Source organism: Muntiacus reevesi, chromosome 5, assembly GCF_963930625.1.
Source record: "Muntiacus reevesi chromosome 5, mMunRee1.1, whole genome shotgun sequence".
Lineage (NCBI taxonomy): Eukaryota > Metazoa > Chordata > Mammalia > Artiodactyla > Cervidae > Muntiacus > Muntiacus reevesi.
In genome coordinates this window covers 29,952,844-30,024,932 of record NC_089253.1, presented here as the reverse complement: position 1 = coordinate 30,024,932, position 72,089 = coordinate 29,952,844, and positions in this window count along the sequence as shown.

Sequence of the window (72,089 nt, the reverse complement as noted above, 5' to 3'; positions counted from 1 at the left end):
GGCATATTGAGTGCAGCACTTTCAGAGCATCATAGCTCAACTGGAATTCCATCACCTCCATTAGCTTTGTTTGTAGTGATGCTTCCTAAGGCTGACTTGACTTCACATTCCAGGATATCTGGCTCTAGGTGAGTGATCATTCCAGTCTAATATTAAACAGGGCAAATTTCCTAGCCTGTTTGGTTTTTTGGTCCCTTTTCTGGACAGGATTCTAAATATTTATGCGTTTCTTGATTTTATCTTTCAAGAGAGAAAGATATATTTATTTATCATAGACTCTGTGTCAGACGCTGTGCCAAGCATTTTACTGTATCATCTGCACCATCCCATAATTCTTCACAATTCTTTACTATTTATTGCATTCAGAAGTGCATATTAAGTACAGTCTGTTCTATCTTATTTTTGTAATGCAAATTAGCTCACTCACATAAGGGAATGTCATCAATAAAATGCAGAAATCCTGTAGGTTAATAAGTGATTCTTTTGCAGCCCATTAAATTTTGTGCCACCAAGTAACAACATCTGAACACAAAGTATACCAACTCAGCTGAATGCAGCAAGCTAAAAAAAAATACCGTGTTGTGCAGAATGCCTGTTTACCCCATGCTCCTTCTTTTGGCTCATTCTAACCAAATAGTCCCTTTTGGAGATTTTATTGGTGGTTATCTGGGTCTCTGTGCCTTTCAACATGGTCTCCATGCTCTGTGTTGCCATCCTTCCTTATACTCCCTTAAATCAAGCATCCTTTCATTTGTTTGTTTGAATTTTTATTGGAGTTCTAGCTGCTTTACAATGTTGTTATTTGCTGCTGTATAGCAAAGTGAATCAGCTATATGCCTACATATATATCCTTTCTTTTTTGGGATTTTCTTCCCTTTAGGTCACCACAGAGCACTGAGTAGAATTCCTTATGGTATACAGTAGGTTCTTATTACTTTTCTATTTTGTACACAGTCATTCCCAATCTCTCAATTCATCCAGCCCCCTCCTTTTACCCACTTTGGTGTCTATATGTTTGTTCTCTATGTCTATGTCTCTATTTCTGCTTTAGAAATAGGTTCATCTGGACCATCTTTCTAGATTCCACATATATGCATTAATATATGATATCTGTTTTCTCTTTATGACCTACTTTACTCTGTATGGCAGTCTCTAGGTCCATCCATATGCCTACAAATGGGACAATTTTGTTCCTTTATACTGCTGAGTAATATTCCATTATATATATATATGTGTGTGCCACATTTTCTTTATCCCTTCTTCTGTTGATGGACATCTAGGTCACTTCCATGTCCTGGCTATTGTAAATAGTGCTGCAATAACCACTGGAATGCATCTTTTGGAATTATAGTTTTCTCAAAGTGTGTGCCCTGGAGTGGGATTGCTGGGTCATGTGGTAGCTCTGTTTTTAGTATTTTAAGGAATCTCCATGCTGTTCTCCATAGGGGCTATATCAATTTACATTCCTACCACCTGTGTAAGAGGAAAGGTTTCCCCTTTCTCCACAGCCTCTTCAACATTTATTGTTTAAAGATTTTTTGATGATGGCCATTCTGACTGGTGTGAAGTGATACTTCATCATAGATTTTATTTGCATTTCTCTATTAACTAGTGATGTTGATAATCTTTTCATGTTGCTTGTTTTCTATTTACCTTTTATTTATTAAGACTTTTACATTTTTAGTTTGTTAGTTTAAAATTTTTGTTTTTTATTTTTATTTATTTATTTTTACAGTTTTTGTTAGTGTTTTGGTTGCCAAATTCTGTGTGTACATCAGTGTTGTGTGTATGTGTAAACACATAGGCCACACTGAACAGTTTGTGGGACCTTAGTTCCCTGACTGTGGATTGGACTCACGTCCTTGGCAGTGAAAGCTCAGTGTCCTAACCACTGGACTGCCAGGGAATTCCCCAAACTGTATATATTTTAATAGTCTGCACCTAACTCTATTTTCCTTTATCTTGTTATATTTACAGCAAGATTTTTGAGAATATCAGAACTGCGGGTAAATCATTATAGCAGAAACACTTGCATCCACTAAGTACCAGGCACAGAGCTGAGTATTATTTTCAAACATGTACTAATACCTATGGTGGTCACAAGGCTCAGATTAGGTAACCTGACTCGAGTCACTGAACAAAGTGGCACATCTGGAATATGAACCCAGGTCTGTTTCATCTGAAGCCACTTGCTTTCCCATCATATCATGTTGCTTCCCAATCTCCCTTCTTCCTTTTCACCACCTCCTGATACCCCAAAGCAAGCAAGAGTGCAAGGGGAAGATTACGGACACGCTGTGTGCATGTGTGTGTGCGTCTGCGTGTGTGACTGAGTGTGCCCGCGTATGCATATGCGCACAGGTGTTTATCCCAACGGTCCTGCATCCCACCTTTAGGGGGTCAGAGGATGTCAGCACTTAGGTGAATGCACACGTGTCCCTGAACACGGTGCCTTCGGGGAGAGCGAACACCTGGCTGGAATCACACTGTTGCACTTGGCTCTCAGAGCAGCCTGATGAGCAGTTACAGCAATTACCATGCCGCGTGCAGATGACTCGAGCTTGGCCAGCATGAATGGTCTAATGGAGGACGGAATCCAGGCGGGAGTAGAATATCTCCATCATAAACTGAAACGTTTTGCTGTTTGAACTGTTGCCAGTTTTTATAACAATTTCCATCTTAAGCTGGCTCAATACATATTTAATGAATTCTTCTATAAAACCTTTAACAGCCCTCAATTCATTTCAAGTGGCAAATGACTCAGCAGTTTGAAATGATGAGCTGGATGCTGCCTCTATATTCATTACCTAAGAAGAAAAAGTGGATTTTTCTTTTTTAAATGTTATTTCCTCCTTGGGTTCACATTCGTCTGATGTGAAAACACTTATGTCTGCCAATCCTCTTTGGCTCAAAGATGTGATTTTATAAGAAGCATGCTGTAATTCTTTTTTTTTTTTTTTGCCTTGAAGAGTTGTGATACATATTAGGATAACACATTATGTAATATTTGTGTTGTTATATATCATCATGCCGTAATGACCTCTTTTACACATGTCATTTATTCATTCAACAAATATTATTAGGGATTTATTTCTTGGAAATAAATGGAAAATATGAAGGCAAATCAGGCAAGGACACTGTCCTCAAGACGCTTGCACACACAGGCTGTCCTAGTAAGGAATTAAAAAGACATGTTGAATCAAAGAAATGCCTCTTGACTTCATCCTGGTGCCATATGCATTATGATAGACTAGAAAAACCTCTGCAAACTTGGAAAGCTTAAAATGCTAGGATATATACTGATGGGGCTTCCTTGGTAGCTCAGATGGTAAAGAATCTGCTGGCAATGCAGAAGACCTGGGTTCAGTCCCTGGGTTGAGCGGTCCCCTGGAGAAGGGAATGCAACCCACTCCTGTATTCTTGCTTGGAGAATCCCGTGGACAGAGGAGTCTGGTGGGCTACAGTCCGTGGGATCACAACAAGTTGGATGAGACTGAGCAACTAAGCCAAGCACATATACTGATATTTGGCCTGGACTATCTTTGGCCTTGAGGTCCCTTTCCAACTGCAAATGGCTGACACTTGAATGGGTACAGGACAGTGCCCCCGACCCCACCCCACACACACCTACCAAGCATGCCCAGGAACATCTCCAAAGTCCTTTGCTTCCTCTCCATCCTAATCCTGTACTGTCTTTCTCTTTCCTTGATTGGCTCCTGAAAGTTGGTCTAGCATGTTCCTTTCTGAGTTGCTGGTCCTTCTACCAGGAATGCTTGTGCCATCACTCAATCGAGTTCAGCTCTTTGCCACCCCATGGATTACAGCCAGTCAGGCTCTTCTGTCCATGGGATTTCCCAGGCAAGAATACTGGAGTGGGTTGCCATTTCTTCCTCCAGGAGATTTTCCTGAACCAGGGATCAAACTCATGTCTCTTTTCATCTCCTTCATTGGTAGGTGGATTCTTTACCACTGTACCCCCAGGGAAGCCCTGGGAATGTCCCCTGTTGAATAGTTGGTGACTCAGTTTTATCAACTTGTTGGTTCAAAAGTTACCTTATTTATAACTGCTCTGTTTATGATATCCCTCCCAGGACCCCCCTTCTCTTTTCACGGTGCTGTTTCTCCACATCAAACGTACCACCTCTGTCTTACTGTATATTTTATGTTTTATCTGATACTTCTGTTCCTTTTTTTAAACTTTTTATTTTGTATTTGAGTATACCCAATTAACAATGTTGTGATAGTTTCAGATGAACAACAAAAGGACTCAGCTTTACATATACATGTATCCATTCTCCCACAAACTCCTCTCCCATCCAGGCTGCCACAAAACATTGAGCAGAGTTCCCAGGGCTATACAGTGAGGACTTGTTGGTTATAAGCAACTACCTAAAGCAGGAATTGCTGCTGTATTTCCAGTGCCTAGGAAAAGTATTTACCACAGAGCAGGTTCTCACTAACCATTTGCTATATGACTGGATGGATGAATGAATGAGTGTGTCTAAACACCTACATGCATATAGGTTTTGTTTAGTACCCAAAGCCATTCATACCCCAAGGTTCCCACACTTGTGCAGAAAAGAAGAGAGGATTCTTAGTGTGTGAGTAACAGTTAAATTATTGTAAAACAAAACCCTGGAATCCACCCTGTATTCCACTTTAGACATCATAGTCACTCTTGGAGTATACCTTTTCCAACCTGCCTAAGATCTGGCGAAATGAATTTTTTCTATGAAAATCCAGACAGCATTTTTACACTATATTTTAGAAACATGGCTTCCAGTTTACATATATTTGCATATTATATCCAGAAAGTCCTAAATTACAATGACATTATGTAAAATAAAGTAATCCAAAAAGGCTGATGGATGACAATTGTGTATTCTAATCAAGTGTTCCTGGAGTCAGCGCATTTTTCTAAGGGGTAAAGGAATTATTTCTAAGCCTCATCCTCCAAACTCATGGCGCCGTTGCTTGTTTTGAGAAGTAACTCAGAGGTGTCAGGTCACAGGTCATCCTAAAAGTTTAATAACCACAGTTGACTTCTCCCACTTACTGACATCATATGCTCTATGTCACGTGTACTCCTAAGTTTTCTAGACTGAGAAATGAAGTTCCTCCTGTGAACTCAGGTTAAATAAGCAAAGGTGAAAAGCTGAATTCTAATAGTAAGTAATAGCCTCTCTTTCTGCACTGTGTATTATTATTATTTTAATTGGTGAAGAAAAGACCCTAACCAATAATGTCAAGATGTACTCTGTACTCTTCTCGGACATCTGCTCTGGTGTGGTCTTCTTAATGAGTCCCCTTCAAAAGTAGATTTTTCTGAAATAATTTTCCCAGCAATCTGAAATCACACATCTGCTAGTTCATGTGCGGCTCAGCCAACAAAGAGGACACAGCATCCAGTATTCCGCCTGTGTCATTGCTGCCTAAGGCAACGCCTGTTAGGGAATCAGGTATTCAAGTGCTACTGATGAGTTCTTGTTTTCTAGGGAAAGCTAGCATAATTTTGTTTATTCCCTCTTCTCCAGTGAAGTAGCCAGGGTCTCCTCTGTCTCCGTACACCTGCTGGACTGCTACCTTCACGGAACAAAAGCAAAGTTGGTTTTGTAATGAACCACCAGCTCATTTACTGGAATCAGAACTTCTGAATCACCCTTGTGATGCGCTCCTTTATAAACTTCACAAGGCTTGCAAAGTATTTCTGCTTCAAGGCTCCCAGAAATGTCTGGCCCCGTGCCAGAGATGAAGCAGACGCTTCTGAGCACAGTTGGTTCAGCGAAGGAGTGAGTGCACAACATTCAAACTAGGACCAACTGCGGTGGGTGTTTATTTGAGACCTCTTCCAGAATCACACCCACAGATCTCTCCTGCCTCATCAGAATGACATCAGTCACAGGCTGTTGCTTTGTTTGTGCTTGAAATTGGGTGAAGGAAGGGAAGGTAAAGGGGACTTGATTTCTATCTGTGCCCCCTTGTTGTCACTGGCCTGGCCACACAGGCTAAAACAGGTGAATGGCCAGCCCCTTGCACTTGCTCATCGCTTCCCTCCTGGGAAGGTACCAGTTACATGTCCTCCAGGCCATAGAGGAAAAGAAAGGACCTCTGCAGATGCACTAGCATGTTCTCCTGCAGAGGCTTTCAGCCCACTTCATCCCCTGTATCTTTGATCAGGCTGCCCTCTCAGCCAGTAAACTGGGAAACATTGATCCCTCGGGGACCACTCTAAGCCCTTTCTCCTCTATTAAGTCTTCTCTGCTTCCCTTCCCAATGAAACGCTGGCGACTCTTTTCCTGTGCTTCCACTATAAATTTATGCAGACCTCCAAGTTAGAAGCAGAATTCTTTATTTTCCATTTTATATCTATCTCGTTTCCTAAACCATAGGCGTCTCAGGAAGAGAATTCTCCCTTTTCAACTTTGATTTCCTAATGCTCACAGAAGTGCCAGAGTCCACACACTGAAGAAACTTTGTTGAATGGGTGATAGACAAAACAAATAATCCTTTGGATATTCTGGAACTCAAGAATGATTATTGTTTTGCTAGTGTCTCATCTTTTGGACTTCCTAGGTGGTGCGAGTGGTAAAGAACCTGCCTGTCAATGCAGAAGACATTAAGAGACTTGGGGTTCCATCCCTGAGTCAGGAAGATCACCTGGAGGAGGGCATGGCAACCCCCTCTATTATTCTTGCCTGAAGAATCCCAGGGACAGAGAATTCTGTCCATGGAGGCTCCAGTCCACAGGGTAGCAATGAGTCAGACACACTGAAGCGACTTAGCACATATGCCTTCTTTTATTTCTCCTGGGCCCAAGGATAGATTGATAAGGATTCTGAATTAGAATGAGTTTAGATACTAATATTTAACCACAGTAGCAGTGGAGCAACAGATAGAGGTAGAGACCTATTAGGAAGAAGTGCAGCACCTGGTCCCTTCAAACCTAGAAGCCATATTCTTTGGCTCTAGGGATGAATAAGATCCACGTTGTAGAGCTCTGTGAGGCTTCCGTCCCTAGTGTGTCTCACTTTGCCTTATGCCACCTGTAAATGAGTAAATGAACCAACAGATGGCTGAGGTCTATATTTGTAGACTAGAATTAGAGAGTGAAAAAATAAATTCTTGTAGCCAGCTCCTAAACTTAGAGAAAATATTTTTTTTTTGCCTGCTTATAGATACGACCTTGAGAAAGAGCTGAGGTCAATGACGATCAACCTTGAGGAGCAAGTGAACTAATCGCCTCAAAAAGTGAAGTAAGCGGTGTTCCATCTATGGCTCCCTGACATGGTTTAGCAATATCTGTGGGACTATGATCAATCGCTGGTCATTGGTGAGGCAAAGGGGACCGTGCCCAGGGAAGTCCCCATCATGAACATTAACAATAGAGGAAATTCTCATTTATGGACCACATAGAGTTGTTTCATGAAGTGTTCTGAATATACACCAATTACATGGAGATTATGTACAAGAGGTCATGTGATTATGAAACACTTTGCCATTCAAGTGCAATTAGGTTTTATAGTTCATTACAGACTGTTTAAAAGTGGTCCCTCCAAATGTTTTAAAATATTGTTTTAAAATGTTTTAAAATAACTGAAAGCCACTGGTCTTCCCATGGCTTCCCTGGTGGTGCAGTGGTAAAGAACCCACCTGCCAATGCAGGAAATGCAGGCTCAGTCTCTGGGTCAGGAAGATCTCCTGGAGAAGAAAATGGCAACACACGCCAGTATTCTTGCCTGGGAAATCCCATGGACAGAGGAGTCTGGAGGGCTACAGTCCATGGGGTAGCAAAAGAGCTGGACGCAACTTAGCGACTAAACAACTAGTCGTCTAAGCACTGTAGGTGCTTAGTTGTCTAGTTCACTGTAGGTGTCTTCTCTAAAGTGAGATGCAAGTAAATCATTCTTAAATGGATACAAACATTTCAGTTTATAGACATCATGTACCTTTTCTGTTTTGGTGGCAGATCATGTTTCATTTATTAAGAGCCACTGATTTCATTCAGGTAAGATTTCATAATACCACAGACAATAGCACTGAGATAGGAGCTCACAGTGTATTTTTAACATTACCTTCAAAACAATTCAAAGTGAGAAGCAAGAGAAGTCTCCTTGGTTTCTTTAAGAACTTCCTTCTAGTCATTGGGAACTGAACTGAATACAGAAGAGCCATTAAGAGAATTGGATTTTCAGCACACTGAAACCCCAGCTTTATAAAGACAAGGTGGGTCTCATGTATATCCTTAATTTTCCACCACAGCTTTATAAAGACAAGAAACTATATATCCTTAATTTTCTACTGAGCAAGTGCAGTTGAAGTCAATTGACTTCCAAGTCTTTGCTCTTATGTTTCATAGGGAATGGGGCCAAGACATGGAGAAATTTGCCATGTTGAATTGGGCCATGTTGAATTCAAGAAGTTGTGGGAAGGCCAAAACACATTTAGCTGAGTGAACACCAGTATAAGTTGTCATAGCATATATACTTCTATTGAGTTGTATGGACTTAAAGGGCTAATGAATAACTGGGAGTAAAGTAAAAGAAAAGTTCATTACAACTCGCTAAAAATGAATACAATTCCAAATCAATTTCCATTAGTTAAAGTGTAGATATTATACATGTCTTGGAAAATTTTTATTATAAATTCATGCTAAACCTGTGAGTAAGAGTGGTTAGTCCATGTCTCCTTCCCTAATTAAAAAAAAAAAAAAAAGAACAGGAGAGATGGCATCCAGTTACTTTCTTATTAAATGAAATATTTAAAAGGCATCATCTTGCTTCTCATGGCCATGTCCTGATTATGTCAAGTCAAATTAGTTAAGGATATAAATTGCAGTAAACACAAGTGACAGATAAATGAAATGCATGGCGACACTCCCATGAAAACCAACTATGGACTCCATACTAGGTGGCAATTTCACAGTCACCATCTGGGGATCCAAAAGAAGAAGAAACCAGTCTTCAAGTGGAATTATGCCGGTGCCAACACTGTACTTTTCTCTCACCACCTCTGCTGTATGCTTAATTTTTTTTTTTTCACCCAAAGCTCTAGTACTTGTTCTCTGAAGATAAGTGAAAGAGTAAAAGAACTCTTTCATTTGTTTTTTTTTTGGCTTAATTAATCTAGTCTAGCCCTACACTTTTACTTTTGACTAAAGCTACTACATGGAATGCATGGGATATTATCTCTAATATCTGGTAATAAATGTTCTTAGATTTCAGTGTGTGGATTGCCTTTCTCTCACTTATAAACACCAATTAAAACACAGACAATTGTCAATTGTTTAGAAGCCTGATTCACAGTTTCTGGGAGCTGACCATGTCCTAATTACTGTGCTAAGCCTTAGAAGTAAAGTTATCAGCAGTACAGAGGAGTATCATCACCTCAATAACTTATTAGTGAAAGAGAAGGGCACATATACATATAATTGTAATCGGGCATGAAAAATTTCAGGTTTCCCAGATGGCACTAGTAGTGAAAAACCTGCCTGCTAGTGCAGGAGACTTAAGACACACAGGTTTGATCCCTGGGTCAGTAAGATCCCCTGTAGGAAGGCATGGCAACCCGCTCCAATATTCTTGCCTAGAGAATCCCATGGACAGAGGAGCCTGGTGGGCTACAGTCCATGGGGACACAGAGAGTTGAACATGACTGAGTACCTTTGTGTGGATGGTAAATTCCATGACAAGGGCATTTGAGGTTCTCTGGGAACTTGCAAAGAGGTTCTTAAACTGCCCTGGGGGATCAGAGAATGTACCAAGGGAAGAAACTGATAATCAAGAATTAAAAAAAAAAAATTTATTTGGCTGCATCAGGTCTTATTTGTTGTACTCAGGCTTCTCTCTAGTTGTGGCACCTGGGCTTGCAGTGGCCTTAGTTGCCCCAAGGCATGTGGGATCTTAGTTCCCTGGCCAGGGATTGAAACTAAGTCCCCTGAGCTGTAAGGAGGATTCTTAACTGCTAGACATTCAGGAAAGTCCCAATATTTAAGAATGTAGGGATAACTAGAAGTTACCTAGGTAAAGACATAGGTTGTTTAAATCAGTGGGAGCAGATGAGGGGAAAGCCCAGAGGCAAGTGACCATGAAATACCAAACAAAATTTTTTTAAGTTTTAAAAATGCAAAAAGAAATATGACAGTAGCATTGGCAGGAAATTGGTCCTGGTGATCCTGAGAAGGGGGCAAAGGTAGGGTAAGGAAAGGCCTTGTAGGCAAGGTTGCATATTTTACCTGAAGCAGGGGAATAATATGGTACATTTACATTTTAGAAAGTATACTCCAGCTCCAGTGTGGAGAATGGATTGTAAGGGAGCAAGCCTAGGGGCAGGGAGATGTGTTACAATAGTGGATGTAGCCATAATGGAAGAATAACTCAAATATATTGAGAGCTTCCTTTGTATCAGCAATTATTTTAACATGTGTATTAACTCTTTAATTCTAACCACATCCCCTTACGGTCATGTAACTATTATTCCTATTTTCTGAGTGAGGAAGTTAAGATGGGTCAGCAGTTTACCCAAGTTTACAGAGCTGGTAAAGAACAGATCCAAAGTTTTAACCCAGAACGTCTTAGCCTGGAGTTCACTTTCTTAATAATCACTGCCCTAAAATCTTAGAAAAGGGTAATGTCAATAAAAACAGCAGGCAGATCCTAAGGACTGAGAAGTAAGCCAGTTCTAGGTCAGAGTGAAGTTTTTCATGTTAAATTTGAGCTGAGCATAGAATCAGGTAAGCAATTCCTAGTGGAAACACACCCAAACTACAGAGGTTGAAGGTCAAAATAAGGGGGTCACAATGCAGATCAGTAGAGAAGGTCAGAACAGCCAAAAGTAGAGATTGAACATTTTGAAATGTGAAACAAAACAAAAAGCAGAGCAAAGCAGATTGTCTTAAGATAAAAACATTCAGAAACCCATATTCTCAGCAACTCAAGGAGGAGAGCCGAAATGTAGGAGTACAGATGTGCAGTAACGAAATGAGACAGAGTAGGTTATGTGAGACAGGTTTTTGCCTCAGGCCTGAACTTTTTTATAGTTCTTGTTGAGTTCCAAACCAAAGTCTTTGTGACTTCTGGGCTATCCCACCTGGGGTCCAGGTAAGGGAGTAATTGAGAACATGTGATTGAATTGACGTCTGTCGGAACATAAGTAGCAATTGATAGAGGGTTCTTCCTGAGCAGAATATGGCTGATCTATTATAAATACTTGGTGTTAATAGATTGGGCCTCCCAGGTGGTGCTAATGGTAAAAAAGCCGACTGCCAATGCAGGAAATACAAGAGACACAGGTTCGATCCCTGGGTTGGGAAGATCCCCTGAAGGAGGGCATGGCAACCCACTCCAGTATTCCTGCCTGGAGAATCCCATGGACAGAGGAGCCTGGTAGGCTATCGTCCATAGGGTCACAAAGAATCAGACACAACTGAAGTGATTTAGCACACCAGGTATTAATAGCTTAGTGGGTTCCTCTGAACTGCAGAAACTCAATAGAGATTTATTGTATGACTAGATAAGTGAATAAGTGAAGTATCTGTTTCTTACATTGAATTATCGATGGCTAAAATAAAGGGGGTGGCCATACACCTAAATTATCTAATATTGAAAGATAGTGGAGGACTTCCTTGGTGGCCCATTGGTTAAGACTTTACATTCCAGGGCAGGGTTGCTGGTTTGATCATCAAGCAGGGAGCCAAGACCCCATATACCTTGGGGATGAAAATAAACAGAACAGAAAACAGAAGCAATATTGTAACAAATTCAGTAAGAGAGTTTAAAAAATGCTTTTCACATTTTAAAAAATTTAAAAAAAACCTTTAAAAAAGGAAAGATAATGGGCCTCTATTTCCGTGATAGGCCATTATTCAAGATAAACCCTAGATTCCTGATCCTTTTGTCAAGATTATGAAAGTCTAAAATAATAGTTTTCTCTATTGTGAAGTCATTAAAAAAAACCAAAAGAGTGTGATGGTTAGAGAGAGGAAGATTTAAATTTGGGAACTTGTTCTACCACTGACTAGTCTCTGCTTCATCATCTGGAAAACTGGGATAGTAACAATCAAATCTCAAGCTAATTATAAACAAAATTGGGAGTACAGAAATACACCGTAGGGGCTTCCCTGGTGGCTCAGGCGATAAAGAATCTGCCTACAATGTAGGAAACCCGGGTTCGATCCCTGGGTCTGGAAGATCTCCTGGAGAAGAGAATGGCTACCCACTCCAGTATTCTTGCCTGGAGAATTCCATGGACAGAGGAGCCTGGTGGGCTACAGTCCGTGGGATCGCAAAGAGTCAGATACAACTGAACGACTTTCATACACACACACACACACACACACACACAGATACACCCTTTGATTTAGAGTCAACTGATTGTTTTACCAAGGTGCCAAGACAATCAATTTGTTGGTGAAAGTATAGTCTTATCTGCATGTGCAAAATAATGACCTTAGATTCACCTCACACCAATGCACAATAATCACCTCAGCTTAAATGTAAATGCTAAAATAATTTTTATAACACCATAACAGAAAATCTGAGAGATATTTTCCCAAAGATTTCCTAGATAGGACTCCTCAAGAGGAAAAATAATGATAAATTGACCCTCATCAAAGTTCAAAACTTTGGCACTTCACAAAACATTAGAAAGAAAATTAAAACAAAAATAAAAACAGAGTAGGTGAAATGTATGTGTCACAAAGAAATAGCACAAATGTGGTAAAATCCCACTATCCAGAATTTAAAAGAATGCTCCTAACTCAAATTTTGCATCAATAAAAAAAAGTGAAGGGTGCTAAAAAGTGTGAACAGATATTATCCCAAGTGGATATGGATGGCCAATAAGTACATGAAAAGATGCTCCGTGCATTATACATTAAGAAAATGCAAATTAAAACCACAACAAAATAGCACATTTCACCTGTTAGAATGGCTGAAATAAATGACAGACAATAACAAATATTGGTGAGGCCAAGAGAAATGGGAATACTCATGCATTGCTGGTGAAAATATAACGTGTAGCAGCCACTTTGGAAAAGAGTTTGGGAGGTTCTCAAGAGGTTAAACATAAAAATACCATATGATCAGAGGGAATATACACAAAAGAATTGAAAATATATGTTTACACAAAACTTGCAGGTGGATATCCATAGATGTTCATAGCAAGATTATTTATGATAGCCCAAGAACCTACATGCTCATCAGCTGGTGAATGCATTGACAAAATGAGGTGTGTCCTACATGGAATCATGTTCAGCGGTGAAAATGAAGGAATTATGGACACTTGCTAAAGTAGATGGAGCTTCCCAGGTGGTGCTAAGTGGTAAAATACCCACCTGCCAATGCAACTAACCTCAGAGACACGGGTGTGATGTCAGGAAGATCCCCTGCAGGAGGGCATGGTAACCCACTCCAATATTCTTGCCTGGAGAATCCCATGGACAGAGGAGCCTGGAGGGCTGCAGTTCATAGGGTTGCAAAGAGTCAACACAACTGAAGCGACTTAGCATGCCCACACCCTAGGGTAGATGACTTCAAACAATAAGTTAAATGAAAGACAGCACATTGTGCATAAGTTGTTTGCAGGCAATGTCTCAAAAAGCAAATTTAACCAGAACGTAGACTGGTGTTTGCCAGGAGGTAGGGAGGAGTAAGTGGATCATGATTAGCTGTAAATGGGCAAAACGGATCTTACTGGAGAGAAGTGTTCTAATACGAATTTACTGTGTTAATTGCACCACCAGGTAAAACTAGTGAAAATCAGTGCACTTTAACATAGATGAATTTTATAACATGTAAAAGATTTTTCAATAAAATTGTTAAACAAAACAAAGAAAAATCCAAGTGATCAGTCAGTTTTTCCTCTTAGAAAACTGCTTTCGCTACATTTTTGAGAGAGAGGGCTCTGAATAAGCAAATCTGAATAAGGACTCTGCTGCCTGAACAGTCTTCCCACCTTCCCTCCTTGGCTCACGACAGCGCAGATGCTCAAAACAGGGCCCAGCTGGTGGAGCCCAATGTCGCTGGCTTTGCTGCTTGCCTGGGTGAGGACGCTGGCCTCAGCATGTTAGCAACCCTTATTCGCTGGCTCTAATAAATACATTTTGCCTCCGGCAAAAAGTCTGCAAGTAGTTAATAAGAATAATGAGCAGTAGCAGAGAATTAATGGTCTCTTTATTATGAGAGATGAAGTCCAGTGTTCAGTGTGCTTGAATAGGAAAATTGTTTTATAGGCAAAATTAACTGGAGAGACCTTATTTAGCCAATTTTAAGGTAATGGGTTTTGGCTTCTAAATGTCAGTAATGCAGAAAGGAAGAGTCCAGGTAAAGTCTGAGTCACTTGCATGGCACTTGCTCAATTATGAAACGGAAGATGAGGCATGACTCCTCTGTGGCAGGTGCAAGGGTGACTACTTGCATCTCTTACAAAAGGAGAAGGAAGGAGAGCAGTCTTTCAGGTGTGCACGAGTTCAATTGCATCTTGCACCTTACTTCTGTTTTTCTAAGGATGCCAAAACCAACATGGCATCCATGTTAGCACCAACTGGGGCCACACTATACTCATTTCGGTGAGAATCTGTTACGTATCTCATTGTGAACGTGACTCATGTTCATTGCAACGTGTGTGTCCTGACAACACTGGGCCAGACCCCAGATGGCCAGGTCTGGAGTGGATCAGATCTGAGATTCCTTGTTAATGGCAGCTCTGGACCCCTGGGTACCCAGGTATCATCAACAGTGGTGTAATGGTCCAGGTGACAGGTATATTGGCACTTGCTACTTGGAAGGAAAGTTATGGCAAACCTAGACAGTGTATTAAAAAGCAGAGTCATCATTTTGCCCACAAAGGTTCAACTAGTCAAAGGTATGGTTTTTCCAGTAGTCGTGTACAAATGTGAGAGTTGGAACATAAAGAAGGCTGAAGGATGAAGAACTGATGCTTTTGAATTGTGATGATGGAGAAGACTCTTGAGAGTCCCTTGGATGGCAAGGAGATCAAGCCGGTCAATTCTAAAGGAGATCAACCCTGAATGTTCACTGGAAGGAGCGATGCTAAACCTGAAACTCCAATACTTTGGCCACATGATGTGACTCATTGGAAAAGATGCTGATGCTGGGAAAGATTGAAGGTAAAAAGAGAAGAGGATGAGATGATTAGATAGCATCAAACCTCAATGGGCATGAATTTGAACAAATTCTGGGAGATGGTGAAGGACAGGGAACCCTGGGGTGCTACAGTCCATGGGGTCCAAAGGGCCGGACACAACTTAGTGACTGTACAACAATATAAGAGAAAAGACTTTTTCCTATCATGTATTTATTTAGAAAGAAATTAAAAGTCGCTCACTCGTGTCTGGCTCTTTGCAACCCCATGGACTGTACAGTCCATGGAATTCTCCGGGCCAGAATACCGGAGTGGGTAGCCTTTCCCTTCTTCATGGGATCTTCCCAACCCAGGTCTCCCACTTTACAGGCGGATTCATTACCAGCTGAGCCACCAGGGAAGCCCAAAAATACTGGCGTGAATAGCCTATCCCTTCTCTAGTGGATCTTCCCAAACCAGGAATTGAACCAGGGTCTCCTGCATTGTGGGAGGATTCTTTACCAACTGAGCTACTAGGGTAAAAAACAAGTTAACAAAAAAACCAAAAATAAACCACAACACAATGACAAAGCTCAGAGCGAAAGTTGTTGAAATGGTGGTAAGAGATTTCCAAGTACTAGCGTCAGATTGCTAAAGCTGGCCAGGCAAGGTTGGGACCAATATACATAGAAAGAAGGGCCACCAAAAGAAAGGGGCTCATGACAAACTGGCCTCACTCTACCCCTCAAAACTGTCATTATTCAGGCAATATTCACATCCATGTCACAGGACAGGTCTTGCTGAAGAACTGAGGCAAGTTTTAATACCTGCAGTACTTTAAAAACTTAAAAAAAAGAAAAAAGTTTTTATACCATTAACTTACATTTTTTACTTCTTTGAAAATAATATGAGGGCCTCCCCGGTGGTTCAGTAGTTGGGACCCCACCCTTCCAGGGCAGAAGGTGTGGGTTTGATCCCTGGTTGGGCAACTAGGATCCCACATGCCTTGCAGCACGGTCAAAATTTAAAAAAAAAATAAGAAGAAGAAAGCCATGATAATGCACCAGGCACTGTGATGAGCTTGGCAGGGGAGAGAAGATGCTAAGACAACCCTCTCAGGTCTCAGAGTTTTCAGGGGTGAAGGACAGGTATGCAGGGGGTCTCACGGGAGAATATGCAAAACGCCTTCTGAAAGGTTAAAGAGGTGGGAGAGTCAGGTAAAGGGAACTTAACAATTCATGAAACAGGTGCAGAAAGACTGCACAGAGGAGGTACTAACTGAAACATGCTTTAAAGAATGGTTAAGGCAGGAGACCAAGACATTTTCAGGGCCTCCTTCCAGAGGAAGACCACAGCACAGGCAAGTCCCAAAGACAGAAAAGCCAGAAGGCTTTAGGGACCAGTTGGAAGCCCAGGTTGATTGACATGCAATATATTTTTTCAGAAGAGCAGGACTACCAGGTCCAATGCGCTATGGAGTATCAGAGATAGTAGACAGAGCAGTTGATCATGATAGTCACTCTGTTGAAGACCTTAGTGTTGAGTAACAGGAATGCACAATAGGATGGTCAATCTGGCAGTCAGGTATGGAATGGGTTTAAATGAGGAGAGCTGAAGGGCAGGGAGTTTGGTTGGAAAGTTATTGGTTCCTCTAAAGTTGTGTGAAGGTTTACTTGAATTGAAGGGGTTCCTGAATGAGCCTGGAATCCAAAAGATTACTTCAGAAGCTACTGCAATCCAAGCAAAAGATAACAACCTAACTTATGTTGGTTGTGCTAGAAAAGGGAGAACAGAAATGAACATTTTGGAGATAGGATTTGATTACAACTAATGATTCAATTCCAGCTGCTATTAAGAGACACAGATCTATGGCTCAGATCGGGGTCCCTTCCTCATTTCTGCATGTCTATCTGCTTTCCTTTATTCCTCCCTTAACTGTCTCTTACCTTCTAATGTATTCTTTTCTGAGGGAAAAATGATAGCAAACTTACAGCCTTAAATCCTCTTCTCCTTGCCAAAGTCAAGAAAATGCAAATGAAGATTCTTTGGAACAAGCATTAGGGAAACTGTTTATAATCTTAGGGGCAACCTCAGGCCTGGGACAAGTAAAGTGACAATAAAGGTTTGCTGAATGAATGAATAAATGAATGAATGAAGACACAGTTTCTTTATGTTGTTGATTAGTCGCTAAGCTGTGTCCAACTCTTTGTGACCCCGTGGACTGTAGCTTCCAGGCTCCTCTGACTGTGGGATTTTCCAGGCAAGAATATTGGAGTGGGTTGCCATTTTCTTCTCCAAGGGATCTTCCTCACCTGGATATCGAACCTGTGTCTCCTGCTTTGACCGGCGGCTACCTCAGTTCAAATCAAGATGAGTTGATTCTAGGAGTTCTATCTTCTTTACAGGGTTCTATTAGGATTGAAATACCTCCCATTTCCCCAGTCTTCTCCTTCTCCAGACTCAACACCAACAACAAAGTTTGCTGGTTTGTAATGTAATGTAATGTAATGTAATCAGCAGATGTCTTGATACCAGTGGATTATGCTTTCATCTACTTCCACAGCTGTCTTTCACATGGCAGAGCTAAACCCAGCCGGGTAAGTCACCTGAATAGTCTTCTCATTGAAATTTTTTTTTCATTTATTTTTATTAGTTGGAGGCTAATTACTTTACAATATTGTAGTGGGTTTTGTCATACATTGACATGAATCAGCCATGGAGTTACATGTACTTTTTAAGAACTAAGGAAATGAATTATCTTGGCCACCCCCTCACAAAGCTTCCTTCCCTCAACAAAATTCAGCAATTAAGCATATTTCCCTCAGCCTCAAGACAGCTCCCACTGCATCCCTTGAACTGCCTTTCTTTGGGGACCTGAGAACAATAGAACAAAGTGGCAAAGGATTCTGGGATGAAAACCGCATGCTGGCATCAAGCCCCAACGTTTTATAGAACCAAGTGGAAGGTGCCACAGAGGTGAGTGGCTTTGAAGGAAACTCAGAGATAATCAATTTGATCACACAGGCAGACACTGAAGTATTTGTCAAAATGTCAAGGTTATGGATAGCGCCAATCTATTTGTTTTTCGATGCATTAGTCTTTTTAAAAGCCTGCATCTAATGCGACATTGGACATAGTTTTTTGTTTCTTTTTTTTCCATCATAGTGTTCTATTAGGAAATACTGCATGCTAGTTTTCTTTGGGAGCTGAATTCTATACATGGAGATTTCCTGCCACATAGAAAAGAAAGTTATTCGTGTGTGTCTTTATCGTTTATTTTTGAAAGGTTCGAGAAATACATAATGGTAAGTGACAATCAAGTTCCATTCTTCCTCTGTGCTAAACTTAAAAGCCAGCTGAGAGGGGGATCTTTGGGAGAACTGGAGACTTGGCGCATGACAGAGCCTTGGACCACAGCCCTACCACACACCAAGCTGCATCCCACACCTCTCATTGATGTTAACCAAGACAGCCTGCTCCTTGTCCGCCTCTTGATATCCACAGAAAATGACTGAGGTCCAGATCAGCCCACTGGTTTCAATGAGATGTCTGGTTGCCCCCCCAAAGGACCTTAACCCTGTATTGCAAGGGGTGGCTTCTTTAATGCCCAAAGATCTGCATGACTGATCACCCTCACTCAGAGATTATTTAAAATGGGAAAAGTAAAAATATACTCTTACTGAAAAGACACAGTATGCATAAGCTACTGTGGCACTAAAATGATATTTTTAATTAAAAAAATTATTTTGTATTGGGGTATACCTGATCACAATGAATATTGTGATAGTTTCAGGTGGACAGAAAAGGAACTCAGCCATATATATATATATATATATATATATATATATATATATATATATATATATTCTCTCCTAAACTCCCAGTCCATCCAGGCTGCCACATAACATTGATCAGAGTCCCCTGTGCTATAAAGTAGGTCCTTGTATGTTATCCATTTTAGATATAGCAGCGTGTACCTGTCCATCCCAAACCCCCTAACTCTCTCTTGCCCCCATTCTTCCACTCTGGAAACCATAAGTTCATTCTCTAAGTCTGTGAGTCTGTTTTTGTTTTGTCGATATAGTTCATTTGTATCTCAAATGTTATTTTTTTCCTATAAGAAATATTAAAGAGGAACAGTCTGTTTTTCCTGTAGTGAAGTATTAGGACAGCAAGAGAAAAAAAATTAAGTTCTTTGTAGGATAATTCTAGGAACAGACTGGTCAGCTGTAAAAAATGCTACTTGAAAGACTCCTGTATACACTGGGCTGTTGATTATTTTAGTTTCTGTAGATTTCAAGGAAGATGCCTTGTTTTATTCTGAGGAAAAGTGGTATACTAGGTAGGTAATCTCTCTCCCAGATTTCTGCTCTTTTGTGAACAGAAAGAAAAGAGAGCTTACTTTTTTCTGGCCCATAATAAAGAATTCTCCCTCCATCTCCCACCTTCTCTGCCCACGTGTAGCTGGATCTGTGTATTCTGCCTTGGAATATTTGCTTTGTGTGACAGATTTAAGGTCTTTTCAGCTAACAACATAAGAATACTTCAGATATGTCACGTGGTTCTTCCAAAATAACTTGGACTTGAATTTCTGTCCTACTTTCTAATCAGCTGAGAACTTGGCTGGATGTATTTAAAATTCCAAGTCTAATTTTCCTTTTTATGTAGGTAATTATAACAATTACAATTACAACAACAAATATTTTAATAAGTACTGGATACTATTAGAAGGCTTTATGTGCATCAACTCATTTTATCCACATGAGAACTTCCAGATAGGCATCATGGCTCTACATTATAGATGGGAAAACTGAGGCCCAGTGAGGTCAGTGAGGATGAACTGAAATAAATGGAAAAGAAAAGGTGATCAGCACTGATCTTGGGGACAGTGCTCAATAAATGTTCTCCCTCCATCCTTCCTTCATCCTTCTCTTCTTCCTTAACTTCCAAATCCTCAAAAACACTTCTCTACAAGCCTTAAAATCCACCCTAAATATGAAGAATGGAGCATAAGGCACTACTTTCAGAATTCTGTCACTTTTGCTAAAAACACAAAATATGTAATAAAAGTTAAAGTCTGGTCATTTTACAACTGTGCAGTGATTGCTTTGTTCCTACTCTGAGGGTCTAGCCCAGTATCCTATCTTCCCTGAAAAAAACAGTGTGTATGTTTTTTTCTATAACACATATGGTCTGCTATATGAGCATCGGCTGGTGTCAAGAAGCCGGTGGCCGGCCTAACTCCGTAGCTCTGACTGTGACAGACTCCTGCTTGTTTCTTGGGTACGATGCAATCACTTGGTCTTGGTTTATCCATCTATATAGTGGGATTTAAAATAACCTGCATCTGACTCATGGTAAGGTTAAAATTATACAACTGGATAGGAAAATAACTAGAAACATCTTTTAACAGAAAGCAACTGACCTCACAATCCTGAAGGAGGAATGTGTTCTCAAGCTGCAGAGCTGCATCTGTATCTGCTGGGGATGGGAAAATGCAGTGATAAAGCCCTTTCACCATTGGCAAGTCTGCTCTGAGCACCAGCCGGTTAGAGTGACGGAGTCAAAGGACATCTCTGGCCACACTTCAAGGGGTCATTTATATGCCTCAGTTCAGTCTGCAGTCTCTACTAATCCCACTGGATAAACTGTTAGCCATTGGCTATCACTGGATTTAGCCCAAAAGGTAGAAACAGGAGATTACCTGGGATTTCCATGGACACTAGTCTTACAGAGTAGTTCTTCTAAAAGGTAGACAGCAGGGTAATGACAGCTGTACCATGCCCATCTTAAACCATGGGATCTTTCCTCTCTCTCTCTCTCTCCCTTTAGATGGTCTTTTCCAGAGAAAGAGAAAGGGGCTCTAACTGCATAAGCCAAGAAACATGCTGAAAAGCCAAGACAAACTTTCTTACTATACTGAGCACAAGAACATTGAGTCAGCTGAGGAAAGAGACAGATGACATACCAATGTCAAGTTTTCATGGCAGAAATAAGAAGAAAATAGCAATTAGTCTTCCAGATGAGAAAATACAGAGATTCATTCTACTCCACAGGATACAATTGTTACTGGCTATTCCTTCTTCCTCCCTCTGATAGTCATGGAGCAGAAGGCTAATGCATCCGAAGCCCTCTGATGGCAGATATTTACAAATGTCCTCTCATTTAGGTCAGACAAACCTGGCTTCATTGTGATCACTGTGTTGCTTTTGACACTATGTACATGGAACTGCATCAAACCACTCAAACTCTTTGCCCAGGTCTCCCTCAGGAACCTGAGTGCTAGTTTGCAGGACAGTCAGCTGATAGGGTTTGTGTGTGTGTGTGTGTGTGTGTGTGTGAAATTCACTCAGTCATGTCCAACTCTTTGGGACCCCAAGGACTATACAATCCATGGAATTCTCCAGGCCAGAATACTGGAGTAGGTAGCCGTTCCCTTCTCCAGAGTATCTTCCCAACTCAGGGATCGAACGCAGGTCTCGAACCCAGGTCTCGTGCATTGCAGGCTGATGCCGACTGAGATCAACGAACAAAGCAAAGCCCCGGACAGTCTCCTCAGCATTCTTCCCTAGGAATCTAAGAACTATTCATAACAGACTTGTCTTGGCTCTGTTACAACCTTAAGGTAGTTATGCAAATTGGCAACTGATTGAAAGACACTGCGGCACTGGTCAGTAGAATTTTTTAAGGCAATGTACATCACTTAGCCATTGTTCTCGCTTTTGTTTAAATGCCATAAAAGAAGCCTCGCCCACATGCCCCAGGTTCGTGGACTGAATTCTAAACAATCTGCTTTGACTGCGCCACAATCCACTGTCACATTCGCTCTATTTTTCACCCTACTTTCCCTGAATCTCTTGGCTGCCTATCTTCCTATCTAACATTTACTTTCTATGCTGGTCCTTCCAGCTACTCCTTTACCTGTTCTCCTTGGATCTTGCTCACTATTAATCATCTTTCAGGAAGAGTCTTCCCTGCTTGGCCTTATTCTCCAGATATCCTTGTCTAGATGTAGCTTTTCTGTATCACACTCAAACCCAGACACAGCCATTTAATTGGACAGGATGATGTGAGAAGGGATCTGAACAAAGCTTATCATCAAATAACAAACATCGTGCATCTCTTATATCCCCAATGGCTCAAGTGGTAAGGAATCCTTCTGCAATTCAGGAGACACAGGTTCAATTCTTGGGTCAGGAAGATCCCCTGGAGAAGGAAATGGCAACCCACTCCAGTATTCTTGCCTAGGAAATCCCATGGTCAGAGGAGCCTGGCAGGCTACAGTCCATGGTGTTTCAAAGACTTGGACACAACTGAGTGCACACACACACATATGCAAAGTACTCTCTCAGCTAGCATGGGATTAGTGAGAATCATAAAATTAGAGCATGGATACTTTTGATGAGTTGTCAAATAAAATTAGATTGTGGATACTTCTGTAGTTGTACAAATCTACTAGACAAGGAAATGTCATCCCCCAAGTTTTCTTTCATCAGTGAGTTTTTTTTTCCCCTTTATAATACTTATGACATAGGATGTCTTCTTTCCATCTACCATCTAGATTTTGAGACAAAAAGCATGTGGGAGTGCAGGAAAAAAAAAAGAAAACTAAACTATCCAATACTCAACAACAAAGACCACAAGATAAGAGATGTCCCAGGTGAGAGTGTGATTAATTGCTAACTGAGAAAAAATCATTGAAGTTGGTGAGTTTAGGAGCGGGGAGGTCACTGTATACCAGAAACCTTCATGACAGGGAGATATTGGGAGTAGACTTTTAGCAGAACTTCACTAGAAGAGAAAAGTGGGAGAAGGAGAACAGAAGGAGAATAAAGACCCTGACACAGGGGGTTAGCTTAGTTGATAGCTGGGAAGTCAATATCTAGCTACCAGTTCCGTAAAGGAAATTTAAGATATTAAGACCAAAGTTAAACTGAATTGACTTCTACTTTGCTTTTTTCATTAAAAAATAAAAACCCAAATCAAACAAATATCCCTAGAAAATCTTTTAGAATCTAAGAACTGAAGTCTTATTTTAAGCTCTTCCAAGGTAAAAGAAATCATTGCTTGGGGCTTTTTCAGTGGTCTGGTGGTTAAGACTCCATACTTCTGCTGCAAGCAGCACAGGGAAACTACCATTCCACAGGGTCCACAGAGCAGTCCAAAAAAAAAAAAAAATCACTGGTCATGCCAATGGGCTTTGGAATGACTTAAGTTTTGGTATTGTATTCCCAAGTAAGACTTCACAGAAGAGCAGCAAAATTTCATCTCTGGAAACAGGGATGCTCACCCAAGTACCACTGAAATGCAACCTGAATGATGCTCAGTCTGTTCAAGTTTCCCTTCTCTTCCACTGCCCATAACTCTGATTTCAGGGACTGGATGCCTTTGAAGCCTAACAATGCCTTTGATCCATTCTGACTCATTATTAGCTCAAGTTATTTGATCTCTTACAGGTCATAAATATTCTCATACTGAGATTTCCCAAAGAACCACTTACTTATATAACATGAGCCGGAAGCAGCCCTTCCTAGAAGATGCCTTTGCCCCTGGTCATGTGAGACCCATCTGCCCCTGACTTTGTGCATAAGGTCTTATGAAGATGATCCTGAGCCTTCCATCTACTGGTGTTCATAAAATGGGGACAACTTCAGGCTCGAGGTGGTGATGCCTTTAGCCTGTTTAGTCACTAAGTCATGTCTGACTCTTTGGGACCCTCTGTAGCCTACCAGGCTGTCTGTGGGATTCTCTAGACAAGAATACTCTAGTGGGTTACCATGCCTTTCTCCAGGGGATCTTCCTGACTCAGAGACTGGACCTGCATTTCCTGCATTGGCAGGTGGATTCTTTACCAGTGAACCACCAAGGAAGCCCCATGTTTTTAGTAGTCGAGCACAATTAAGTTCTGCTCTCCTACTTTTAAAGGCAGAATTTGTGTGGCTGATAGATCTGGGAGACACTCTACTCACCAGCCTTTAAAAAAGCAGTGGGGTTTAACAATCTAGGCAGTACAACATGTAATGCAAATAAGACCAAGTACAGCTGTGATAAATGTGTCTTATCCAGGGTAGTGCCAGCAACATGATCTGAACTCACAAATCCCGATCTTGGGTTGCAATGTAAATTCACAGGGATGTCTTATCAGCACCAAAGGGCAGGGGGAACCTGTGAAGGAGGGGCTTGTCTCTAAATCTCGGCAAAGGTAAATAAATATCTTCAGAATCTAGATGATCATCCTTTCAGAAGGCGGCCCGCAGGGACAGATTTATTCATCCTGCACTGAAAGCCACCAGGCCTAGATGAAACCCCAATCTGCAACCATTTGTCACAAGCCAGGGAAAGCATGGAGTAGTGTTGTCCCTCAGATTTCCAAGAAAGCATCATTTTATTTTCTTTCAGTCTTTTTCTAAAATTAATTAATTTATTTTAATTGGAGGATAATTGCTCTACAATACTGCAACGGTATTGTACAAAATACAAAACGGTATTTTGCCATACATCAATATGAATGGGCCGTAGGTATACACGGGTCCCCTCCTTCCTGAATACCCTTCCCACCTCCCTCCCCACCCCATCCCTCCAGGCTGGCACAGAGCACTGACTTTGGATGCCCTGCATCATACTTCAAACTCCCGCTGGCTATCTATTTTACATACATGCTGGGCTTAGTCATTCAGTCATGTCCGACTCTTTGCAACCCCGTGGATGGTAGCCTGCCATGCCCCTCTGTCCATGGATTCTCCAGGCAAGAATACTGAAGTGGGTTGCCAAGACCTACTCCAGGGAATCTTCCCAACCCAGGAAACACAGAGCATCCAGCTAAGCTCCCTGTGTGGTATAGCAGCTTCCCACTAGCTATTTGTTTTACATTATGGTAGTGTGTATATGTCAATGCTACTCTTTTATTCTTTCATATAAAATTGAATCATTATACTTCTATCTTAAAGCATTAGATCAGTTGGAGAAAAAGCCTTCATCATAAGCTGGAAAGCTCATGCCAGTGTCAAGGTCTGCCTGGGTGAAGAAGAGCTCCTACGTATGACTTTCTGCTTTTTGGCAAGAAACAATGGATACAAGAAAAAGACAATTGAATTTTATGTTTACAAACTTCTATCATAATATTCATATCACATACAATTAGGATAACACAACTTTAATTTTATATTATACTTTGTAATTTGCAAATTGTTTTGTGTGTACTAGTAAGACACTCCTAATAGGAGGATGGTCTTTATTATGTACATTTTGCAGATAAGGAAATTATGGGGAGAGAAGAACAGAAGTGGGCAAGGTTAGAGGGTGAGTAAATATTAATAATCGACCTGCCTGAACTGCCAGATCACAAATGTTCCCAAGAGATATTCTGCTCTGCTTACTCTCCCACATTCTTATTTATTCATGTTTTTGGTTGCACTGAATCTATGTTGCTTTTGGGCAGGCGGCTGTGTGTTGACTTATTGCAGTGGCTTCTTTTGCTGTGGAGCTTGAACTCTAGGGTGCACAAGCTTAGTTGCTCTGTGGCATGTGGGATCCTCCCACACAAGGGGTCGAATCCATGTTCCCCTGCATTGGAAGGCAGATTCTTAACCACAGACCACCAGGGAAGTCCCTCCCATACTCTTACAGGGGCTTCAGAATCTCCTGGATACCCAGGGAACACTGGAGAAAGAATGAGATAACAAGGAAAAAACGTTGCTACTGTGCAAACTTCCAAAACTCCAAGGAGCAATTTGCTTTGAATAGTAAGAATAGTTACAAGGCTGATTTTTAGGAATAAAGAGACCTCAAACCTAGCCAAAGGAAAATCACACTTACCTTGATGAAGACACTGTGTGCTTTTTTGATGCACTTCTCACCGTTGAAAATTTAGACTTAATTGTGTGTGATCATTTAATTAAGTCTTCTCTCACCAGCCTGAAACTTCCATTAAAACAGAGATTTTATTTGCTCTTCTGCTCACCATTTTATCCCCTGTCTAGCACAGTGTCTGGCACTCACTACATATTAACTGAATGAGTGAATAAACAGACTAAGGGGAGGACTGAGACCCTAAAGAAGGATAGAAAGAAAAAAAAAAGGACTTTCAGTTAAGTGTGAGAAGAATTAGAAGGGGCAATGTGATCAACACAAGCCACGTTTTTGATTCTGTGTTTTGGGGTAGAATTGTATCAGTTGAGCCTTAATTTCAGCTCCTGGTGTCTTATCATTGGAGATCAAAAAAAGTCAATTCTGTTTTGACTGAAAAGGAAAGAAAGATTGGAAGAAATTATTGCCTGATTGAACAAAAATAGAATAATCAGCATAGTGGGATGGCCACAGGTATGGAGAATATTATTTCCCAGAAGATGCAGTTGGAAATAGGCATTGTAACCATAGCTTCTTAAAGAGATAACTAACTTCAGTCTTAGCTTAGAACGCAGGGTGTATGATGCTCCTTGGGTGGAGACTCCTTTGCTTTCTCACTATATCCACTAAAAGGTGGATAGCCAGCTTTGGTTGAAGAACTGTCTATAGAATGTACAGGGATGGGCAAATTTGAGTGATTGGAGTGGGGCTAACCTTGAATCCTGGCCTTCTTAATGGTAAGTGGAACTGTGCTGAGCCAAGTCTCTTTGATTCTAACATCAGCTTCTGTATTTTTCTCCCGTGTTTCCTCTGTCTTAACTGCAGTCTCAGAAAGGTCATTGTGAGGTCAAGTTGACATATGCAGCATCTTAAAATACTAAATGAGGCCTGTAATGAGGGCAGTGATTGCCATGCACTCGGCACCACTGATTTCTTGTAAAAGAATATTAGCTGCTAAGAGCAGTAGAACACTCCTAGAAGACTTCAGACATGTTGCTACTGAACATCAAATTTCTAATTTGGTGCTTTTAAATCAGGTAGAATTTTTGCTTCAATAAGAAATAAATTATTTATGTATAAATATAAGTTCCCAATTTGCCAATGTATCTTTTTGCTTTTAAGTTTTAATACCATGTTGGGGTCGGGGTATTGATTCTCCAGTCTCCCATTGACTGGTAATAGAAGTGTCTTATTGACACTTAGATCCAGCTTTCTGCCTATGTTAATATTAATTAGTGAAAAAGTGGCATATTAGTCAAACATTAGATTGGGTCTTAAAAGTGAGGTTCTCTTCATTCTCAGTGGCCTGTTTCTCCCACTGTAGTTCACTCTTCGGCTGCCCTTTTCTGAACCCTTCATTTCTCCCTTGTTATATGACTCATTGCCTCAAGCCTCCATTTCAAAGCCTCAGAATGCTTAATATAGGCTGGCTATGTAGACCTACAGTCCGCAGTTCTCGCGAGAAGGAGCTCCCAAACATGGCTGCCTCCAACGTCTGTGTTTCTGGAAGGAGCCACAGCCAACTCCCCACCACCTCTCCAGAAGATCTCCAAGACCCACAGGCAGGCCTCTTAACAAATAACTGTTCCTGTGTGAGATTTTGTTTGCGCCCTCTAAGAGTGAAGCCTCTGTTTTCCTCAGTCCTGGGGGCCTCCGGGGCCTCCTAGGCCTCAAAGCCAAATGCTCTGGGGGCTCATCTACCTGGTGCTGGACTCCTGGGCTGAGCCTGACTGGGGGCTCTGAACTCTCACACCTGTGGGAGACCCTCTGGAGGGTGTAAATACCCTCCGGTTTGTGGGTCACCCACTTGTTGGTGTGGGATTTGAGAATACTGGGTGTCCGCTCCTCCTACCTGTGTCTTCTTGTGGTTCCTGTCTTTAGTGGTCAGAGATCTTTTCTGGTAGGTTCCACGGTTTTTTGTTTTTTTCTTTCTTTCTTTGTTTCTAATCGTTTTCCGCAGATAGTTGTGATTTTGGTGTGCTCCTGAGGGGAGCAAACTCAGGGTAACTTGGCTATTCCAAAAAAAACAAAAAAAAAGAAAGAAAAAATTGGAGTTTTCTTTTATTTGCCTTCTCTCTGCTTGCTTGTTCATTTTTTATTTCATAGCTTTATTTGCTGAAACTTTACCTAGAAAATTCAAGAATATGTTTAAAAAATGGGAAAGCAAAAACACTCCTAAAATCCCATCAGTTAGAGATACACACTGGTAATATTTCAACCACAGTCTCTTCAGATATCTCTATATACATTGAAATGTGATGCACTTACACACCTAAACATGCATACTACTCACAGCTATATGGTGAGTGAGGTAGTTCTTGTTATATATTTGGGGTGAAGTCCAAGTGATGCTTAAAACATAGGCAAACAAGTAACATGTTAATTAACTGTGACACATTAACAGGTGTTAAGCATATTGGTAAATGATTGACTAGAAGACATGGCTGCATCAAGACTAAGCCTCTTTCTGTCCAAAATCCCATTTTCTTCATCCCTGACACTCGTCTTGAAATCAATCTCATAAATGTATACGCTAGTATTTTTCTAAAAGCCTGCTCCCCAAGGAATTCTATTACAGCAAACTGTTCCTGAAAACCAATCAAAGAGAATACTCAACCCTTGGGGCCTGGGACCCAGGTGGAGTGAATAGAGAAATTTCTAAGGTATAAATGGCTCCCCTGGTAACTCAGTGGTAAAGAATCCTTCTGCCAATGCAGGAGACGTGGGTTCAATTCCTGGGTCAGAAGATCCCTGGAAGAAGGAAATGGCAACCCACTCCAGTATTCTTGCCTGGAGAATCCCATGGACAATGGAACCTGGTGGGCTATAGTCCATGGGGTTGCAGAGTCAGACATGACTTAGCAAATTAATAGCAACAACAACATAAAGTAGGTACTGAAAGACATTTGTTGAATAGTTCAATTAAGAGGCAAACTCTCAAGGCCATTAAGAGTTATGCTCTCCCTTGGATAGACTTGTTAACATGAAAAAGTATGTCATGAATTAAGGCACCAGAAGCAACTCTACCTCAAGAATTTAATAGAGTTCAAATAAAGACATCATTACTAGATCCCCTGGAGAAGGAAATGGCAACCCATTCTAGTATTCTTGCCTGGAGAATCCCATGGACAGAGGAGCCTGGCGGGCTACAGTCTATAAGGTCTCAAGAGTCAGACACCATTTAGCAACTAAACCACCACCACCACCACTAGATTGTTTGTAACAGACACCCCATCTGTGTCTGGAAAACCAAATTCTGTTTATTCAAGTTTTCTTCTAACACAGGTTCTAAGTCTTTATCAGTGTTTATGAAACATTTGAGATTTCCCTGAAAGTCATTAAGGAATAAAATGCTGGTTATAGTTCTAGCTCATCAAACATCAAACATCATGGGGTGCCAAGTTCATCAAACATCGCAGGGAAAAATTCTCCAGCTGATTGGACTTTTCTTGTTTTCAGACACCTGCCAGAATTTTTTTTTTTCACATCCATAGGTCCTTAACTACATTATAATTTCTGGGATTTGCTTTTATCTTTTTTTCCGGTTGTTTCCAGAAAACATCCCTTGCATCAGTCCCTTCATATTTTAAGTGCCCCCATGAAACATGACGAGGTGGTAGTGAATGAACATTCAGACAGACAATTTTGAATTGGGGCTTCTCAGAAAATGTTTTCTTCATGTAATGAGTCATGGTAAAGCTGGAACAAGAACACAAATCTGCCATTCACTAAGGGATGGAAGGAAATCTCCTGATATTGTTGTTTCAATTTATAGGCAATGATAGTCAAGGGGCAACATGAAATTGTCTGTATGCTGCCCTGTTGTGCATAGAGCTCAATCTGATAATCAGCTCAAGAACAGCAAAAGCTAATTTTGCATGTTCAACCCTCTAGCTGATCTCTAGCCCTGTGGATAGTAGAGCAAATTCTTGATATCACCTGTTGGTCACCCTTTGCCTCATTAAATGACTGTAGATTAATGAGCATGTAGACTCAAGAGTCAGTTTCATCCCAGGGAAGGCAAATTGCAGTCCAACTTCAAAGCGACACACCTGACCTCATATGAAAGTGTTCTAGTTTATTACTTTGCACGACTGTGTGTTTCAATTTATTACACTGATGACTTACCTTGTACTACTCTGTGTTCAATTATGTATTTTCTGTTCTCATTACAGACCTTCAAACGACCGCAAAAATATATTCATTTAATGCTTTTTCTGTTCCTTTAAAAATTTTATCACTCAGAAAGGAGGAAGAAAATGGTTTGAGCATTAGCACTGGGTATAAACTCAGACTGATTCTGTGTACTTAAATTACTCTGATAATTGAAGCAAAGAAACTTTCACCTGAAATAACAGAATAGTAACTAGAAAAAGTATATTTTAGGGTCTAAATATTCAGATATGTTGTATATACTAGCACATCCAATATGTAGCTCATTAAAAAGAAAACAGAATAATGTAAAACTCTTTGGGGCCCAAAGAGACCAAGTATATGAGGTGGAGTTTTGGGAAAAGATGGGGATCATAATTTGAGAGACACATTTTAGATGAGCGTCTTCCACTTACTAAGTTTGGGATTTGGGAGAGTTTTATTTATGGGGGGAAAAAAGTTAACTATGTAGTCATACTTCATTCTCAAATGATATGGCTATTTTTTATATTAAATGTCAAAATTAATCCAAGCTAAAATAGTAAGATAAATATATATGAACAATGTATGAGTCAGTGTTCTCTTTTAATCCATAGAAAACCAAGGATAATGAGAATGCTCTAGGCATTGTCTTATCTTAAAATAGGTTTGTCACTGGGTTTTCACTTAAGGAACAAAGAATATAGCACCTATGCCATCACAACTCTTTTCCAGTGTTTGAAAGGCATCTGTTGAGGGCAACAACAAACTAGGCTTAATTGTTGCTACCTCTGACAGAGGTAACCCAGTTACATTCATCCTAAAGGATAAATGAATGACTTCAATGCCTATTCTAAAGAATAATATATATGTCAGTGGATCCTCAGTACGAGGCAGTTTACACTGTCATGCAGGAGAAAAAGAAAATAGCAAAAACCAAATGACAGACCCAGATAGGTAGGGAAGAGAAAGTTTTTCCCAGTTTGAATGTGCACTGGTCCTGATGTTAATAGAAGAATCAGGGGAGCCTCTCTTATTTTTATCATCAAAGAATGTGAAAGATTCATTTGATGTTCAGATTCCTTGCTTAGCTTTTAAGCACCTATAGTGTTAAAGAACAAATTAATTTTAAACAGTCATCCCTCAGTTTCCAGAACAATAGCAGATGAGAAAATAAAAAAGAAACCAATACCAGGTAACAGGACAACTGGTGCCTATTGATCAGAACCACTGTCTACTTAGCTATTTCACTTTCCTTTGTCAACATCTGAGCAAGTAGAGACTATAAGTGAACTCAAGGCTCTCTGTAACCTGAGGTTTAGAGCCATTGACTGAATCCACAGAAGAACTAAAAATTAAAGACAGTCTCTTCTTTGTGAAACCCTCTCATTCCTCTGCCCACAATCCCCTTCTAATCTTGCCAAGCCTGGACAGTGTTTGCCCCTACATATTAGGCATACCAGTTGGTTCTAGTATCTGCACATTTCAGGCATAACCTTTTGTCTTTTAGAATGCTGTTAAATTCTTACCCAGAATTTCATAATACAATCATTTTTATCCTTATTAATTAGAAACGTATTCAATTCAGCAGTTTTGAGTTGGAAACAAAAAGTATTGTCACTATGAGAACATCACAATATTATGACTCATTACTAGAAACACTCATTCAAAGCAACTACTTGAATATGACAAATATTGGACAAGCATCTCTTTGTCTAGGTTACACAATGGCAGGCCATCTATTTGTTCTCCCAGTTCTTTTCACCAATTTAATTCAGTTTGAAAGCAGGAAATCTCATGGATGGTATGGTGTCTTACTATATCCTGAAATTCATTCATTGCCGTTTTCTTCACTCACTGCATTCACCTGATAAGCGTTATGAATTTTAAAATCATTGCTAGGCACTGTGCTAAGTGCTAGGAATATGAAGATTAAAGGGAGGGCTCGCTGACCGCATCTTCTGCTAGCACAGGGTTTCAGGAGATTGCAATCACCCTCTAAGCCTCCCTGGGCTCCTCTTTTCCCTAAGACTTTGTAAGGATCAAGACTCAAGAGTTCCTGGATTATTCAGTTTCCCAAAGCCATTGAAACAAATACAAAAGCATCGCCATTATCCAGAGCACTTCCTTTGAGCTTTTTTGCATTTCATCCGACATCACACTCAGTTTCTAGTTCACCCTGACTTTAAGTAACTATTTCTGATTTAAATCATTCTTATTCTGATCCCCCATTTTTTCCCCCCAACATCACAAAGCTATGCCTCAGCATCACCCAGCTGCGCCTCTCTTTCTCCACCTTCTCTAGGTGACACCCTTTCAGTGGTGTGCAAATAAGGAAACCTCCCTGAAAGGCAAAGACAGGATCTGGGGCCGCCTTTGCTAAGAATCTCTTCTCATTATAAAGGCATCGGATAACCCATTTTGAAATATAAAGCAGCCTTTCAGGCTGCAGTTGAAAAACATAGTATTTTAAGATTTGTCTTGAACGCTTCCTTTCAAAGGATGCTTAATGAATTCCTGAGTTTAGAGGAAGTCAGAGGAGAAAAGCATCCTCTTTGCTTTTCCTTTGTTCCCTTCAGAAATTAATGCACGTTATGATTTATGGAGGCCACTCCAGAGCCTGCCGTAGCTAAGATGCCATTCGCCAGGCCCTTCTGGCAATGACTTACTGCTAGAAATATCTTTGGGGTGGATGGTGGACCAGGCATTCTTCCACAAGGGCACAGTCACTTTAGGGTAATTCAAGGATCTATCTGAACAGGACCCCCTGGGGCCTTCCTGGGACAACCCTTCCCCCATTTCCTCTTCTTTAGCTCCTCTCTGAAGTACCTAGATAACGGTATTGGATGCATATTTCCTGAGTTTTGCAGATGTATAAAACCTCCACCTCTCCAACAAATGGTAGAAGTTAACTACTTGATGACCATGAGCACATGGCCCCAGGCCTCCTGGAGCCTAAGGACTATTGGTGTTAACCCATGTGACACCACCGTGCTCCTTCACCATCAGCCGGAGAACTGTGCACAAGCTGATCTCAGACTCTGACTCCTCTGCCTCAACTGGTTTTAAAAAATCCTTTGCCAAAACTCTGTGGGATCTTCAGGCTTTTTAGGCTGTGAGCCATCTTGTCTCCTTCCTTGGTCCTGCGATTAAACCTTTCTCTGCTCCAAACTCCATTGTTTCGAGGTTGTTTGGCCTCACTGTGAGTCACTCATAGGAACTTGCATTAACAAGGAGAGTTGATTTATAAAAGATTAATAAGATGAGCAGGTGGGTGTTGGGAAACCACAAGATGTGGTACAGAAACCCTGGGATAGCATTGGCTGCTGAGTCTACAGGGACTGGGGAGAAAAATGTTGTCAGAACCTGGAAGAAGAAAAAGTCCTGGAAGCAGGCTACCTTGCTAGAAGGACAGAGTGACACCTGGAGAACACAGCTAGTGTGAGGCCACCTATAGGGAAGGAGCAGAGGGGTAAGTACTCCCTCCCTCCATCTCCAGTTGGGGTTCCCCTTGGGCTGAAGTCAGCTGGAAGTTCTACGATTCAAGAGTCCACTCAAAATTTCCTAATGTCAGACTCTTGAGGCAGAGAGTAGGACTGGAACAGGTAGAGAATGGACCTAGCGGGGTAACTGGAAAAATCTGGCACAAGCGTGGAGCAAGCCATCTCCCTGTGACCTCCTCTGTAACCTGCAAATGGTCTCCCTGCTTTAGGGTAAATGTGGATCCCGGTTTGCTCAGGCCAGTGTCTGTTATCTCTGTCCCTCTTGTCTATGAATCATGTTGATTTTTCACTGTCAAAACGAGCTGTGGTTTAGAGAAATCGTATGATCATCCTACCCTGCTTCAGCTTCTCACCCCATCAGGTCTGTTCTCCAAGAGCCACCAGCGAGACGTTAGTTTCAGATCTTTTGCCCATTTGTTTTTAAGATTTTTTTTTTTTTTGATGCAGACCATTATAAAATTCTTTATTGAATTTGTCACAATATTGATTTTTGGGACATGAGGGATGTGGGATGTTAGCTCCCTGACCAGGGATCAAACCCGCACCTCTTGCATTGGAAGGCAAAGTCTTAGCCACTGGACCACCAGGGAAGTACCCTCCCACACACACCATTTTAAGTTTCACTATTTTTTTTTTTTTTGATTGGACCATAGTTACTTTACAATATTGTCCTAGTTTCTGCTGTAGAGCAAAGTGGATCAGTCACATGTGTACACAGAACCTCTCTTCCTCGAATTTACTTTCCATTCAGTTCAGCACAGGGCACTAAGCCTTTAAAATAGAGAACTGGATTAGATAAATCATATGCTCAAAATCCCCACATCATTCACAAAAGTCTCACAAGTCCTCGACACAGCCTGCACGGCACAGATGCTCCGCCTTCAGTCCATCCCTCTGACCTCAGCTTCTTCCATCCTCCATGGCTCCCTCCACCCCAGCATGTCAGTTGCCCTTCCAAGCAGAATCTTATTACTCTTTCTGTTGAGAAAGGTCTTCTCCAAAGTACCCTCCTAAATGACGTAGATGATCTTACTTGCAAAGCAGAAATAGAGACATGGACACAGAGAAGAAATATATGGATAACAATTGGGGAAAAGGGGAGTGGGAAGAAATGGGAGAACAGGATTGACATATATTCACTATTGATACCACATGTAAGACAACTAATGTGAACATACTATATAGCACAGGGAACTCAACTTAATGCTTTGTGGTAACCTACAGGGAAAGGAAATCAAAACCAGAGGGTGCGTGTTTATATATATATATGATTCACTTTGCTATCCAGTAGAGCAACACAATGTTGTGAAGCAAAAATGTTGCTCAGTCGCTCAGTCGTGTCTGATTCTTTGTGACCCCAAGGACTGTAAAGCAATTACACTCCAATAAAAATTAATTTTAAAAAGATATGCTCCTAATTTTTTCTTCTTTCCTTCCTACCTTTAATGAAAAATTGCCCGTCAGATAACTTTTCTTTTACCAGCAATGCTAACTACATTCCCTCCCATAGTTAAACTCTTCCTCTCTTCTTGCTTTCTTGTTTTTCTTGACATTTCACATCATCTGTGTATTTAGGGATTTATTTTCTGTCTTCCTCCACTAGGGGAGAAGTTCCCTGAAAACGGAGATTTTTCTGTTTTGACAATTCCTATATTCCTCGAGTTTAGTAGAGGAATATTGTGTGCTCAATAAATACACCTTTACAAAAAATACATGAGGATTTTAGGTATAAAAGATAGAGCTGGACTTCAATCTGTGGGTAAAAGGATAATTTAAGTTTCATTTAACTAGATAATAAAACTAAAGAATATATGTGATATAAATTCTAAGACATAATGGAAAATACGGGTGTTTATTAATATCATTCTTGTAACTTTCATCAGTACACAGAATGGAGAGACTGAATTATATCTGGAGGTTCTTTTGTTCATATGTATCGCTAGTTAAAATCGTTCTATTTTTGCACCTATTTTTATTAAATTTACTGAGGATGTTTTGAGAAGGAATACTTTTACCACTTAAATAAACCCTTCACTCATTAAAATATCTATGAGTCGTGTTGAGAATTCAGGATTTTATGTTTGGTTAATTTAAGCCCAAAGAGGTTAAGTGAAATACATCAAAGCACACACAAACCAATAATAAATGTAGCATTAAAACATAAAGGAAGAGGACCATGTTTCAAAAAAGAAAACTGCTGAAGTTTGAAATGAGAGAAAGATTTGCTTTATGCAAATTCACATGAGTTGACCCACTAGAATGACTGACACATTTGCCTTGTCTCAGGAACTCTGCTGTCCAGAAGGAAACTCCTCCTCTTTCATCCAGCCAACCATACACTACAATGCTCTACTTGTCCTAACATTGAGAACAAAGGAGTATTACCTTCATATTGTTCACACTGTCTTTGACAACCTGAGATTTCACATACTCAGAGAAAAATATGAAACTAAAGCTATGAGCTAGCTTATGACACAATAGAAATCTATTTTCGTATTATTATCACCCAGAGCTTGCCCCATATCCTTGTCCTCAGTCTTAACAAAGTCACAATGGATGAACTTAATGGAAGAAAGGAAAGAACATTTGAGCAGAGATTACTCCAGGTTCCACTTAAGTCTCACTCCTATGCTTTGCACCATTTGTATGGGTGATTATTCTGAAGCCAAACTCAGTTACATAACTAGCCAAAAATGACCTAATAATTCTGGCATTTCATAGGGCCAGGACGCTTGTAACCCATATCTATCTATCTCTAAAAGTCATGACCTTTTCCTTAGACCATGCAGCTTTTTCATTTCCAGACTTATGGAACTAAGGACATTTTATTTCTGGGGTTGAAACCAAGTTCAGCACAGGGCCCACCAGCTTAGGGATCTAAAGCAATTTGAGAGAATCAAAGTTAACTCAATCGAATTTAGAATCAATTTGTTTCCATTCTCTTGAGGAAGAAAGGTGTCAGCTCTCACCATTTCTACCATCAGACTTTATCACTTTCAAAGGGCTACAACTTGTCTTATTCTCACTGAATTCTTGAGTCCTTAGAGTTTCATTCTTGAGCATGAACTCAAGGCTTTCCTGTGAGAGCACATAGGTAGGAATATTCTCATATATACATATAGATACTATATATATTGTGTGTATAAACCTAACGAATACATTATATAATTACATGTCTAAAATAGGTGGGCTTCCTAGGTGGTTCTAGTGGTAAAGAATCTGCCACCCAAGGCAGGAGACTGGTTCGATACCTGGTTCGGTAAGATCCCCTGGGTTAGGAAATGGCAATCCACTCCACTATTCTTGCCTGGAGAATTCCAAGGACAGAGGAGTCTGGTGGGTTACAGTCCATGAGTCGCACATGACAGATCACATACCTGAAAGCGAAAGTTGCTCAGTCATGTCTGACTCTGCAACCCCATGGATTATACAGTCCATGGAATTCTCCAGGCCAGAATACTGGAGTGGGTAGCCTTTCCCTTCTCCAGGGGATCTTCCCAACTCAGGGATTGAACCCAGGTCTCCCGCATTGCAGGCGGATTCTTTACCAGATAAGCCACCAAGGAAGGCCAAGCATACACATGCACATATATTTTAAAAGTATATATATAATCTATATGTAAACCTAACTAATATACATACATATATATATTATGGTTATATGTAGCAAGGTTATGGGAAAAGGACATTTTTTAATGAACACCTCACTTTATTAAATAAGTTTTAATAATTATTCATACTTTGAAAGGAATCTTGAACACAACACATTTGTCTAAAAATCAACTTTTAACTTGTGAAATTCCCCCTTTCTTGCCTACCACCAAACATATAATTTACCTTTAATAGCAACAACAACAAAAAACCAAATATTCTTATGGTTTTCAGGAACATACTAAATTTAACAAGCTTTTATTCATACCAAGTGCTATGTGCTCATTGAATTGTAGTGGGTAGATTATGATATATCCTGTAAATGTTAGGGAATTTCAGTTACACACGAGAGTCATGGAATATATGCACGTATAGTACATTTCTGTTTTTAAAAAGCTGCTTGAATGTTCAAAGAACTCATGGCACAGGAAACTCTAAAATTACATAAGAAGACCTGTGAGCAAGAGATATCAGGAAACACTTACCAGAATTTGTTGTTTAGTCACTAAGTCGTGTCTGACTGTTTGTGACCCCATGGACTGTAGCCTGTCAAACTACTCTGTCCATTGGATTCTCCAGGTCCATGGAGGGGTCGCCATTTCCTTCTCCAGGGGATCTTCCCAACCCAGGGATAGGCTACGGGAAAAACCACACCTTTGACTATATGGACCTTTGTCAGCAAAGTAATGTCTCTGCTTTTTAATAGGGAATGTTTAAGCGGCACTGATCTAGACTATTGCAATAACGTGTCCAAGATCTACCCGTGTTGGAGTTTGGTCACTCTCTACCAGGTCAGTAGAATAATCAGAAATGCATATTTGGCCGAGTCATTTGTCAACTTTAAATACTGCAGAAGGGACTTCCCTGGTGGTCCAGGGGTTTAGATTCCACCTTCCAAAGCAGGGAGTGCCTGTTCAATCTCTGGTTTGGGAGCTAATGTCCACATGTCTTATGGCCAAAACACAAGCAAAGCAACACTGTAGTAAGTTCAATAAAGACTTTAAAAATTACCCACATTAGAAAAAAAAAACTAAAAAAAAAGTAGAATTATTTAAAAACAAAACAAACAAGCACTGCAGATGCTCTCTGGTTTACAGGATAGAATCTAAACTCCATAGCATGCCGTATACATCTCTGTATGCTCACCCTGTCTATCGAGACTTGCCCATCTCACCTGTTATCCACCACCCACCTCTCGTTCCAACTCCTGGACACTTGAGTTGGAAATCCTCGGGAAAAAATCCTTGGACAATTTTACATATTCACACGGTCTTGGTTTTAGGGTCCAATCATTCCATTCAGTGGGGAAAAGCTTTCTTCTCTTTCTAGCATTGCAGGTTCCTATTAATCTTCCAAGGTCTTGGTGTAACCCCACAGTCTCTTTCAGTAAACACTTCTGCGCTTTCTCGCCTCAGACCTGATGGTTTCCTCTTCCATGGTTCCAAGACCCTGTATTTGTAATTTAGTTGTTCCACTTACCTCAAGGCTTTGTCTCCATTGGGATATAAGTTTAAAAATGACTGATGGTTTTAGCACGGGTAGCTGAATAGACAGTGGGTATCATTATGCATTGATTATTAGTTGCATTCTAATATAACAGCTGGGTCTGCACAAGCAAATTGAGTTTGAATGTCAAGGTAATCCTCTGAAATACTCTGATACATTTTTTTCTGCGTGAGGCAATGGAATATAGAACTTTGGAGTTTTAAGACTTCCTATCTCTGTCACTTCCTAATTGCCTGATATGTGATCTTGGATAATTAACCTCTACAAGTCAGTTTCATTACTTTTAAATTGTGAATAATAATGAGAGTCATTTCTTAAGATAATTGTGAGAATTGAAAGAGGTAATTGATGTGAAAGTGTTTAGATACCTGGAAGACACTGTATACAATACTTACTTTTTATGTATTTATTCCCTTCATAGACTTTGAACACTTTTTCTTTCCTGAAAATTGTGTTAGATCTCAAATATATCAAAATTTTTCAGATATGATATCAGCCTAAATAACAAAGGGTACCAGAGGAGGCAGACAGACACAAAGGGAAAACTTAGAGAAAATGTGTAAGTTGAAACCCTAGCAGTACAAAGTAAACATAAGAAATTTTAGGGACTTCCTTGGTGGTCCAGTGGTTGAGACTTTGCCTTCCAATTCAGGGAATGTGTGGGTTTGATCCTTGATCAGGGAATTAAGATCCCCTATACCTCTTGGCCAAAAAACTAAAACATAAGACAGAAGCAATATTGTAACACATTCAATAAAGACTTTAAAAACAAAAGGAAGAAATTTTAGAACAGGCTTCATAATGGATGTAACATTTAAAAAATTACCCCTATTGTGGATAAAACTATGAAAATCTTAAGGTTTGCAATTATTGGCTCTTACTTTGTCTAGACAGATACAGTCTAAATCATTTCAGGCATTTCTAGAATTTTTAAGTTTCTTAGAAGGCAGAACTTTTCTTCTTCACTCAGACACAAATGTGGTCTGATGACTGAGCCCCTCCTAACTGCCCCCTCTTTCCTTCTCCTGCCCCCAGTACCTCCTCATCCCTGCTCAAGTAAGCACTCACTACCTGTGCTTTACATGGCCCAGATTCCAAGTATCTGCCAATGTTTCCATGTCTGTAATGCCCTGGGATTTCATCACTGACAATGTAAATGTCATTCTCATGCCAGGTCACTTCAAGCCCTTATAAATCTTCCATGAGGTATCCTTGCTTGTTCCACCATCCCTCACACTCCAGAGGGGTTTCTGGATTTCTTGACTGTATCACCCAGAAAATCTCTCCCTTTTTTGGTCATGCTGCACAGCATGTGGGATCTGAGTTCTCGGACCAGGGATTGAACCTGTGCCCCCTGCATTGGAAGTACAGAGTCTTAACCACTGAACTGCGATTCAATCACATTAGAGGTACGGTGGTGTTAGTTGCTCAGTCGTGTCTGACTCTTTGTGACCCTATAGACTATAGGCCACCAGGCTCTTCTGTCCATGGGATTCTCCAGGCAGGAAAACTGAAGGGGGTTGCCATTTCCTTCTCCATCTATAGTTAACCTCAACTCTATTCATGGTTAAGTGTGCATGGAAAGTGTGGAGTCTTAACCACCAGACCACTAGGGAGGTTCTGAAAATCACTTAACCATACACATGGCTCTGCTTCTCCAGCTTTATATTTGCATCATTGCTAGAGCCGGGCTGAAAAACTCCATGACGGATGGAGCCTTGTTGTCACTCCAACCCGAATCTCGCTTTCCTTACTCTGAGACCTTGAACAGAACATTCCCACCTTGCTGCATTTCAGCACTCTAAGTCTCCATTTCCTCATCAGTAAAATAAAGGTGTTCAACCAGAAGATTAGACTAGATGATCTTCAAATTTGCCTGCAGCTGGAACAATTTATGGCTCATTCCATGAGACAGCCCTCACCCCATCTTTGTAAAGCCTCTTCTAGTGCAGAACTGAGCACATTTTGAATCAAAACTCATGTGTACCCCAGCCCCACCTCTGTCCTATTACTCCAGGAGAATACTGCAGTCTATTTTGCACACCATGGCACTGTTCTAACACGTAACATCCTATTATTCTTCCGAAATGGAAGATTAAGTTTCTCAGCGTGTCTGACTGAAGGCCCAGTATCACCAAATACATAACCATTTGCCTGCAATTCCCCTGGGGAAGGTTATTAACAACAACTTAGTCGCTGATAAATGACTGTGTTTCTAAGGTAGTGGTTTCTATCAAGGTTCCTAAATACATATCAGTTAAATTTACCCAGACAACCATGTGTCAAATAAACAGCAATTGATTATTAAAAACACACTCATTCATAGGTAAGAGACTGCTATGCAACTCTGGGTGTGCTGAATCGCTGATTTACTTTAAACATACAAGTGTATTTAAAAATCGATATCCACCTCCCATTATCTTATTGAAGGCTTACAGAGTTTCTAAGGAAGAAATGCAGCTCGTTGGTTGTCACCTGCCATGCAGAAACATGCCCAGCAACATGGGATTGCTGTTCGGTCGCTCATTCATGTCTGACTCTTTGCGCCCCCATGGACTACAGCACGCCAGGCTTCCCTGTCCTTCCCTATCCCCCGGAGTTTGCTCAGATTCATGTCCATTGAGTCTGTGATGTCATCCAATCATCTCATCCTCTGTTGTCCCCTTCTCCTCCTGCCTTCAATCTTTCCCAGTATCAGGGTCTTTTCCAATGAGTCAGCGCTTCCATCAGGTGGCCAAAATACTGGAGCTTCAACTTTAGCATCAGTACTTCCAATGAATATTCAGAGTTGATTTCCTTTAGGATTGACTGGTTTGAAGAGGTTAAGTATAGCCAAAGCCTCATAGGATGTCAAGGTTAGAAAGAGCCACATGGTCTTCTAGGAAAAGTCCTCATTCAATGACCAAGTGTCCTCCCCCAAACAGTAGTCACATGGCTGCTTTTACCTGCCTCCAACTAGGGCCCTCTAACACTCCAGGTGGGAGAGCCTCCCCAGTGTGACAGCTCCCCATTCTTTCTTTAAAATGTTTCCCAGTGAACCTCCCTCCCTTGGGCTAGCCTCCCATTCAGAATAAGAAACCAACTTGTGATGGTTAATTTTATGTGTCAACTTGACTGGGTCACAGGGTGCCTAGATTAAATATTCCCCAATTAGTACTTGGTATTTATTCTATGCATCTTGTGTGAAAGCTCCCTACTCCAGGGAACCCCTCCCCAAGGAAGGACAGCAGGAAGAGGTGCTTTAAGAGTCAGCCTCTGTTGTCCCTCTCTGTGGGGGGAGCTGATTCACTCTATGATTGTAAACAGATCATTATAAACTCAGCATAATGAAACAGTAATTACCTAAGAGGTGATGGGTTTGGGCAGATTTTCTAGGCTAAATGGTCTGCAGTGTATGGCACTGCAGCAGTGAATCCAAAGAGATCACAGAGATGCTGCTTTTGACTCATGCAGTATTCTCTCCTCTTCCCTCCTTTCCTTCTTCCTCCCTCCCCCACTTCTTCGCTTCTTCTCCTGTCTTTTCTCTTTCTATTGTATGTTTCACCAAAGATTTAAATTGCTCACGGTTTCAAATTCTTTGTCAGAATTCTGACACTTGGGTAGTGTCTTTAGAACTGTAAAAAAACACACAAACATACACAGCCCACAACAGCACTTTGCCTTTAAGATTTGCACGTTCTAAGAGAAGCTTGGTACCATTGCCTCCTCCCATTACATCCAGCAATATTAATGAGGAACATTCTGTGGTCATAGTTAGGGAGAGGAGGCAGGGTTCACAGCGGTCAGGAGCCTCTGGTGACCACAGGACAGTCTCGGATGCTCTGCAGCAATCTATAAGATGCGGTTCCTTCTTCAAGGCCAGAGACAGAGCAATTAGGACAGATCGTTTGGCCCTGAAACCACTGCTTGAATTTAACCTGTCATAAAGAGTGGAAAGCTCTGATAACTGACAACAAATACAAATCTGGTCAGGTAGCAGTGGGCACCAGGGAATAGTTTGCAGCATCCATTTGATTTCTTATGTCAAATATTTTCTTGAAGACATCTTGTTCTATCAAGAAACTCTTTATTCTTTTGGGAGAAATGGAAGTAAGAGATGAAGGAAGCCGACCCAGCAGTATGAAGTCCTGATTCTGAAGGCAGCTCTGTTCTGAGCCCCTGTTTGCTTGCCCAGCATTCAGGGCATCTGTCCAACCCCTCCTCTATTTCCACTCCCAGCTTTGACTAAGAGAGTTCCTGCCTGTCTCACATCAATTCCCCGCCCTCCTGAGGCTGTCCTCCCTGACAGAATACACTTCTTATATATTTGCTAAGTTTCTCCCCTTTAAGGTACTCATAAACCTTTCTTCAAGGTCACATTGACATTCATAGCAATCCAGTCATGCAAATCTCTCCCTGGGTAGAACATCTATTTTCCCCACAATAAATAATTAGATGGATAGGTAGGTAGGTAGATTGATAGATAAATAAATGATCCAAATCTATTTTATTTATATTTATGTTATAGATAAAATAGATTTGAATTTTTATGTTAAATTTCATGTAGGAGTATATAGACATATAATGTAGGACACTTTTGGTTGCAAGTGGTAGGAATCAAATTCAGAGCAGTTTCAATCATAAGAAGACATTATTAGCTCTTTCAACCCTGAGAAAGGAAGCATCAGGGATGGGAATCTAGAGAAACTGGATGTGGGGACTTTAGCACTGAAGATGCCTCTGTTCCTCTCTACATCCACTTCATCCTTTCATGTCAATTTTCTCCATGTGGCAGGAAACAGTCATCCCTTCTTTTATTCTTTCAACAATGTGGCAGGCATTGTACTGGGCACTGAGGATACATTAGTGAATAAAGGAAAGATGTCTACTGTGTGGAGCTTAGTTCTAGTGGTCATCGATAGCTGCCAGGTCTACTATTTTAGAATCAATGAACACACACACACACACTCATACACTCACGACTAAGTGTATGTCATATGCTCTTGTCATATGTTCAAAACCCTATAGGATGATTGTGATTGCTCAGGTATGTTATCAGGTATCAGATTAATTACATCAATCTAAAATGACCCCTGATATAAAAGTGGCCAGTGGATATGACAGTTCCCATTTAAATCTTCTAGTTAATGTAGAAGAAGAAGCATTTCATAGAAACAGGGGGAAATTTGGGAGCTGTCTGTACAGTAGTACTTCTGCCTGGCACCCCCTACCCCAAGAAATAATTTCACAAAGGACAGACTATAACTTCTCCACATTTTGAAAAGGCCTTGTGATTTCCACCTCCTCATCCTGTATTGAGAAACTACAGTCCACGCTACCATCCTAGCCTGTACAGAATGTCAGCCAAAGAGGAAATGCAAATCCTCTATGGCTCTGCTTCTTTGTGTAGATTCTTCAACACTGCTTGGCTATAAATGTGATGTCACATTCTGTCCACTCAGGGGAAAACAACTATTTTGGCATGTGTTGCTAACCTGAAGTGTGCAAAAGAAAAGAAATAGCTAGGGATGTTAAACAATAGAACTAGGAGCTGAAAGCTGGACTCAGTGGCCAAGAAAATTAGGCAAATTAATTGAGAGGCAAGGAAAATCCTGCAGGTGGATGTACCTGAGGTCCTAGTCAGCTATACAGGACAGAGAATAGTGAGCATCCATCACAGCTCCCTGCATCAGAGGCTAAGGATCTTAGGACTGGCTCCATATTGAGCAGAATCAGAGGGGATACACTTCCAGAGAGGGAGGTACATGTCAGTGAAGGACTAGACTCCAGGCATTTTAGAAAGAGGTTGGGGAATTACATATTTTGTATGCCTTCTGAAGCAAAGTACTACCCTAGAAGGAGAATTGAATTCAAAGTCGGGCCACGTGAGGGTGAAGTTCTGGCTCTGCCGTTTGTCCCCCAAAGGAGATGGAGGAACATGTCTGTTTTACAGTTTCCAGAAAGTAAAATAAGGATAATATTATATCCAGGATAATATTATATCCACTTGCTCTACCGCATAGGATTGTTGTATTTCCTGTAAGAAAAAAACTAGTCTTTGAACTGAAACTGGCCACATCTTGATGTTACGTCAACCCTGTGCCCATCACTAAGCCTTGCATAAAATAAGGGATATTGATGAGGTGTGTAAAAGTTGGGGGGAAGCCTATATTCCCCAGGAAGACACCGTACAACTCCATAAGCATTAGAATAGTATTTCTAAAGGCAAAACCAGCCTATGGAAAATGAAATTAAAACAACATCTTGGGCCAATATCTATTCCAGAATGTGTTCCCATGACATACCACTTTGGGGACATTGCTTTACTTCACCTGGGTTTTACTTGTCTTCTTCCATCCACCCTTCTAGAGATGACTGTGTGTCGTGAGGAGCAAAGTGATTTCCCCATATGCTGTACACAGCTCATAAAATACTCTGGGATTCTGCGAGAGGAAAGGCACTAAAAAAAGATATTATCACTCCATATAAATTAAAAAAAAATCTTCTCGACCAAGGTAAGAGTATTTGATCCACTTTCAATTTCTTGGCAGCCTCCACACCCTTAGGGTTTTTGGTTTTCCCATAATACACTGTAGCAGACAGGCTAGCTCACACATGAGTGGAAGCATTGGAGCCCTGCCTCCCGTGTAGAAACAGGGCTGACATCACTATCGCTTCTGCGGAGAAAGATTGCCGTTGGAGCCAAGCTCATTACCTCTTAGTATGCAGCGTCAATTCTCAGAGTTAAAAATAGTTCACTCTGATGTCTTTTAATGGAATAAGGCTTCACCAGAGCAATAATGGAAAACAAATTGTATGGCACTCTAATACAATCGAGTGGTTGCAGTCTGCATCTGCACTTGCATGGTGACTTCATGGTTGAATTGGATTTGATAAGTATCAGAAGAATAATGACCAACGTGGGCTGCTCATGGTGACTGACAGCTGTCAGATGCAGTGACAGATCAGGCTGTCTTTCAGGAGAAACAGGATTCATAGACCTCATTACAGGTAGATGGATGGTGAATACAGACTAGAGATGAATCTCTGGGCATTTATTCTCTGAAATGCCAATGGGGAGTACACACTTGTATAAATGGCCCAGTCAATTCCTTTAACTACTGTATCCAATTACTTCTTTTCTACCTACTGAACTTCCATCTAGCTAACAGCTGATGGAAGTTCAGTTGGACATGGAGTTCCATGTCTAGCCAACTCAGACAGCTATTTATCTATAGAGGTTTTCCTATCAGTGGACTTCTTTATTGCATGTCTGCCTTCTTATCTGTCCTATTTATCTCTCAACCCACTGCATCTGCCTATCGATTTTTGTTGTTGTTCTTGTTCTCAGGCTACTGCAATGAGTCAGAATTTAGAAATGACATACAATTAGATTTCCCTGGCCCAGAAGGCTATCTGGGTGTCTTGGATTCTCATTCAATTTGAGTTATTCTCTTTGCCTTTAGGCTAGGTAGGCAACCAAGAGTTCAAGGAGGTTTATCACAGATCAGAGGCAAAAGCTCAGCTTAACTAGAAGGGGAGGAGAAGAGGGGGAAAGAGTTAAAGAACAGAAGAAAATGTCCATGTTCACTGCTGCTGGTTTTTTAATTTTGCAGATGATATATGCTTAATAAAAGAATTTTTTTTTTTTTTTAATTTAAAGGGTAGACACGCAAATCACCTTTGTTTTAAAATTTCTGAATCCTTTTACTTCTGTAAGCTGCTGGGTGCTCAAAGCAGACTTCACCCATCTCTCTCTGGGAGGAAATGCCTCTTGGGGTGACTGTCAAGTCATCTCAGGAGACTGCAGTTACCCCCTGAGTTCCCAGATCTGTCAATCTCTAGCAGCCATTTGACATTAAAAATTAGGAGGAAAGAAAAATCTGTAAAGCAATATAGTGAATCTCTGCTTTGGCATTTTCTGTTACAGTGTTCCTGAGCAGACATATTAAATCTTGAAAAGACCTATACCATTTTTTTAAATGCTAAGAATTTGACTTCTTTGGACTCTTGATGAATGTACCTCTAGGAACACATGAAGAATATACGATTTTAGAATTCAGTAATGGTTAAAAATAAGTCCATCAGATTCCATTTCAAATTTCTTAAAAGCTTAGTGGTTTCATTAATTGAAATCAGGTCAGTCTTATTTCTGACCCTAACATATTTTCTGTGGCTCTTCTGGGAAGATTTCCAGCCAGACTGCCCTCTTTTTAAACAAACCACTCTGTAGTAATATCATCAATCATTCTTCATTTTTATTATTATTAGTATGCCTAATAATAATACACACATTTTAGTGCTTTTTTATTCCTCAAAGTATCCTCTCGTACTTTATCTCAGCTTAATCTACTCCATTTGCACGGGAAGGAAAGTGAGCGCAGAGCCGCTGTGTGACACCTAATGATAAACAAGTAGTTAATGGTGAAAATGAGACTTGAACCCTCATTTCTTGACTCCCAATACACGTTTTCAATTTTCTATTAGGAAAGCCCATAAACTAATGGCATAGGGACTGAAAAGGAGTATTTTCGCTCCACGAGAGTATCAGTATATGCCCAATTCTGTGTACATACCCCATCCAGTGAACTAGTGTATATGCACAAATGTTTATCTAATAAATGTTTTGGAGAAATTATTGTGAGCCTCAAAACCTTACTGGGTCTTATGAGACCTCAAAAGTTAAAGAGAAAAACAGAAAGAAAAAGAGAAAATCCTTAAGCATTTTCAAGCCAAGTACCATGTATGAATAAATTGGAAAGAATTAATGAGCTAACCTCTTTTACACTTATACTCCTTTAGCTGTAAGATAGGATTAATAAAAGGTGCAAGAGCAAGCTAATATGTTCCAAATAATACACAACTAGTCAATATCTATGTGGAGTTTCTCCACAGGCTGGGTAATTCATAGGCGCTTTTTGTAGAAGCCTCTCTTGACATCCATCCCATCCTTAACCACATGGTTAGATGCAAACACACCCTACTATGAGTCACCATGCAAAATCATAATCCTGGCACAGTGTCTGAATCTCCCAGTTGGTATTACTGGATTTCTTTTCTCCTGTTTTTTATGTGCTGCAATTCCCTTGTTAACAGGAACCATACATGTACATGGTAGATAAACAATAAAACTTTGTTGAATGAATGAGTTCATGGGTGAATGATTCTTTGACTCTGCTGTGTTTAATACAGAGCTCCAGTGTATTTTGGTGCCTGCTTTAATGTATTTTGGTGCCTTGGTTAATATTAATTGATGGCAAAATTGAATATGAATCAGTACAAAGGCATTCTGGGGAGTGAGAATTGTTTACAAAGAAATAAAGGGATATAAAATTAGCAGTTTCTCTGCATTTGATTGTCTTCCTTCTTCTTCCCTCCCTCCCTCTTTCTCTGTTTCTTTCTTTCATTCTTTCTCATTCTCTTTTTCTCTTTCTTTGCCATGTGATTTTTCAGAACCACAGTTGATGGTATCGAAACCACTATGCTGTGCAGTTGACAAAGTCTTAAAGGAAGAAAGTTAAATTTCCACAGCAATTATCTAAATCTCTAGTTAGTCTCAAAATAAACTATTAGTAAACTATACTTTCATGACGTTGGTTGTTGTGAATTTCAGAATAGAAGCAATTTTCTAGAACTTCTGGGAAATAAACCTGTGAATTGACTGGAAAAGAAAAGATTAGATTCTTGAACATATGATAGTCTATTTACACACCGCAGGTTGAATCATCTGGGTAGCCTGTCAGACTCCTACATTATTCTACCTGAATCAACATTACTCAAGTCATTATTTAATATTTTGATAATTCTAAATAATGGCACCACCCACCCACACTGACTTCCTGTAAACAGATGTTTCAGGATGACTCTTGAAAACCCAAATTCCAAAGCAGTCAAGTCCCTACAGGGAAAATATAAAGTCAACCACAGGTTGCATTTTTTTTTTTTCTTTCTTTCTTTCTTAGTGAACTTCCTTTAAAAATGATAATGTTTCTCTCTCTAGAATCAACTCTAATTTCATAGCCAACAGTTCATGTAGATATTTTTTGTACATATAATAATAATTTTAGATACAATTAGGAAAAAATATTTGATAAGAGAGTTTTAACTGTTAGAGCCTAAGAGTTAAAAGACAGCAGAATAGAGATGCAGATGTAGAGATCGGACTTGTGGACACAGTTGGGAAAAGGCAGGGTGGGATGCACTGAGAGAGTAGTGTTGACATATACACACTACCAAGTGTAAAATAGATGGCTAGTGCGAAGCTGCTTTATATCACAGGGGTCAACTCAATGCTCTGTGATGACCCAGAGGGGTAGGATGGGGAGGGAGGCTCTGGAGGGAGGGAATGTGTGTACACATATAGCTGATTCACATTGTTGGACGGCAGAAACTATTACAATATTGTAAAGCAATTATCCTCCAGTTTAAAAAAAAAAAAACTGTAGTGTTAAAAAAAAAGTTGTGAAGGGCAACAGAAGCTAGAATAAGACTTCAATTCCACATGAGAATTGGAATTTTGCCAATAATGTACAGCAGAGCATATTACTTCAGTAACAGCATTTGAAGTACCCCCAAGCTATCAGCCCTTCACCAGTCTTTCTTGAGTCTCACTTGAGGTTCTCTGGGTGAAGACTGCTAGAAGAATCAACACTTGGTCAGCCAAGAAAAACCCTTCATGAATGAATCTATCACCAGGCTCTAAAATTTCCTTCAAAGATTGTGCACAACATAAGCTAGGGTCTTTTTCATACAGTGCATTACCTTCTGGGAATAGCCTTATCTCATCTCTGCGTGTTGAGACACATTCTCTCAGGGACCATCCCAAGTTATGTGGGCCCTTCCTTGAAGATCTCTTTAAAGCCCTCTGTGATCTTGTTTATTGGTTTCTTATTCTCCAAAGATTAACATGGTCTGTTGAAAATAGTTGAAACATCATATGTTGAAATCTCTCAGATGGCCCTGCACTGTACTATATTAAAGTGGTCAGCTTGGATAGGTGTATGGTTCGAGTTCAGTCAAGAATCATGGATAATCATGTCAATAAAAGAGGCATGTTGCTCTAATCTCATGTCTTAGAAATAAGGACCGGAATTTGTTAAATAGATTCCATTCTGAACTTGTGGAATGCTCTCTCCTTATTTATTTATTTCTTGGCCACGCTCCACAGCACATGGGATCTTCGTTGCCCAACCAGGGATCAAAACCAAGGCCCCTGCATGTGAAGTCTTAAGCACTGGACTATCAGGGAAATATGACCCTGAAAATCAATAATCTGACTTTGTCTGATAGGAATTATTTTTTATTATAAAGGAAGATAGAGGATAGCTAACGATAAGTTAACTCTTCATCATGGTACCATTTTTTCCATCAAATTCTGTATTGGAGCTTGTATCCTCAAGGGAATGATGTTCAGTGCTTCAGAATCAGGTCACTTCCCATCACCATCATTAGTCAGGAATGAGTGAAGCCACACTGGGAATTCAATGAAAACTACAGTCTCAAAATTCAAATAAGACAGTGTGTAGTCTGTCCGAGGGGAGACAGCATCCTAAATCAGACAGGTCCTGTCTCTGAGATTGCCTGAGGGTCATGCAAACAGTCTTATTCTTGTGAAAATGTAATGCAATTAACCCATCTTAAGGACAGGTGATAGTTGCACAACCATAAAGAGTTAGGAGAAGGAATGTATTTATATGATTATAAGCATGATAAAAGTAAGCAAGATACTTACTTGCTTAAGTAAGCAGGATATAACTCCTAATACCACAGAGGAGCCTAGTGGGCTCCAGTCCATGGGGTTGCAAAGAGGTGGACACGACTAAGTGAGCACACAGACACACACCAAGGCTTGATCATTGCTTACAAGTAAGCAAGACACTAGGCTCCTCTGTGGTATTAGGAGTTATATCCTGCTGATTGCCTCATTGAATAGAAGTGGAACTTCTCTAAAAATTAGCCACGATTTTCTGACTAAATAGGGCTCACTAACAAAATCACACAACATGCTTCTGGGCAAATTCTTTAGAACTTACACACTTAGATGGTGCTTATCCTCCAAGGGTGTCAGATTTTGAAGTTGTGTACTTATTCATAGACACTGATAGTGATCAAAAGTTATCAGTTCTCCCTCATTGCATATGCTCTATCTTGAAGACAAGATAAGAACCATGTGGGAAAAAATCAACCTCATTGCTATTAGGCTGGTTATGTCTAATAGGAGTTCACATCCTAATCTTACTCTCTACGTCAGAAATCTAAGTGAGGCAGGTAAGAGCCACCGGTGTACCTCACACAAGTGTACACACATATGTAGAAAACCACCTGCTGTCACTGAGAGATGTAAATCTCTTAGAAATAATAATAGGACAATGATCAAGCCTTGGTGTGTGTGTGTGTGCTCACTTAGTCGTGTCCACCTCTTTGCAACCCCATGGACTGGAGCCCACTAGGCTCCTCTGTCCATTAAAATTTCCAGGCAAGAATACTGGAGTGGGTCGCCATTTCCTCCTCCAGGGGAACTTCCCAAGCCAGGGATCGAACCTGTGCCTCTTGAATTGCAGTTTGGATTCTTTACTGCTGAGCCACCAGGGAAATCCCAAGCCTTAGGTATAGACACATTTAATGCCACAAGGCCAGCCCTATATCCGTGATGTTTATCATTCTATCGCCAGAACTTAGCAGAGTTTCAACCATAGTAGGTATGTAGTTCAGAATTACTAAATTGTTATTTTTCCTAGATATAGCTTTTTGCCAGTGATGACTTCCTCGGACAGAAATATTTTCAGTTTCTTTTTGCCTCTTGCTACCCTCACTGCCTTCTATCCCCTATGGTGACAGGCTCTTCTTCCAAACCAGAAGTTACCTTAAATAGACACACGGGAAAGAGGGGTGCGCTTACTTATTCATGGTGAAATTCTGTAAGACATAAAGTAGTGTGAACTATGTAATTGCCTTGCTAGAAATCTATTGGAGGTATAAATGGGATTCTGTAATAAGATATTCATAAATAATCTATGAAAAGGGAATCTTGAAAATGGAAAGATTCTGATGATTTGCATATACTTTATAAATAATATCAAATATTATGATTCAAGAAATTGGGATGAAGTTTCAGTAATGTGTCTTATTCAGCTTCATCTACTCATCCAAATTAGTTATCAACTCTCTACTGACTTCCTACTCAAGCAATCCAACTCTGAATTAGATGCTTGGGGATTTCTCCGTGCCTGAATGAATGCAATGTTTAGTTAGCCAAAATATCTGATCTTTATGCAGTCTATCCTGCTATATTATTAACTTACATGTGGTAAAGATGTCAATAGAAGACTGTTGTCCACTTTATCAAGCGATATCTTTGTCAAACATAAATAGGATCCATGTGTGAAACCTTCTTCTTTTAGAGGAAAAAAGAAAACAATGAATGCAGGAGTAAAAAAGTCAAAAGGCATAACCGTTCCAGGTGTTTTTCTCTGATGTAATTTCATTGGTAATGAAGCCTGAGACAGTTTATCCCATGAGCTCTGTTAAAGCATCGTGATAACAGAAATAGACAGAAATGACTGGCTTGAGATAGGTGTAAGTAGGTCATCTTCCCAAAGAAAACAACAGCATTCCTCCAACTAGCTGATGGTAATTGTACTACTCAAAACAATGGTTTAAACCCTCAAAATAACTGAAGCATAAAACTTCTTGAGAACATAAGAAATGCCCAGAGGCTCAGGACTCAATAGGTACCTCTGTGTCCACATTTCTCAGCTCTTTAGTCATGACTGTTGGTCTGCAGAACTTAGTTTTTTATAGGAATCTGAAGCTCTTGAGTAATAATAAAAATACAAATTCATACCTTTTGAATAATTCCTATGAACTGTATGAAAATGTAGCTGAATTATTATATTTAATTCTCAAAACAGTCTGTGGGGTTTCAATCTGTTATACAGATGAGGAAACTGAAGCTTGAGGGGGTAAACATCCAAAGCAGTTATAACAAAAATCAGAGGTGGGAGAGGGATGGCCTGAGAGTTTGGGTTTAGCAGATGTAAGCTATTTTGTATAGAATGCATAAACAACAAGGTCCTATTGTAGAGAATAGCTGAGTGAGTGAAAGTTGCTCAGTCGTGTCCGCCTCTTTGCGACCCCATGGATTATACAGTCCATGGAATTCTCCAGGCTAGAATACTGGAGTAGGTAGCCATTCCCTTCTCCTGGGGATCTTCCCAATCCAGGGGTAGAACCCAGGTCTCCTGCATTGCAGGCAGATTCTTTACCAGCTGAAACCACCAGGGAAGCCCAGGAATACTGGAGTGAGTAGCTGTTTTCTTCTCCAGGGGTCTCCCAGAGACAGTAATCAAATTGGGGTCTCCTGCATTGCAGGCAGATTCTTTACCAGCTGAGCCACCAGGGAAGCCCATAGAGTAGGTAACTATATCCAGTATCCTGGGATAAACCGTAATGGGAAAGAATATAAAAAATAATTATACATGTGTGTAACTAGTCACTTTTCTGTACAGCAGAGATTAACACAACATTGTAAACCAACTATACTTCAATTAAAACAAGCAGAGCTAAGACTTCAAAACTACATCCTTCTGATGACAAAGTCTATGGCTTACCTTGTGGATACCATCTCAAGTCTTATGCTTTTTATTTGGTAGAATTGTTGCCCATCAAGATTCTAGCATAGCAAAGCCTATATAGAATTATATTAATATTTTCTTACATATTAGTGGTAGCTTGATAAATTAAGTAGCACATTTTTTAAATTGAACTTTTTATTTTGTATTGGTGTATATAGCTGATCAAGGCTTCCCTGATAGCTCAATTGGTAAAGAATCCACCTGCAATGCAGGAGACCCCAGTTTAATCCCTGGGTCGGGAAGATCCACTGGAGAAGGGATAGGCTACCCACTCCAGCATTCTGGCCTGGAGAATTCCATGGACTGTATAGTCCATGGGGTCACAAAGAGTCAGACCTGACTGAGTGACTTTCACTTTCATAGCTGTTTAGCAATGTTGTGACAGCTTCAGGTGGACAACAAAGGGATTCAGCCATATATATACACGTATTCATTCTCCCTCAAAACCTCCCATCCAAGCTGCCACATGATATTGAGCAGAGTTCCATGAGCTATGTAGCAGGTCCTTGTTGGTTATCCATTTTAAATATAGCGCTAGATACATACTCATCCAAAACTTCCTAACTATCCCTTTTGCTCCTGTTGGTTCCCATAGAATCACCATGTATATCAAGACACACTCCTTGGGAGGACTCCTGCTTACATTTTACTTTCTTGTTGGCATGAAAACTACATTTCATCGCCTCTCTTAATGACAGTTGATGTTTCTAGAGTATGTGAAAAGTATGTTTCCAAGCTATCAACAGAACTCTAATGATTATTATCAAGAATCTTGCTGAACACCATTAAACCATGTCAGAGTTGGCTGTGTTTCCACAGAGGGAAGATCATTTCATTACTAAGGGAATAATTACACAAATAGGATTTCAAAAGATTTGAAGAAAATCTACATAATTGCACAAGTTCAATATTCTTTGGGCTTCCCTGATGGCTCAGTGATGAAGAATCCATTTGAAATGTGGGAGATGTGGGTTCGACCCCTGGGTTGGGAAGATGCCCTGGAGAAGGAAATGGCAACCCACTCCAGTATTCTTGCCTGGAAAATTCCATGGACAGAGAAGTCTGGCAGGCTACAGTTCATGGGGTTACAAGGAGTCAGACACGACTGAGTGACTAAAACAGCATGATGTTCTTCAGACATGTTGGACTTTGGCCTCTTGACCACCAATTTCAATTGCACTTAAAAAAGCAAACAAACAAACAGACAAACAAAATCAGCAGTCCCAAAGTTACCATATCTCATCAGTTCATCGCCCTTTGTCAACATTCATTTCGGGAGGGTTTGCATGTCTTAGGCTGTAGGTGAGCCATGTAGCAATATGATCTTCCTAGAGGTATCTCTCTCTCCTTCAGGGGATCTTCCCAGTTCAGAAACTGAACCCATGTCTTTTATGTCTCCTGCATTGGCAGGTGAGTTCTTTCCCACTAGTGCCACGTGGGAAGCCCCTTTCAAGGTCTATGTGCTCTGAAGTGTTGGCTCCAGGTCAGGGGCTCCTCTGAAAGGACTGGTACACTCACCCATCCTTGTAGGTGCTGTAGTGAGCCACCCAGATGTCCCATCAGAGTACTTCATCCCCCCTGTGCTGAGAATGCATCAGAAGTGCTCTCTTGTGTGAGTGCTCTCTTCTGTGACTGCCTCAACTTGCCTAAAAAATACTTCCTTGTCCAAAGTCACACCTCCTTCCAGACATCCCAAGCCCAAAGACTCAGTAGTCAACATAAAGCTCACCTTCCCTTGTCCTAACTGGGCATCCAAGACCCAAGAGCTGCTGTAGGGTCCATAGAGGAAGAAGCTGGGACTGCAACACAGCTCACCTTCACTCTCTCCCAATCCTACATCTTGCCTGCCTTCTACAGGGTGATCTCAAGAGTACTCTTTAATTAAAACCTTGCTTGCTCATTTCTGTCTTGCACTCTGCTTCCCAGAAAACCCCACCTGTCATACCTGTACTAACAGGATTTCTTTAACAATCTTTTCTAGGATTCTCACACATTAACAGGATTTGGAAACTTGTGGGAAAGGAAAATGAAAGGCAAGCAACTGGGAAATGTAAAAACAGACAGCTCATCAATTAGCAAAGAAACATTTTAACCCCTTGGGTTGTCCCAATGCACCACCATTCAAAAAGTTTGAATTCGCAGGTAGACCATCACTAAGATTTTAATTGACGGCTACAGAATTCATGAAATCTCTCAATCCATACCAGGCAAGGAAAAAAATCTATAAGGGAGAGTCATTTTTTTGTGGGAAGAGAGGAGGCAGAGCAGGTGAAACCGCTGTCAGTCCTCTTCCTGCTGTTTGGTTCTGCAGCAAAGTTGCTGAGCTATAGACTGCAGCTTCCCTTACCCCCACCTCCCAGGTCTGTGATTCCACTCCAGGTTTGGTCTCCAAGAACAGCCAGCAGAAAGAGGATTGGCTGGGCCCTGTGACAGTGTTAATAGATCCTGTCAAGCATCCCAGCATCTTCTTACTATTTGTATGTACTTGATTCTTCCTTAGGAGCGAAGCTCTGAGAGGTCGGAATAATAACGTATCAGATAGCAGGCGTCTAAAAAGCCAGAGATGTTAACATCCTAAGTGTAGGTAGCATTGTGTATTGCTCAATAAAATTCATTACTTGCCTTGCCATAGCTCCATCTTTTTGCTCTGGTTGTGAGAAAGCATAAGCTCTCCTGTCATTGCTGATTCGGAAAGTCATATCAAGTTATTTCGTACAAATAAAACAGTGTTCCTTCATAAGGTAACAGCAGTTACAGTCCAAGTAATTCCTAATGTGATACATTTGTTTCAAATGACCAACAGTTTTATATAATTCAACCATACTGTGCAATGTAAGCTCCAGAATCTAGCATGCTAGCAAAGGCCAAAGCAGCTACAAAAGCAGAGATTTTCCATCTTTATTGAGGAAGGACAGGAGTGTTTAGGCTTTGGGTGGGAGCCTTTGGAAACAGCGGAATGGAACTGAGTAATATTTAGCAAATAGAAACCATAGAATTTTACAAATCATGAATTATAATACCCTATGTTACTTAGCCATGCTGGGGAGGGTCCCTATTCTCAAAGGCTTCAAGCCATTTCACAGAAATATATTAAATGGATTGGTTTCTCTGTGTTTTGTAATGGAGCCTTTATTAAATTTCCTTAAAGTGAGTAAATCTTCTCCTTTCCCATTGGACCTACTTTTGAATTTACTGGAATCTGGTTCATTCCAATTCGTCATTAAGAAGAACACATTACTAGAATTTCTGTTGGAGGCTCGCCTTCCATGCTGTGGAGCAATAGTTTCAAATGTGAGCATGCCTATGAATCATACACTGCCTGGCCCACCCCCCAGTGTTCTCTTTTAAACTTTTAATTTTATATTGGCATGTAGCTGATTAGGTGGTAAAGAACCTGTCTCTAATGTGGGAGACCTGGGTTCAACCCCTGGGTTGGAAAGATCCCCTGGAGGAGGGCATGGCAACCCACTCCAGCATTCTTGTCTGGAGAATCCCCACGGACAGATTAGCCTGGTGAGCTACACTCCATAGGGTCACAAAAAGTCGGACACGAGAGAGAAATTAAGCACAGCACATAGCTGATTAACAATGTAGTGATAGTTTCAGGAGGACTGAAGAAGGACTCAGCCATGTATAAACAGGTATCCATTCTCCCCCAAACGCCCCTACCATCCAGGCTGCCACATAACATGAGCAAACCGAGAAGAAGAAATATTGTATGACATCCCTTATATGCAGAATCTAAACAGAAATGATAAATGAACTTATTTACTAAACAGACTTACAGAACGAGCTTATGATTGCCAGAGGGGAAGGATGGGGGGAAAGGATAGTTGAGGAGCTTGTGATCCACATGCATACTTCAAGGGGTAACCTACAAGGTCTTACTTACTGTATATCAACCCCCAGAGTTTTGATTCAGTAGGTGTAAGTAGATAAAAGATATATTTCTAACAAGTTGCCAGTTGGTGTTGATGTGGCTACTCTGAGGATCAAACTGAAAGCAACTGCTGTAGAGGAAAAAGAATCTGCTTAAGGTCTTTCCAGAATAGGTAGAGAGACGGCGGCATGGGGCTGCAAGCGTCAAGGGAGGTGATTCATTTTCACCAATAAAAGTCTACGATGAAGAAAAAAAACTCTGAATGACAACCTTCTATGGGAGAAAGGGGGCTTTCCAGGTGGCATTAGTGGTAAAGAATCTCCCTGCCAGTGTAGGAGATGCAAGAGAAGTGGGTTTGATCCCTAAGTCGGGCAGATCCGCTGGAGTAGGAAATGGCAACGCACTCCAGTATTCTTGCCTGGGAAATCCAATGGGCAGAGGAGCCCTGCAGTTTGTAGTCCATGGGGTTGAAAAAGAATCAGACACAACTGAGTGAGCACATATAATGCGAGAAGAACCTGTAAGTGAAGTAATAGGAAAGTGCCTAGTGTGGTGGCTTGTGTGTAGTAAGTTCTTAACAAAATGGGTGAGGTTGGAGGGTGAAGGAGCGGGAGAAATGCTCTGGGTTCTGTGGCTATTGGTTGGTACTTGTTGCTTCTTCTTTAATGAGTTTGTGTGTGCGTGTGTGTGTGTGTGTGTGTGTGTGTGTGTGTGTGTGTGTGTGTGTGTTTAGATTTTGCAACAAAAAGGAAATTAAGAAAATGTGATTTCTCTCTAAAGAGAATGTGTGGGTGTAGCTGCAAACACACAAGGGTAGAAAACAAATAAAAGAAACTTGGTGAGTCCATTAACACAACGCAAAGGAAAACTGACCCCTCCTTTCCTCTGGTCTCCTACTACCAATTGAAATGGAGAAAGCTAACAGAACAAATGGTGCAAAATAATTTAGCCGCTTTGCAAAGTTCTTTAAGTTTTAATAACAGCAGAAAGATCCCTTTTTAAAATATGAATTTCATCTCGCCTGTGTGCCTTTAAGGGAGCATAACTTATTTATACTTTCTCCTTTCTTCTAATTTACACTCTTTCCATCTCGGGTGCTCTCCCTTTCAACTAGAACAATAGGGTTTTGAAGATGGATGTGTAGTAACAGCGGCCTTTTCAGTTCTCTCTATGACTCCTCATTATAAGGTTATTTTCTTGTGTTTTGAAATAGAAATGCTGCCTTTGATGCTACTGTGTAAATTTTCTTTTTTCTTTTTTTTTCCTAGAGAAAGTGTCCCCTACTTATTACCTTGCCCTGTCACCTGGGCACAATGTGGTAAATAGCATTCTAAATAAATATTTTCTAATATGCCTTCAAGTACAACTTTCCTTTTGAGTGGAAATAGGATAATTGGGGAGAGGAGAAGAAAGCAGCCCTGAATGCCCTGTTTTAAGTGGGGAAGAGTGTGATTTTTGTTTGGCTGCTCTGATGTGGGGCTCATCAGCAATTTCCAGGAGAGCCTGGGGAATTCAGGAGCAGCCTTTTAGTGACTGGGCTGCCTGCATTTGATTCTCAGCAGGGGCAAAGCTTCGAGGTGCTTTTCTGACTAGAAAGATGGAGTTTGTCTCTTTGTCTGTGGCATCCTCCCTGGGTGTTTCTGTAGTTTTTTCTGCTCCCCATGACTTATTTTCACTGGCCTCTTTTCTCCAGGGTTGTGCATTTCCTAGAATGGCATTCATGCTCTCCCTCTTCCCCCCAGTCTCAGTTCCTGTATGTATCTCTGTTCCCTATCTTTCTGTTAGTAGCTTCCCGTCTCTCTTATGTTTCTCCTGACATATGCATCTGCTCAACTTGCTATCCAAGAACGGCTTTTGGCCTCCTGACAACACAAGATGCCGCTGCCATCCTGACAGGTAGCACCAGGCAGGGGAGAGGCAGGCGGTGTGTTACCGGAAGGGGCGTCCAGGAGCAGTTTCAGGTATGTTACTTAATCAAAAGCCCAAGACCCCGAGCTCTGGTTGTCACTTGCCTCCTCTGAGAGCACAGTCATGGCTTTGGTGCCCTCGCTTTTGAGAAGCACTCATCCCGGCTCCTCTCAGCTCTGTGAAGTTTGGTCTAGGATCTCTAGCTGACAGGTAACAGGCAAAGGAGCAAAAATGAAACAGGAACCTGAAGCAGGCAACAGTAGAACATTCATCTGCACGTTATTGAACCACAGGCCAGAAACTATTCTGTGTCTCCCAAGCACCAGGCACTGTCCCTAACAGTGAGGAAGACCAGAGAAATAAGAATGAACCCACCTGTGTTCTTAGGGAGACTGTCATATTTAAGGATGTAAATATACAAATACTGCTCATGAGAAGGGGGCGACAGGGGATGAGATGGTTGGATGGCATCACTGACTCAATGGACATGAGCTTGAGCAAATTCTGGGAGATAGTGAAGGACAGGGAAGCCTGGTGTGCTGCAGTTCATGGAATTGCAAAAACATGACTTAGCGACTAAACAATGAACAATATACAAACACCCAGGGGCGTTCCCACCCCCTATAGAGCACAGAAACCTAAATTCTACTTCCTGTTTCCAGTCTTTGCTCAAATCATGCTCACCTGGCCCTCAGCACTCTCACATCCTTAAGCTATCTCTGCCTCTTAAAAAAAGGTGTTGATATGTGCAGTTCTTTTCCCACTTCATTTCCTAATTTCCTTCCTATTCTTTAAATCTTAATTCAAGCATTCCTGCTTTGTGTCACAGTGACAAATACATGCCTGTCTGCCCAGGATTTTCTGTTTTAGTTCTGAAAGTTCTGAGTCCTAGGGACACCTCAATTCCATGCAAATCAGGATGACTGCTCATCACAGTCAAGTCTCTTGATGATAAACACTTTAAAAAATGACAGCTTTATTGAGATATAATTCTTGGACCACAGAATTCATCCTTTTAAGATTTGGTGTTTAGTAAATACACAGAGTTGTGCAACCATCACCACTATCTAAATATTCTAAATGCTTTAGAATACTTTCATCAGTCTCCCAAAGAAACATCATACCCATTAGCAGTCACTCCTTATCGCTTCCTTCCGCCAGCCCTTGACAACCACTAATCTACATTTTGTCCTGTTCTGAGCATTTCAGATAAATAGCATCATATATTATAAGGCTTTTCATGACTGGCTTCTTTCACTTAACATGGTGTTTTCAAGGTCCATCTATATCATGGCATGTATCAGCACTTTATCCCTTTTTGTGGTCAAATAATATTCCACTGTATTATTAAACCATAATTTGTTTCTTCATTCATAAGATGAATACTCATTCATATGGATATGAGTATTCAGTCAGATATTGAGTTGTTTTAATTTTTTGGATATTATAAATAATTCTATAAATATTTATGTACAACTTCTTTATGGACATATGTTTGTATTTATCTTGAAAATATACATAGGAGTGGAGTTTTTATGTCATATGATAATACTATGTTTAACTTTTTGAGGGTCTGCCAAAATGTTTTCCAAAGTGGCTACATTATTTTACAATCTTGCCAACAATGTATGGGGGTTCTAATTTTTCCACGTCCTCTTCAACACTTGTTATTTTTGGTTTTTATTTTGATTTATTTCAATTTTAGCAATGCTAGTGGGTATAAAGAGGAATCTCATTGTGGTTTTGAGTTGCATTTCCTCAATGACTAACAATGTTGAATATACAATGTTATGTATTTACTAAAACTGAATCTTAAAAGGGTAAATTTTGTGGTTTAAGAACTATATTTCAATAAAGCTGTCACTCCTTAGTGTTTCTCACTGAGAGATTTGATGGGGATGAGCAGTCATCCTGACTTCCATGGAACTGAGGGGTTTCTAGGACTTAAGACCGCCAGAGCTAAGACAAAATCCTAGACAAACAGACATGTATTTGTCACTGTGAAATAAAGCAAGAATGCTTGAATTAAAATTCAAAGAATAAGGAGGAAATTAGAAGATAAAGTGGGGAGAGAATTGCATATATCAACACTTCCGGTAAGAGGCACAATGAACATCTTTTAATGTGCTTATTGAACTTTTACTCATTTTTCTGAGAAATTTCTATTGAGATTATTTGATTACTTTAAAATATAATAAAATATAGTATTGTTGCATATGTATACAATAATAATAATGCTATTTAAAATATATATACAATATATACTATATAAAATATATTTCATAGTTTTAGCTCTTACATTCCTCTCTGGCACATTTTGAGTTGATCTTTATACCTGGCATAAGGTAGAGTTTCCAGTTCATTCTGTGACATGTGATATCCAGTTGTCCCTGCATCAGTTGTTGGAAAGTCTATTCACTCCTCACTGAATAGTCTTAGCACCATTCAAGAATAAGTCAGTCAGTTCAGTCGCTCAGTCGTGTCCGACTCTTTGCAACCCCACGAATTGCAGCACGCCAGGCCTCCCTGTCCATCACCAACTCCCAGAGTTTACTCAAACTCATGCCCATCGAGTCGGTGATGCCATCCAGCCATCTCATCCTCTCTCATCCCCTTCTCCTCCTGCCTTCAATTCCTCCCAGCATCAGGGTTTTTTCCAATGAGTCAACTCTTCGCATGAGGTGACCAAAGTATTGGAATTTCAGCTTCAGCATCAGTCCTTCCAATGAACAGCCAGGGCTGATCTCCTTTAGGATGGACTGGTTGGATCTCCTTGTAGTCCAAGGGACTCTCAAGAGTCTTCTCCAACACCACAGTTCAAAAGCATCAACTCTTCGGTGCTCAGCTTTCTTCACCGTCCAACTCTCACATCCATACATGACCACTGGAATAACCATAGCCTTGACCAGAGGGACCTTTGTTGGAAAGTAATGTCTCTGCTTTTTAATATGCTATCTAGGTTGATCATAACTTTCCTTCCAAGAATAAGTATACCACAAATATTAGAGTTTATTTCTTGTCTCAGATATAGTCCGTTGATCTATATATCTATCTGTGTGTCAGTACCACCCTATCATGGTTACTTTAGCTCTGTAGTACTTTTTGAAATGATTTGTGAATCCCTAACTTTGTTCTTCTTTTTCAAGATTGTTTTGGCTTCCCTTGGTCATTGTATTTCCCTGTGAATTTTATGATCAGCTTATCATCTTCTGTAAACAAGGTGGAGATTGGGGATTGTATTAAATTGGTGAATCAATTTGGAAAGTGTTGTCATTTTAACAATATTAAGTCATATTATCCATGACTCTAGGATGGCTTCTGTTTATTACATGTTCCTCAATTTATTTCATCAGTTTTTACTTTTCAAAGTATGTTTTGTACTTGTTTTCTAACATTTATTCCTAAGTATTTGATTCTTCTTGATATTATTGTATTGGAATTGTTTTTCTTAATTTCATTTTTGTTCTTGGCTAATAAGTAGAAATATAATAAATTTTTTGTATATTGACCTTGTATCTACAATACTGATGAACTTGTATATTGTTTCTAACAATTTTTTGTGAATTCTCTAAGATTTTTCTATATAATAAACTAAGTCATCTTTGACTAGAAAAGACTTTACTTCTTTCTTTCCACTCTCAATGACATTTATTTCTTTTTCTTATCTAATCATCCCATCTAGAACCTCCAGTACAATATTGAATGTAATGCTGATTGTGGACATCCTTATATTGTTTCTATCTTAGAGGGAAACTTTCAGTGTTTTGTCACTGAGTATGGTATTAACTGTGGAATTTTCTTAGATGTTCTTTACTGGAATAAACAAGTGCATTTTCATCCAACTTGTTCAATGTTTCATCATGAAAAAATGTTAAGATTGTTTTTGTGGATTTATTGTGATGACCATGTGGCCTTATTCTTTTATTCTATTAATGTAGTATATTTCATTTATTGACTTCTGTATGACAACCAATCTTACATTCCTGTGATAAATTCTACTTTGTCATGGTGTGTAATCCTTTTATTATGCTGTTGGATTCAGCCTGTGAGTATCAATACAGTTTTTAAGTTGTTATACAGTTGTTTTTTTTTAATCATATGGGAATTTAAAGGATTATAAACAAATATACATTTATACTGTTTTTCATAACAGTATCTTTCATAGTTATCTTTACCGGTGCTTTTATTTCTTCAAGTAGATTTGAGTTACTATACAGCTTCCTGTCATTTCAGCCTGAAAGATTTAGCAGTTACTGTTAGAGAGCAAGACTGTTGACAATGAACTCTCAGTTTTGTTTATCTGGGAATGTATTGTTCTTCCTTCATTTTAGAAGGATAGTTTTGCTGGATATAGAGTTTCTTAATTTATTTATTTTTAAATGAAGGATAATTGCTTTACAGCATTGCATTGGTTTCTACAAATATCAATATGAATCAGCCATAGGTTTACCCTTGTCTCTTCCCACTTGAACATCCCTCCCACTTTCCTCCCCATCCCAGCCCTCTAGGTTGTTATGGATCTTGGGTTTGAGCTCCCTGAGTCATACAAAAAATTCTCATTGGCTATCTATTATATATATGGCAATATATGTTTCCATGTTACTCTCTCCATACCTCCCACCCTCTACTTCTCCTCCATCCCAGCTGTGTCTTATTCTAGGTTTTATTATTCTAAGTTGAGAAAAGCCTTTTCTTTCAAATTAAAGACCAACTTATTTTAAGGAATTTTTTATTATTGAAATATTTTATTAATGTAACTTTTTAATGTATTTTTAATTGAAGGATAATTGCTTTACAGAATTTTGTGGTTTTTCTGTCATACATCAACAAGAATCAGCCACAGGTACATCCATGTCCCCTCCTTTCCGGACCTTCCTCCCATCTCCCGCTCCATCCCACCCTTCAGCCTGTCACAGAGCCCCTGCTTGAGTTCCCTGAGTCATACAGAAAATTCCCATTGGCTATTTATTTTACATATGCTATGGTAAATTTCTATGTTACTGTCTCCAAACATCTTCCCTTCTCCTTCCTCCCCCCACCCCATGTCCATAAGTCTGCTCTCTATGTCTCCATTGCTGCCCTGAAAATAAATTCATCAGCACCATCCTTCAAGATTCCATATATATGTGTCAGTATACAATGTTAATATTTCTCTTTCTGATTTACTTCACTCTATATAATAGGCTCTAGTTTCACCCACCTCATTAGAACTGATTCAAATGCACTCCTTTTTATGGCTGAGTAGTATTCCACTGTATATATGTACTATAGCTTCTTAATAATCCATTCATCTGTCAGGGGACATCTAGGTTGCTTCCATATTGCTGCAATGAACATTGGGGTATGTGTGTCTTTTTCAATTTTTGTTTTCTCAGGGTATATGCCTAGGAGAGGGATTGCTGGGTCATATGGTGATTTTATTTCTAGCATCTTAAGGAATCTCCATACTGTCTTCCATAGTGGCTGTATCAGTTTCCATTCCCACTCTGCTGGATATAAACTTTTTGACTCACAAGTTTCTGTTGCTGTTTGGTTGTTTTTTTACTTTCTATATTTTGAATGTGTCATCTTACTGTATTTCAGCCTCCAAAGTTTCAGATGTGAAGTTAGACGTTTTTGTTGAAAAATGGAAAATTTTAAAAAAATATAATGTGGTAACTCTCAATAAGATTCTATTCCTTTCCCCAAGGCTAGGTGTCGTTACTATTTATTATTATTTCCACTGTTCATTTAGTGACTTTCCTGGAGTAATTCTGTAAACTTTGTACTCTTTGTCATGTACAGTGACAAAAGTCTCTGCTCAGATGGCTTTCTGTTTAGTTAATAATTTTAAGGATATTTCTAATAATGTCATAAGTTTCTTGAAGCATTAAGTGGCCAGTTCTTCATGTGAGGATTTGTGCTTGTTGGGACACACTCAAACATTCAATGTGTCAGTAGCCAGTTTTCAGTTCTCCCTTAGCCTTCACTGATTACTTTTGCAGAGCTTCAGTGTCAGCCAGAAGTGAGAAACTAGGGTTTTCAGGTCTTTCCTAGGCATATGTACATCATTGCACATGCATATCACTTTCAGATTCCCAGGAATATTTCAAAACTTTTCAAAGATTTATATTAGCAACTTATCCCCCAGGCTTTTCTTTTAAGATTTTGTTCAGCTTTTTGTTATCCAAAGTTTGTTTTACAGCCTCGGGTAACTGCAGTGTTAAACAATTACCTCGGATTGTTCTTGTCAAATACTCTAAGGTAGAGTTGAGAGTGATGTGGAAATGTTAGTCACTCCATTCACGTCCAACTCTTTGCAACTCCATGAACTGTAGCCCACTAGGTTCCTCTGTCTATGGCATTTTCCAGGCAAGAATACTGGAATGGATTGCCATTTCCTTCTCCAGGGGATCTTCCTGACCCAGGATCGAACCCAGGTCTCTCACATTGCAGGCAGATTTCTTAGCATCTGAGCCTAGTCATCCAGGATAATCTCTGAGTCAGATAAAATAAATGAAGTTTCTCTGAATGAAACTTTTCATGAAACTTCCCAAGAGATCAAATCAAAAAATGATGTTAATTCTCTGGATTTGGGTTTTGACTGCTCCAAATACCTCTGTTCTCTCCTGCAGCTGCTAGGCTGCTGGTTTTCCCAGATACCATACTTATAAGCTGGGACTTCCCTGGTAGGTCAGATGGTAAAGAATCTGCTCGCAATGCAGAAAGTCTGAGTTGATCCCTGGGTCAGGAAGATCTCCTGGAGAAGGGAATACCCACTCCAGTATTCTTGCCTGGAGAATTCCATGGACAGAAGAGCCTGGCAAGCTACAGTGTACAGGGTTGCAAAGAGTCAAACATGACTGAACAACAAGTACTTTCACTTTCATTGTCACAGATTGTTGACTTTCAAGGTTACTGCAGAACTAGAAAAAGAAGGTGGGAATCAGTCAGGTTAAGCACCACAAAGCTCACTGTTTTTGTGGAGAATCACCAGTTCTTCTTGAGTAAACACTACTCTGATTGTTGCAAGCCTTTGGTTATTTTTCAATTCTGAAAAAGTTGAGTTTGGTAATCTTCACCAGTGTATTTGCTGTTTTTATGAAGGAGAGGATGTTCAGACATCCTTAATTCACCATTATGGTGTTATCCTTGGTTATAAATTCTTATAACACTGCATACATTTCTTCTCTTAAAAAACAAAAATATTTCAAATAACTATTTTAAGTTCCTTTTTAAAGCATGAATCACTGATATATTTTTATATATAATTTAATCACTGTGTCTTATCCTCATTAAATCTAAGTTCTGTGAAATGAAGTGTACCTACTTTGGTTATCATGATATTCTCAGCTCCTTGCACTGTACGTGACACATAACAGGGGCTCAAAAACATTGGCTAATTAAATAAATGAATGCAAAATGCTCATGAGAGCATGCAAGATGGATGCGATAGCAGAAATACTAGAAAGCATGGAATTCCTTTTGACTTATTGCAATCTGGTGAAGTATATTTGATAGAAGGGTCCAAAGTAATTCTCTTGGGAATTGTAAGATATCAGAAATAAGACTGTAGTCATCTACTTTCTGGACTTTCCCAACTACAAGTAAAGATGAAATAGGACTTATTTCCTTGACCTCCTGACCCTAAGATTTCACAGAAGTCTCTGTGACAGCATTTAAAAATGATGACAGTTGCTAACATGCCTGCATGATTTCTACTTCCAATTCCACCTTATTTTTTCAGATGGAAGGGATGATGATCTGCATCAGAACTATTGTACACATGATCATTTCTTGGTAAAACAGATCTTTGGAAGACAGATCACAAAGTGCCATCGTGAAATGGTCGTGGAAAGATCAGAGTAGGACAGCATTAAAGCCTAGAAACATCCTCTAAGCTCGTCCCATCCTCCATTCAGTTCGCTTTCTCCTTTGTCTCCATTTCTCCCACTGTGGTGTTTCGGTAACTAACCATTGAAGACTAGATTTGAGAGGACTGGTAAAGAAGAGTTTGGTAAATAATATCATTTGTGGACTTGCTTTCTTCTTTAATTCGGAAGTATAAGCTGGTCAGGGGATGTTATCTGAGTTTCCTAGCACTAGGAAAGTAGATCAGACTGCCTGGTAAAAAAAAAAAAAAAAAAAAAAAAAATCTGACATTGTAACCAGATGGGAAAAGTAGAGCTAGAATAATGACATTGTCAGTTTAGTTCAGTCCCTCAGTCATGTCTGACTCTGCGACCCCATGGACTGAAGCACGCCAAGTTTCCCTGTCCATCACCAATTCCCAGAGCTTGCTCAAACTCATGTCCATCGAGTTGGTGATGCCATCCAACCATCTCATCCTCTGCCATAGCTAGAGGAAAAAAAAATGTTACTATCTTAGCTGACTAGGATGGTATTGTGCTTAAACTTTTGACATGAATTAACAAGGAAATGGAGCACCTGGGGGAAATCCAAGACCTTGACTGGCCCAAAGTGAGCTGCTATGAAAAGGAAGAAGGCCCTGGCCAGAGGGAGATATGATGTCATCACTTTTTTTCAGTTGCAAACAGTAATTTCATGAAATGTATAGAAAGTCCACTCATTTTGCACTTCCTCAAACATTTTGACTTTGGATAAGAATTTTTTTCTAGGTAACGTCATATTTTCATTGCATATAAAAAGTATTGCATACTCATTTTTTCAAGAAGTAAGGCATATGTTTGTCATAGTATGGCTCTGAGTGGGATGGAAAGAAAAAGGACCACAGAAATGAAAGAAACTGTTCACATTTTCCTAAAAAACTTGCTTAGACCATTTCTTTCATTGTCTGCAAGAAGAAAGACCAGTAGCATTTCAGGAGGCATCAGAACTACACACATTTCTCCTAAAGAGAAAAGGAGAATGCTTACTGACTCAGTATTTTTTCCCCACTTATGAGTTCTACGGAACAGTTCAGGGTAGTGGTTATTAAACATAATTCTACATCAAATAATTCTGCATCTCAATAAATGGCATATAATGTTACAAGTAAACCGCTGTGTTCCAAAACATCATGTTGCCACTGGCTGACTTATTTTTTCAAATATAAATTACAGCTGATTCAAGAATATCTTTATGATGATGTCACTCTCAGGATGTTTCTGCATAAAAAAGTTTACTTGGATTTGGAGGAGATATTTTATTTCTCCCTTTTTAAATTGTTTTGTGTACTGTTTATATACATTTTAATTACGAGTACTATGACTTATGAGGCCATGCTCTACTTGACTTAATCATTTACTCTTAATTGTATGTAATGCCAGAATGAGGTTATATTTGATGAATCAAACAAGCAGAATTAAAAGGCATAAATCTTGGAGGACTTCAAGTTACTATGTTAAAGGGCATCAGTAATTCTTATGTAAATATGTTTTTCAATTATTCAAAAAATTTCTCCAAATGTTTATGATGGATAAAAGTTTTATTTCCTTTAAATAAGAGTCTATGTCAACACCTAATTTGGAGTGAGACAAAGCAGATCATTTGTTAAAGAGTAATCTGTAGTGGGTCTCTTCAAAATAATGTTTATTTACAGAGCCGTTTTGGGAAGAAGGATAAGTGATATGGTTGCTAAGGGAAACACTGTCATGATTGGAAGAGAGGTCATTACAGGTTTTTACAAAGAAAAGAAGAGGAATGCCTTCATTTCCTAAGATTATTATTTTTTTCCTACTCTTACAGTGAAAGGAAAAAGAGGCAGAAACAAAAAGTACCTTTTCTGCTCCTTATTCACTCCGTGAATTCACACGAAGTCTCAGGATAATGGGCCTCCAAGAATGCCCAAGCCCATAACAATTTTTTTTAACATTGTTTAATTTATTACTCAAATGTGATGCTTTTTAGCCCTGTAATGGCTTGTTCTGCCCAATTAGAATGTATACTAGTTCTAGTTAAGGGCTATATTTTATGATTATAAATATATCCACATTGTAGATGTATCCAAGAGCCTTGTGCATAATTAAGGTCTCAACAAATGAGTTAATTTATCTAAATATATCATGATTTTAACCTAGAAAAATAATAATTTTGAGTGAAAATATGGCACATTTCTAAGTCTCTCCATTAGCTGTTTAGCAAGGTTAACATAACACTCATAAACAGGTATGGTAGCACAAGGCCTGTGTTTTTCCTGTTGCTTGTGTTCCCAGCTCTGGGGACAGTATCTGGCACATATAAATGCTTAATAACTGTTAAATGAATGGATCCCTGTGTTCGTGGTTATAACTGATGAGAGTGCAAGTGTAGGGTCAAGATGCAAATAAGCTTTTCTACTTAGGCAGTCTTTAAAAAATGTTGCTTTAAATCAAAAGGCTAAGTACCAAAGCTCCTTTAAAAAAATGCAGAGAATTTGGGAAAGGACTCACAAATAAGATAAAGATGTCAAAAATGGGCACAACACAGGTAGATGTAAATAAGTTATTTATATAGTAATCGTAAAGCATCTGAATGCCTTAGAAGGCTATTAGGAAAGTACCTCTTTAAAAACAGACATTTCTTTGAAAAGATTCAAAGTGATGGGCTTATCTGAACACTTGTCTCAATGTTATGGTAAGAATTTTTTTTTCTCTCTAACATTTCACATCAAACTGCTCTTTAGCTTTGAAGATAATACCTTGGCTAAAAACACTTCACTGAAATCTGGCCTTTCTGTAGCCAAATCCAGATAGGGGGTGGGCCTGAGTGAGAGGGGTGGGGTGGTGAACCTATTGAAGAAAATTCACCCAAAACATGGAAGATCTAATTCCTCATTCAAGACCCAGTCCAGAGAATATAACATCAGTTAATGTGGACATCAATGGAATATAGGAAATTGATGAGCTAACAATATCAATACCATTTTTGAACACTTAATGGGTTCCACGAATTGTATAAAGTATTTTTCATCAATTATTACTAACCAGTATGATAAAAGTACAAGGTAGATATTAGCATCACCATTTTAGAGATAGGGAAATTGAAGATAAGAGATACAAAATGATTTACCTAAAGATGTCTTGAAGTGACTTAAGTTGAGATTTAGATTCAGGTCTGTCTACCTAGTGAAGCTCAAATCCCAGGCTTTTCCCCTGCACTACCCAGCCTCATATAACTCCAGAAACCTCATCTCCATCCAGCCAGGTTTTTGCTCATCTGTGTCCCAACCCACAGTTTTATCCAACTCTTGAATTTGCCCAATCTCAATCACTATTCACTCAGACTCAGGTTGTCCAAGACATACTGTTGCCATTGTTCAGTTCAACCCCTGATGGCCAGGAGAATGATTTATGGAAAAGATTGGGCTTCCCTGGTGGCTCAGATGGTAAAGAGTCTGAAGACTTCGTACTTATCTTTAGTGGCTGTTTTTAAAGAGTAACTGGAAAATATAGTGGAAAACTTTTTGGATTTGGGCTTCAGAGCCAGACAGAATTACATTTAAATCTCAACTCTGTCAATTTGCAGCATCCTTAGTTAAATGACTTCACATCTATAAGCATGATTTCCTTATTTTTATAAAAGCACATCTCTGCCTGAAGGTCACTGGTATTGCTTACTAAAACTAAGGCTGAAACCTGGCAGAAGACACAGAAACTCAGAGTTCCACCTGGCATTCTTGCAGCCAAGAATGAAACCTGAGAAACTGGTGCTCTGAAAGGAGGTAGCACTTAGATTACTCGTTCCTAGTGACTCTCACCCAATTCTTTTGGGATGTCAATGTGTATAACTCAAGACAGCCCCTGCCAGTGACTCAATGATGAGTCCAATAATGTGATACACTTTTGGGTGCATCACAAAATGCATCATGTGCATGCATATGACAAAGACTGTGGTTGTATGGAAAATAAGGGCTTGCCCATTTCCTGACTTCCTTCCTCTTCAAAAACTGATTTTGTTCCTTCATGAGAGAAGAAAACAGGAAAAAACCACCTACTTATTGCTTACTGCATGTCAGAAATTACCTCATAACTTTACACATACTAACAAATTTACTATTTATAGCAATCCAATAAATTAAGCAATCTCACAAGTCAGCAAATTATGACTCATAAATTTGACTTTATTCTGCCCTGTGAGCTAGGGACATTTTTTTACATTTTTAAAAGGTTGCATTTTGAATGGCTATGTAAGTATCTACACAATCCCATCCATTACCTCTTGGCCTACAAAACTTGGAATATCCATTTCCTGATCTTTTCAGGAAACATTTGCCAACCACTATGCCATAGTTTCATCCTGCTACTGCGATGAGAAAACTGAGGCCATCAGTTCCCTTCTCTTTCCAACCGGGAGGTCAAGGATTTGAACTCAGGAGATTTCCTTCTAAGATTGTGGGCTCCTCACTGTTCTATGGCACTGCAGGTGAGAGAAGGGAAGATCTGACTGGACAATGAAGGGAAGTCATGAGAAGCCATGCCCTCCATCGAAATGCTCAGAATCATTGAGTTCGAACAGTAGGTGAAAAACCTGAGCTTTGCCACAGGGAACAATCAGTTTTAACAAAAAGCCAAAAGTGGCTTCTTCTGAGAGAAGCCTTGAAGGAGAGAATGGTGGCACTAAAGTAGCCAAAGGACACACAGAAATTCCTGGATTTTACCAAGTTTGAGACACGCAGAGGGCAACTCTCTTTTCTCTCCAGGAAGTGAAGATCAGAGAAATACAGAAGATAGTCAGATGAGGCTGCATAGAGACAGGGCAAAGAAATATGTTCTGAGCTCACCAACCCACCCTCCTGGTCAGGAAGATCCCCTGGAAGTGGAAATGGCAACCCACTCCAGTATTCTTGCCTGGAAAATTCCAAAGGCAAGAGGAGCCTGGAGGGCTACAGTCCATGGGATCGCAGAGTTGGACATGACTTAGCAACTAAACAACAACAACAACAACAAACACCCCACAGACTAGAGCTGATGAATGACCCATAAAAGCAAGCATAGCACATTTATGCTTGGCTTCCTCCAGTCCAGTTCAGAAAACAGCATCCAGCGATGTTTACCT